The sequence below is a fragment of the Brassica oleracea genome, chromosome C5 (genome assembly GCF_000695525.1).
Source record: "Brassica oleracea var. oleracea cultivar TO1000 chromosome C5, BOL, whole genome shotgun sequence".
Lineage (NCBI taxonomy): Eukaryota > Viridiplantae > Streptophyta > Magnoliopsida > Brassicales > Brassicaceae > Brassica > Brassica oleracea.
The window spans coordinates 41,336,871-41,398,715 of NC_027752.1; the positions used below are offsets into that span (position 1 = coordinate 41,336,871).

The window sequence follows — 61,845 nt, forward strand, 5'->3', positions numbered from 1 at the left end:
TATTTCTTTAAAGATCCACTAATAATAAAGAGAGAAGTATCACATGAATATAGCTTACCTCTCTCTCCTTCCCTTTACATATCTATCTCTCGCTCTCAATCTCTCGCTCTCTATCTCTCTCGTGTTATCCAACAAAAGTCACGGATCTTGAGCGGTGATCGGAGAGATGGAGTTCCGGGAGAAGCTCTTAAAGTTCAAGTTACAAATAGTCTTCGCCTTCGTTTTCTCCTTCGTCACCGTCGCTCTCGTCACTTATTCTCCCGGTTTTCTCACTGTTGTATCTTACTTCTGGCCTCTAGTTCTCTCCACCGCCCTCTTTCTAACCGCAGTTTTCTTCTTCGCAAGGACCTCCGACCTTCCGACGTCATCTACCCTCTCCGGCGATGGCTCCGGCTTAATAGTGGCGGCAGAGGGGATCCTAGACTACGTCGTCGGCGGACAACACGAAGAAACTCTCTTTGATAGCTTCACTAAACTCGACTAGTACTATGAGATGTCTGTGTTTTAATTCCTCAAGTATTTTCGTTAGTTTCTTTTTAATAATAGAGGATATTTAAAAATGTAACAGAGTTAACCTGGAATAAGAGTCAATCTTGCTTTATGAGTTTTTATGATTCCTTTAGGTTCTATCACTTATTTTATACGTTACATTACATTGATATAATTTAGTTTCAAAATCGATCAGTTGTATCTTATTTTTCAAATGACGAATGACCTTAATTTCGGTGCCTTAATTTAACTTATAAACCACATCCACCGACGCGAAAGAATTTTCATTTGTTTACTAATTTAACGTACGAAAACAATTAAGATGTTATCATACGATAAAGATAGTATTCTTCTAGCTAATTAAGATTCTATAAAAAAATTGGGTGATATATCAGAGAGAGATGAGATAAAATAATTGTATAACATAGATTCGTACTTTCTGGTACGCTCCTCACGTGCATGAGCATCTCGATCACTGTATCTAAATCTTAAATTATCCCCTTTGCTATCTATCAAATGTACCTTATGAATTGAATAAGTGCATCAACGGTTTGCTAATGATGACGTTAGCTCAGCTTAAAAACGTTGCGTAGTTCGCCTACTCGTTTCAAAAGTGACACGGACGTCGGTCAAAGATTGAGCATAGTCAGATAATTCTTCATTTAGAGAGTAGGAACTAAACGGCATGCATGTCCTCCTTATATGCTGAAAGGATGTTTTGTTTCTTTAAAGAGTTATTTACACTTAGAAAGGCAGTTTCAGAGTTTTTATTTCACTCAAACACTTTCAGCTACTGCCGTGTTTATCTCAACTAAAATAAAACCAGAAGTGGGTTTTTCAACTAGTGGGACCCATCATTTTTTATTTTTTTTTATCTTCTTATTTTATCGTTGTTTCTTTCTCTTTTCTAGATAAAAAATAAATTTATAAATTTTATTATCCGTCAATCTTTCTAAACAAGAAGAAGAAAAGGCACGAAGATCTCAAAATACTTCAGATCCGTTATAATCTACACCGTTAAAAGTCCTAAATTCAGAATAATTTATTGGTCATCTTTTCTACCGCGTTCTTCCGTTTCAATCGAGCTCTGCCATGAATTTCAGCCATCGCCAATCTCCGCACCAGAGACTCTTTTGAAGTTTCGACCAAAGTTCTAGTCTTTTTGGGCCAACGAAACTAGCATCGCATCAGACTCTTCCATACCCTTTCTGACGCCATGGCCTCACATCTCGCCGTCACGGCTCCGCCAAAACAAGTTCGAGAGCATCAATGGCTATTTTTATGTTTTTGTGCGTTTGGTCTTTTAGGATTCACATAATTGCGTTTTGACCCCAAACTTTTAATTGTGCGGATGTCTACTCGAATTAACTCCCTAACTTCTTGATTGTTCATTTCAACCATTCTTCATAACTACATGAATGGTCTTTTATCTTTTGCTTACTTTATTTTTTTCTCCATATTGTCAAAATAAACAATTGTGTTATGTGCTTTGCTTATGTACGTCATTCATGTACACGAGTACATAATGTCAGCGTACATGTGTACATGTGAAAGAGAGAATTTTATCTTTGTAAGTGTAAGGATGAGGAAGTGTTGTTTACGTGAACGGAAAGAGTTCTCATTTTTTGAGTGAAGCTTAGTTTAGATCTTGATACCATATGCGTTGATATGGGTTTGCATTATATGAGTCAAGAAAATACACACGACAAAAATATGAAAGTGGCAGCCTTGATAATATATCTACCATATCGGATTACTCAACTTACCAGCACCATCATCAACAACATCGCCATTATCATTGTCATCTTCATCTTCACTGTGTCTGGGTACGATAAAGTATAATAGCGTACATGTGTACAATAAATAAGGAGGTGTACATGTGTACGCTAAATATGATAGTGTACATATGTAAAACAAACATAAATTAATCAAGCTAAGACTTACCATGAAGCTAGCATGAAAACACACATACTGATCAGAAGCTCTGAAACATGATGAGGGCATGATTTGGATAACTCACAACCAGCATCAGTAATATCTGTGATACTCTCTATCACTTTCTATTGATTTGGTAGCTCAGTCTCTTACCGGATTTAGGTGTACATATGATTTTTAGTACATGTGGACATACATAACCAATAGAAAAATCCAGACAATACGTACACAAATTTTGTTCTATCCACATATACAATAATTCACATTTTCATCAATTAATTTGTACAATAATATATGGACACCAAACAATATTTTAGATTTATTTGCAAGGGTTCAAATGTATACCTGATAAATTTGTTAGGTGCATTTGCAAATTACAATATTTATATGATAAAAAATTGTAACTTTAAAAACTATTTTATGTGTACACTATATTATGTACACAAATACTTTAAAAGTTTTGGGTTAATTAAACATGACTTATATGCAAATCTGGATGTTTCTAGACGACAATGAAAACATTAAAATTAAACATGATCAACATCTCGATGCAACAGCGGCTTCTCTTCGTATCTTCTATTTTTTTGGACATTCCAACGTAACATTTTCAGTCACCACAAAAACGATGTCGTATCTCTGTCGCCTGTTCAAGGAGTTGCATAGTAATTTAGTAAACTCTCGATCAAAACCAGATATCAGATCTTACAATGCTTTGGTCAAAGGATTGTGTAGAAAGGGTCTTCGCCCGAAGCTGTTGCGTTGCTTGATGAGATTGAGAACAAGGGTCTCTGAAGCCTGATGTTTTCACCTTCAACACAATGTTACATGAGTCGAATACAAAAGGGCACTTTGATGTGGGAGAAGAGTTATGGGCTAGAATGGCGGAGAAGAACGTTGATAGAGACATACTCGTCTGTTAGGACTAGCCCTGGAGAAGAAATCAGAAGAGATGGTTCAGTTCCTTGTCGAACTCAAGGGTAATCGTCGGATCAGACGCGATGTGTTCGCATTCACTGCCATGGCTAGAGGATTTGCCGGTGTAGGAGAAGTGGATGAAGCCCAATATTGGTACCGCAGCATGGAGATGTACGATTTTCGCCCCATGAAGGTGGTCTACTCATCCTTGCTTCCTGGAGTATGTAAGGCTGGCGATTTAAAGTTCGCTTTTGAGCTCTGCAAGGACATATTCGCTAAGCGTATTCTTGTCGATGAGGCTATAGTGCAAGAGGTAGTTGATGCGTTGGTGAAAGGATCAAAGCAAGAAGAAGCTGAGGAGATTGTTGAACTCTCGCGAACAAGGATGGATATTTCCAGTTCAAGCTATGTCTCTCTTCCAAAGAGTAGTTTAGTTGCAGAAGCTTATTAACAAGTTTATATATAGTCTATGTTTTCCTCTCTTAAGTGTATTGTTGTTGCACACTGCGAGAGCAGTAAATTAAATAACCAAACTATCTGAAGTATTGTGTCTGTGTGTCAGATTTGGAGTGCTGATCAATGGTCATACAGTACATGCATTGTCGACTTCAACCGCACGAGTGTCCTAGTGATTGGGTTTCATACTTTCCTTTTTATAAATAAGGGAACTAAAGCAGGATATGTAAAAGATTACGCAAAAATCTATTACAAATATTATGTCTTGGTGATTGGCCTTTGCTCACCTTTGATATATTATCTTTATCTAATTAATTAATGTAAGATATCAATTGCCCCTATGTTTCCTTCCTAGTGCCCCCGTAGAATAAACAATTTCGGAATACTAAATATCATACACGACGCATTTTCAGGCAAGACTAGATATAATTAAATACTATTACCTTAGTTACACTTTCCTTAGTGTATATAAAAACATGTTGATTTGGTCTGGTTTTTACACAAGCAATCAAGCAAAAAGGAGAAAAAAATGCTAGCAGCTCCTCCTCCAATGGATTTCTCTGTCGACATGGTTAGCTAAAATGAATACAGAATATTCTTAGATTTAATCGATTAACTATTATTGTGTCCTCTTTTTACTTTGATTACTCTTCTTCTTTTTTTGCAGAGCTGTGATATAAAAGTGAACAATAGCTGCGAGCTTTGCAATCGAAAAGTGAATGAAGTTATGCAGTCTCTCACAGGTACCCTCTTCCTCTCCTTTTATTTTAGTTTGGTTGTTGATGATAGATTCATCTTTTTAATATTTATAATTACTGCAGCATTTTACTCTGTGACTTATCTTGGAGAAAACAACACAATTAAGCTCAAGGCGAGAGCTAACCCTAATGTGATTATGGGGATCAGTCACAAGTACGGCGATCACGGCAAGATCACCAACTTCCATATGAACGGCCAACCCGTCACCCCTCAACCTGGCGGCGGCTGTTATTACGGTCCATCAGGCTATAACCTTCCTTCCAACGCCCCCGGTTATTATCCTTACCCTTCTCCTTACGCTCCACCGCCGCAGTTTCTCCCCGGGAACTATGGCTACCCTTGGCCTAATCCACCGCCGCCGCAGAAGGAGAGTACTCCACAGGGGATATATAAGCAGCATACAGCGCCGCCGGCTTATGTTATGCAGCCGCCACCGCCAATGCCGTTGTCTAGTTACTCTTATATTGAACCTCCGTATTGGCCGATGAGTGGGAGGTGAGTGAGCGATTATGTGATGCGTGGCGAACAAGGAAGCTTCCTTCTTTTGTCTCAAAGGCTGCGTTTTGGTTTATGGTTGTGATCGCTGTTTTTTTAAATGCGATTGCGTTATAGACGCGAATTCTGATTTTGTTTGACCAACAGTTATAAAGACCAATTAATTGTTGATTATTTGATGGGGCACTCGGTTTGAAGCAGAATAAAGTTTTTTAGATTGTGGTCTCAACTCTCAACACCTTTAGAGAACTAAGAATAAAGTTTATGATTTGATTTGATTAGTAATGGCTTAGTTTATCAAGTTAACTGTATTATTATTTGCAAGTAGGCAAGCAAGATTGGCGAGTGATAACAATAAGTATGTGTTCATAGGAATGTTGCTGCTTCATTGTTTTTTTCTTTTCTTACTAGTCTGTTTGTTTGTTATAAGAGAATAGAAACCATGGAGTTGGCATATTTATCATGGCATGCTCATCAAACTCCTTGAAATTGGAATGTGTCATGATAAACCCTTTGAAAAAGTTGCACTATTTGTTAACTTCTAGTCGTGTCATGCCACAAATATGACTAGGAGCACTTCATGATAAACCTAGGAGCACTTCATTACCTTACGTCCACCATAGCCAATCCTTTATAGAGTCGTGCCACAAATATGATTAATTTATGAGTGATCCAAAAGAGTGTTACATCTTCGAGCTTTAATACCATGAAACTATGAAAAATTATCTTTCCATGACTAATTCAATTGTATTCATTTCAACATAAAGTAAACTACTTATAAGAATCTGGGATTCACCCCATATATAATCTGAGAACATCTACCTCAAATATAAATATCATGAAAATATTAAATCAAACAACAAAAATACCCCTTGATCCAAATCTCGGTATGGCTTTAGTCGTCTTGAAAATTTGAAACCCGTGATTAGGCCTAGCCGATTCTTTTGGTATCAGATTGTATATGACATAATTCTCTAACTTTTGGAACTACTTGATCAATCCCAAGATTAGTGCTGGCCATGAGGAGTGTTGGGTCCATCATCCTTCCCGTACACAACATCCGCATGGCCCAAGGAACAAACTACTACTGGTTATTACTTCTCACTTCAAACATGACCCCTCGTTCTCTCACATCATTTGCCATTTGTGGTCGTCCAACTTCACCGCCCTTCCACTAAAACGTTTATTTCAAAATTTTCAGTTGAATAGAGAACATTTTTTGAAAAAGAAATGATCTATGCATCATAGCTGCCTTTTACGTACTTGAATACAATTGCATCTATTTGCTTTTTTCCTCCATCGTTCCATATAAACTCAAACAATAGCATCTGAATGCATTATCTTTCCTGAATATACTGATTCGTTTTTAGACTTTTACGAGTCTTGTGACATCTTTACGAATCTTGATTTTTTTCTTTTATTCATCTCACGAATATTGCTAAGGGTTTTTGGCTTTAATTAGCTTTAGACATTATTGAGCATATGATTGTTAAACATGTATGTGTTTAATTTGATCAGTTTATCTCTCAATAATTAAGTTTTGGACCCATGTAATTCTAAGCCTGATTTTATATAACCGGGCCTCGTAGTCTGGTGGTAAAGGAACCTCGGCTGAGGTGCCCGCCATCACGAGTTCGAGCCCCGGCCACGAGGGGTATTTATATGGGCTGCCTCTCGCCCTCTAGACCACTTCGCGGGCCCGTGGACGCTTAAAAATCCTGTAATGGCATGGGCTCAGGTCCGGTGGGCTAGTCGATCACGCAAAGTGGTCGGATACTGGACTATCAAAAAAAAAAAAAGCCTGATTTTATATTATTATTATAACTTGATTCTTTCTGTTTCGTTTCTGTGTACACTGATTGAGTTTACTGTTCTTTCTCCATGTCTTTTGGTTTTGTTTTATTTTAAAATTTTGGATTTTAATATGCGTAAAGAGCTCCATGATTGATGTATACACTCTCATTCATTTCATGTCTAGTACATTTGTGGCTTTTATTTATCTATCTGATGCCGTTCGAACTGTTGCACCTGATGATCACCATATTAATATTATTTTTATATAACTAGAAGATTCCTGACCGATCGCTTAAATTAATATCTGAAACTGTGAAGATTTGGGCGGCTAATTTTACTATTGCAAATGTCCCACCGGGTCTATAACCATTCCAATTGAAAACTATTGATCCATAATGAACACCGACTGAGGAGTGACACAGACAAAGGTGCATAAAGTCGTTAATCTAGAATACTTGCATTCCAAAACATGTTGCAATCAAAGCCTAATATATCAATATAAAAACTTAATTGAGTTCAACTGACCCGTTAAATCATCTAATTTTCTTTCTCGTACGTTGAGTGGATATGTTGTGTAGTGTCAAAATCGTAGTCATCTATTATTATATTCGATAGTTTTCCGCACTCGGCCATTTTCGAAAGCTTAGTTGATATTACCAAAAGAATAAGTGTATGTAGTTGTTATCAAATATAATATGGATCGAATACCTAATCTTCATCATCCATACACTTTGACTATCTCATCCTTGCTTGTTTGATGCATGTAACATTACTAGGCCATTCTTTCTGGTCCGCTCGCTATTTTTCTTGGTTAATGGGTTTTTGATAAAATGAGATTAGTCAAATCACATGTTTTCCTTTTAATACCAACCTCTCGAGAAGACTAGAAAAAAATCTTTATAACTTTAATGTTGTGATAACATAGAACGTGTTGCTAATATAGCTAAACCGTTTTGTGAAAAAAAAAGACTAGAAGATTCTAAACAAAGATTCAATGTAACTCCATTCCGAAATATCCAAATTAATAATTTATTCCGAGACTGGTGATGGATAGGTAAAATAGTGGGAAACAGGAAAAAAAATGTAAAGCATGGAGGTCTGGAACTAAAAGCGAAGAGAACAGAATCTATTGATCTTAAAAGCACAATCATATTCGCTTTTTTAACATTGTTTCGATTATTCGTTGATAACTGTTATATGGTTAGATAGATGGATCATGGGATTACATGGAAAAAATGTAGGGGTGATACATTTAAATTCCATGATAACATATAATCGTTAGGTGCTCCCATAGTTTATAGATGATCACAGGGTACTATATTTTAATTTTCTTATCATATATGTTTCTTGTCGATTGATCCAAAAGTTCTCAGATAGAGAAATCAGAAATGAATTAAGTAATATCATATCTTTTTAAAATGAGAATTCATTAGTTATATGCATAGGTACACGTGTGCGTAGCACCATTATTCCCGATACCATCGGGGTGCAGACAACACATAGCTAAAAGTATATATTGTACATCAGTCTAGGATCTAGGAACAATAATAGAGATCAATATGATCATCGTATGTACTATTTATGTGTGCATATATATATAGTCATACGTTAATCATGAATCTTTACTAAATTGTTCTCGCTGTTGCATATATTTCTTTACTGAGCTTCATTTTTGCATAATACAAAGATAATACGACTAAATGACCATCGTTTATTTTCAAAATCAGCTACGATTCACAAATCTTAAGATTCACTGATCGTGCATGAGTTTTTCACATAAAATTAGATTTTATGTGTGATTTTTTTGTTTACTAAAACGAGCAGTAACTATTTTTTTTGTGATTTTGATACGTTAGTTATAACGTCATCCAAATATAAACTACAGAGATGTGTATAAAACAAGATTCCATTAAAATAGATGCTAAAAAGTACACGTGACGTGAAGAAGAGGCTAGAAAAAACTTCGCTCTCTGAGAACTTATTGCGCACGCCTAATTAAGCTTAAACATAGCTAATTAATAAGAAATCAAACAAGGATTAGATGCTGTTTAGCTTCGAGTCTAAGCTCTTCCTTCATCTTTCTAATGAACTCATCGAACTTCTTGTTCATATCTTCCTCCATCACCACTCCCACATTATCTTCCTCTTCTTTAAATTTGCCTTGAATATCACACTCTTCCTCTAGACCACCATTAGTTTCTAATGTCTCTTCAGATTCTTCATCTTCATCTTCATCTTCCTTCTCTTCTTCGGTTTCTTGGTCTTGTGTACTAACTTCCTCTGCAAGAAAAGTCATTGTTCCTCTATCATGATCAGAGTAGTACTCTAGCTCCAACGTCGCATCGTAACTATCAAAGTCTCTGTGATCAAAGGTTTGATCGGTGTTGCTCCAGCTTTCCTCTACAGGTTTTGATGAAGATATTAAACCAGAGTACTTAGCGACAAACACTAAGAGACCATTGCAGACGAGAAACATGTACATCTTATCTACCGCGTGTGTTACGAGTTGAATTGTGAGTTTACATAAATAGAAGTTGTGAGTGATTAAAAGAGATGAAACCCATATCGAAATCACTATGAACTTGGTCAGTTTCTTCATAAACTCAGGTTTTATTCGATTCATCTCTCTGGTCTTTTTCTCTCTGATTTTTACAAGTGAATGAGACTGATTGTGCAAAGGTTTACACTCAACGGCTTTGGTATTTATAGAAGTTACAGTATGAGATTTTTTGCCGAAGGAAACCTTGAAATGATTTTACCAAACTGCCCCTTTGTTCTGATGTTTCGCACCACGTGTTAAGACTTGAGAGAGATTTCTCAATTATGTGGATCAGATTTAATTTACGCTCCCTTCTTTTTCAACTAATCTTTGTTTATTTTTGGCATATAATTAGTTTGATTTTGTGGAATTTCTTATGAATGTTCCAAAGCTTTTAGCATATTGTATGATTTTTATAAGTTATGATAATAGAACAATGATTATGTCGTCGTGTTACTGTATATTTATAGATATGGTCATGTTTAATACAAATTTTAAACAGAATAGTCTAGAAGTAAGTTCAAGGATGATTGAGTCAAGTTTCTGTGGTGAGGGGAGTGTGGACAATAGCTATTCAGAATATTTCATTGTCTTTTAGTAAACACTACTTGACAAAACCAAAACAAACCGTGTGATACGCAATGAATGTGGAAAAAATGCACACATACAGTATATACCCAAACCAAACGTGACGGTAAGGTCGATAAAACTATTTAACACCAAAAAGACTCATTACAATAAATACAAATGACAATTAGGGTAAATAACACAGATAGTGTGATTTATCTTTATGATATTTCTGCTTATATGGACAGCAATTTCGTGTATGAATACTTCTTAGTCATTCGAATGTCTCGTAATTACTATATAGTATGTGGTAGCTAGTGTTGAAGAGAACTTCGTAGTTTATTAGTTATGAGTTATGACTATACTTATCTATCCAACTATGACTTAGTTTCATTAACCTATAGTGTTTTTTTGACCCTTAATATATTTTTAATACTGTAATATGTTCGATCAATAATTTCACATCCGAAGTATAAATCCACTAACATTGAGAGTCTTTTAACAGAAGTTTTCTCAAGAATAAAAACTGAAAATAATAAGAAAAAGAAAACAGAAAGAATCATTTCTCATACGAAAGACTCCGATCTTTTTAGAAATTACCATATTATTATTATTTTCTCAAAGGACTATATTATACTATGAATGAATCGTTAATACTTTGATGAAATATTTAAATATAGACTAGATCTCGATCCGCGTAACCGCGCGGATTTTTGTTTTTATTTATTTTTATATAAATATGGTGTTTTCAATTCTAAATTGGTATATATTATAATATATATATATATCTATCAATTTTTAAAATATAATAAGTTTACGGTATATTATTTTCATTGAATAGATTGTTTCAAACTTTCACATGTATTTGTATCTTCTTCTATATATATATTTTCGGATTATTATTCCATTACTAGAATCGTAACTATATATATAAAGATTAGTAAAATATTATTTTATTGTCATATTCAAAGATATTGTAACATTTCACAAATTTAGAAAGTTCTTAAAAAATTAAACTTTTCGCTTTATAGAATTTTACTATCGAGTAAATAATTAAACATTTAGTTTATGTTTAATTTTTAAAATAAACCATATAGTTTAAATTTTATTTTCATTGGTTTAAGGTAGTAAAGATTAATCATTTTTAGATAATATGATTTTTGTAATTTAAAAAAAAATCTTTATAATTAACTAGCTCTGTGGCACAATCCTGGTGGAGTCCAAGGGGTAATACGAGAGGTATGCATTGGAAATCTTGGGATAAAATATGTAGTCCTAAGGATGATGGAGAGTTGGGATTCAAGGATCTTACAGATTTTAACACAGCTATGCTTGAGAAATAATTTTGGAGATTAATGGATAAACCGAATACATTATTTTCTCGGGTTTTTAAAGGGAGGTATTTCAGGAATAAATCACCCCTGGAACCCATTAGATCGTACTCGGCATCTTATGGCTGGCGCAGTATTGTCTCTGCTAGATTTCTGGTTAGCAAAGGACTAATCAAAAGGGTGGAAACAAGATCATCCATCTCAATATGGAATGACCCTTGGCTTCCATCCACTCGCCCGAGACCAACAAATAAAAAACAACACAATCTTTACCCGGAACTGACAGTGGATGCTCTTATTGATGGAACATCGCGATCATGGAATTTACAGGTTATTAGGACGCTGGTGGATCCACAAGATGTGAAAATTATTGAAAGTATTCCTTAAAGTAGATTTCATACAGAAGATCAGAATGGTTGGCATTTCACAAACAATGGGAAATACACGGTTAAATCTGGATATGAAGTGGAGCGAGTGTATCCGGACAAAAGAAGTACGCCACCCCTGTATGGTCCTTCGGTAACCCCGCTGAAGGCGTTTTGTTGGAAAGTACGCTGCCCACCTAAGATGAAACATTTTTTGTGGCAACTATTGACAGAATGTATAGCGGTTAAGAGGAATTTGAAGTCAAGAAGAATGCAAAGAGATACAATTTGTGACCGATAAGGAGCTCACGAGGAGTCAATTAATCATGTATTTTTTAAATGTCCATTGGCGATCCAAGTCTGGGCACTTTCACGGATCCCAACGAATCCAGAAATATTTCCTACTCAATCATTATTTACCAATATGGATCATCTATTTTGGAGAGTCTTCCCCGAAATGGAGGATCATCATTTTGCATGGATTCTCTGGTATATATGGAAGGGTAGAAACAACAAAGTTTTTAGCAATTTGGATATGGACCCGAGAGATACTCTCAAATTGGCAGAAACGGAATCGTTACTTTGGGCGGAAGCGCAAAATTCCCAGAATCAGGGAATGGGCCACACTCGGTTACCTGTACCAGCGGCAATCCCGACCATACTAGGTAGATGGATTTTACGGATGGATCCTCGAAAAATCAGGATATATATTCAGGACAAGGATGGTATAGTACTCTGGAAGGTTATGATGGACTAATGGGAGCAAGGAATATAAGAGCGAGTCAGTCGCCACTTCACTCGGAGGTAGAGGCTCTCATATGGGCAATGGAATGCATGAGGAACCTTAGACAGTTTCGGGTTATCTTTGCAACGGATTGTGCTCAATTGGTGAAGATGGTTTCGGAACCAGAGGAGTGGCCAGCCTTTGCAAGCTATTTGGAAGACATAGCATTTTTGAAGAGAAGTTTCAACAGCTCAGAGATCATTAATATACCACGAACACAGAATTTAAGGGTGGACAGTCTTGCACGCACTGCAAGGAAACAACTGTCGTCTGTCGTTCATATGGATGCAGAGCTACCAGTGTGGTTTGCAGAATCTATATGAGTCTGTTTATGTTGCTGACAAAAAAAAAAATCTTTATAATTTTAAAAGTTAACATCGACAAATATTTAAATAATTAACATACATATGAAGATATACTATTACAACATTAAATTATATATATTTAATTTATATTATCTATAAATCGAATAGATCATCTATTGTTTAAATCCAATTATTGATAACCCAATAAAAATTTCTGGTAGACCCAAAATTTAAATGATAAGATTATAGATTAAATGTAACATGACTTTCTAGAAATAGGTCCATTAGATCCATTTTTTAAAAAATCACACATGGATCAAGGTTGTGACTTTTGTTTTAATATATACTAGGTAATAATCCGCGTCTTACGCGGGATGTGATTATTAGTTTCGTTATTTTCAATAAAAAGACATTAAATCTGTTTAATCTGGATATTGCTTCGGTTTTAAGTTTTTTTTGTTTGTTTTTAATCTTCTAAAATATAACTATTATTTTAAATTAATATCCATTTTAGTATATTCGGTTAAAATGTTTGGTTTTTGTTTTTTTTCCGGTAAAAACCAGAAATTAATATTATTTGTTTACTTTCATATTATGAAATTTAGATAGTCGTAATGTGGAACCAATAGTTTCATATTATATTTTCTAAATAGATAATAGTTTAAGAAAAATAATTTTTTTTTATTAAGAAAAATCATTTCACTACAATTTGGTCGGTAGTGAAAGAAGCATTAAAAATAAATATTTTAACTTTCAAAAAAAAATTGATACTTCAGTTGTGGTGAATACTTAGTTACAAGGTGCTCACATCAAAGTATAAATGTATGTGTATGTTAAAAGTATATAAAAATAGTTGACAAATATATAAAGATATTGTTAATTAATACTAAATGATATTTTCTTTTCCAAAATAATACATGAAAGATAAAAATAAAATTAATTGAAAATAAAAAGGCCTTGACATTAGTCATTTTTTCATTTAAAAAAAATAAAATTGTATCCGTAAATAGGGGTGGGCACGGATCGAATATCTGAGTATTTGAAAGCATTCGTGTCGATTCGATCTTTAGCCACCTAGATATTCGGTTACTCGGATATCCGAAAGGTTTTAGAATTTTAAAGAATATCCGATTTGATCCTTAAATAAAATAAAACATTATTTAACTTTTAAAATTCTAGTTCCCAATATAATAAATTTAATTCATAATAGTATTGTAAAACTGATATAAAGTATAATATATATAACGTAAATATATAATTCTTTACATATATGTATATATATGCATATAACAGATCGAAATAGATATATGTTCCTAAAAATATTAGTATTTTTGTTTTGCTTCTTTTTTGGATATTGTATTTTTGTATTTGATTTGTTTCGTAGAGTTACGGATATCCAGATTTTTTGGTTCAAATCAAAACGAATAACGAATCGAATCAAAATTTATGAATATTTTGCTCAACTTTATCCGTAAACAATAAAAATAATATATATGTAGTTTGACTTTTGATTCATTATCTATTTTTATTCGGACCGAAAAATCTAGAGTTTTATTGGAACAATGTATGTGAGTTTTATATTAAAAAATCGCAAAATACATAGTGTGAACATATTTATAAATATAGTGTGAACGTGTTAGCATATTTATTATCAAATCATTATGAAGCTGTCACTTGTCTATTATAATGTAAATGTATTTATTGCAATGCTTCTCTTTTAATATATAATGGATTACAATATTAAAATATATCTATGTAATTTATACCATCTATAAATCTAATGGTTCATCTATTGTTTAAATCCAATTATTGATAGCCCAATAAAAATTTCTGGTAGGCCCAAAATTTAAATGATAAGATTAGAGATTAAATGTAACATGACTTTGTAAAAATAGGTCAATTTTAAAACAAATCACACATGAATCAAGGTTGTGACTTCTGTTTTAATATATAAGATATATTACAACATTAAATTATATCTATTTAATTTATATTATCTATAAATCCAATGGATCATTTATTGTTTAAATCCAATTATTGATAACCCGATAGTAAGGTAGTAAAGATTAATCATTGTTAGATAATATGATTTTTTTTATTTAAAAAAAATCTTTATAATTTTAAAAGTTAACATCGACAAATATTTAAATAATTAATATATGGAGGTATAGTATTACGACATTAAATTATACCTATTTAATTTATATTATCTATAAATCCAATCGATCATTTATTGTTTAAATCCAATTATTGATAGCCCAATAAAAATTTCTGGTAGGCCCAAAATTTAAATGATAAGATTAGATATTAAATGTAACATGACTTTCTAGAATAGGTCTATTAGGTCCATTTTTTAAAAAATCACACATTAGCATCGACAAATATTTAAATAATTAATATATGGAGGTATAGTATTACGACATTAAATTATACCTATGTAATTTATATTATCTATAAATCCAATCGATCATTTATTGTTTAAATCCAATTATTGATAGCCCAATAAAAATTTCTGGTAGGCCCAAAATTTAAATGATAAGATTAGAGATTAAATTTAACATGACTTTGTAAAAATATGTCAATTTAAAAAAAAAAATCACACATGAATCAAGGTTGTGACTTCTGTTTTAATATATAAGATATATTACAACATTAAATTATAACTATTTAATTTATACTATCTACAAATCCAATGAATCATCTATTGTTTAAATCTAATTATTGATAGCCCAATAAAAATTTCTGGTAGGCCCAAAATTTAAATGATAAGATTAGAGATTAAATGTAACATGACTTTCTAGAAATAGGTCCATTAAGTTCATTTTTTTTTTAAAATCACACATGAATCAAGGTTGCGACTTCTGTTTTAATATATAAGATATATTACAACATTAAACTATATATTTAATTTATATTATCTATAAATCCAATGGATCATCTATTGTTTAAATTCAATTATTGATAGGCCAATAAAAATTTCTGATAGAGCCAAAATTAAATGATAAGACTAGAGACTTTCTATAAATAAGTTCATTAAGTCCATTTTTTAAAAAATCACATTTCTATTTTAATATATAAGATGTCATTTATTGTGAATGATCAACCTTATATGAATCTTTTAACGAAAATGATGTTTAAGGCATTTTCATATTGTTGAAAATGAGTGTATGTAGCAAGTATGCTGTCGCAGTTCAATTTAAAGACAATGACATAAACCAAAAGAAAACGAAAAACTTATTCATCAAGGATACCCTCTCTTAGCCCTGCGACTTTTGTCCGAACCGAACGGGCCGAACCGAAATTTTTCAGTTTTCAGTTCGGTTCAGTTTTCGATTTTCAAAAATAAAATGAAAATATCAGAAAATAACCAAAAAACCGAACCGAATTTAACCGGAAAAACCAAAAATATCCGAACTTAACCGAAATAACCGAATTTAACCAAAAATATCCGATTTGTTTTGAAAAATTAGACCGAAATTAACCAAAAACCAAAAAATCGGTTATTTTCGAAAATAATTTTAAAAACCGAAATTAACCGATAACCGAACCGAACTGAAATTTAAGTCGATTAATTTCGGAATAGGTTTTAAAAGTTTCGGTTAACCGAAAACCGACGGTTCGGTTCCGGAAAACCGAAGTCGCAGGGCTACCCTCTCTCGTTCGAACATTGGTAAAGGGGAAAACATTAACTGGATCTGAATTGTAATATTGGGCCAAATGGGTATTTATAAGACTGGGCCTCTTTGTTTTATTAAATGGGCTTCCGACAAATATTCATCTCATCAATTAAAAAATGACAGGAAAGGTTTTGGATAATTGGATAACCCTCGAAAACGAAGCTGAGGAAGAGGAAAACCACATCCTTGCAGCGTTAAGAGGAGGAAGAAGAAGAAGATAAATCGATTCTTGGTCCGGAAAATTCAATGGCGGTTTCTTCCGTAACTTCGTTCATGTTACCCTCTTTCGTCAACCCTACCTCTTCTTCTTCGTCCAGACAGAAAGTCTCTCTGCTTTCACTGCTTCCATCTTCTTCTACTCATGGCGACATTGGCTCTTGCGTCCTTAACAAACCCTCCATCTCGTTTACGAAGAAGGTCTTCGCAGCTCCCGAAACCCTAACTCCAGAAACTCTCGATGAACCCACCTCTGAGGAATTCTCCGAGGTACATTCTGTGCCTTTATTCGATTCGCTTGCAAAGACAATGCGGAAACACATGTTTTGTAGTATCATTAGCGTACCATATCCGTTTTCTAATGTATCTGCTAGATAAAGCTGCTTCCTTTTTGTGCTTTGTTTTGCTCTGGTAAAGTTGATTCCTTTTTGTATCTGTGTGTCATTCAGGTTCCAAGCTCTCCCTCCATAAGTGTAGACGCAGATAAGGTATGTTCCAGCTCACTACTAGACTGTTTCGATAAGCAGATTTGTCAAAGTTGGTGTCTTTTTTTTTTTGTTTACATTACTTGGAGCTGTCTTCTGTGCATTAAGAAATGCCATTACATTATGTTTTGTTTGGAGGTTTTGTGGAGATTCGTTGTTTTTATTTGGTTAAGTTGATTTGTTTTACTGTACGCAGATGGCGCCAAAGCAAAAGATTAGGATCAAGCTTAGATCTTACTGGGTGCCTCTTATTGAGGACTCATGCAAGCAGATACTCGACGCTGCGAGGAACACCAATGCCAAGACGATGGGTCCTGTTCCATTGCCTACCAAGAAGCGTATCTACTGTGTTCTCAAGTCTCCCCACGTTCACAAGGATGCAAGGTTCCACTTTGAGATCCGGACTCACCAGCGGATGATTGATATTCTCTACCCTACTGCTCAAACAATCGACTCCTTGATGCAACTGGATCTTCCCGCTGGTGTTGATGTGGAAGTGAAGCTCTGAAGATCAACCTTAACTACAATGGTAAACAAACAAAATAGCTCTTTCCTCTTTCTGTTCTGAATAAAGCTCACACTAATGTGGCTAGTTAGTGAACTGAATGCAAAAATCTTCATCAGATTAGAATTTAACTTGTTCCTAACCAAAGTTTTCTTCCTCAGGTACCGTGGGCATTTGCATTGCATGAACAGGCTGTTTCATATCAACAAAACTGCTTAGAATTGGTAAACCATGTATTATCTTTTCTGAGCTTCTGTAATGAATATTCTTTGGTCCTAGAAAAGTTGGAATCTTTTAATCTTCCTTGTTATTAGTTGATGAACAAATCCGCAATTAAGCAAGTTCAAAGAAATCTTTTGTGTGTGTCTACTAATTGTTTTGCCGCCACTGTTATAATTTTTTTTTTTTTTTACTCAACAACTCCTTCTCATTAGCCAATTCAATGTTCTACAACTGACTTATCAACCTCCATACAAGCAAACAACCAACTAGGCACAATAGAATACAGCTTAGGGACAAAGGACATAAACGTAGCAGTCTCCTTCGCTATTCTGTCTACAACTTTGTTACCACTTCTTGGGTAGTAAACCACCTTCGCCTCATTCATTCCTGCAACGGATGCACCTATCTCTTGAATGAACGGTCTCACTCTCGGCCAGGTTGCTTCCTCTCCACTCAACATCTTCGAGAGAACCTGAGAATCAGTTTCAAAGGTGACATTCCGATAGCCAAATCCAGTCAGAACCTGAGCGGCCCAACGCAGAGCTTCCGCCTCTACTTCTAGTTCAGACCCCATTCCAGTGATTCTCTTAGCCCCCACCCACATCAGATTCCCCATACTATCTCTCAGTACCCAACCAACTACTCCCTCCCCAGTCTCTTGCTTCCATGAGCCGTCAGTATTACACTTGAGCCTTGTAGCCTGAGGTGGAGTCCATCTCTTGGTTGGTGCTTCTAAAGTGGGCGTTTTGGCTTCCACTGGTTTAACCTCTTCTCTGCTCCTCCATGCTGTCGCGTGCTCACGTGCTTTCACCACAGTAGCAGGCGCTGTATACTCTCGACTCCTAAAAAGGTACTCAATCCGGTTTTTCCACAATCTCCATAGCAGCCAGGGGATGAGGTCCTCCTCTATCTCCTCCTTTGGGTACTCTTTTTTCAGATTTAAGACCCAATAAAGGTTAGAGAAGAAGGAGTCAGACCATCTTCCTGCTGGTGGGATGTGTACATTTGCCATAGCCCAAACTAGACGTGCATACGAACACAAAAAGAGTAGGTGGTTCATTGTTTCCGCTTCCTCTCCACACCTACTACATCTCTTGTCTTTCGTTATATGGCGATGTACCATATTATCAGCAACTGGTAACGCGTTACTGAGACACCTCCACAGGAAATGACGAATTTTGGGGCTTGTTTCGATACTCCATACTTGTTGGTAAATGCCATCCAGACTGGGTTGTAGCACTATAGAGTCCTTCTCCTTGGCATCCAGCACATTAACCTGAACCCAATAAGCTGATTTCACCGTGTAGTGACCTGACTTGGTATACTCCCAAGAATAAGTATCGGTGCCACTTCTTCCTGCTGGGTGAATTTTCTTGATCTGTTCTCGAGTCTCTGGTGCAAACATCTTATCCAACAGGACATGATTCCAATCTCGACCACTATTACACCTTAGGTTGCTTACCATTAGTTCCTCCGAGACTCGCAGTCTATCACCTTCACTACACATACGCATAGATAGGGCCGGTGAGGCTGGTTTGCTCCCAAGCCACCTGTCCTGCCAAACCTTGGTATCTCTCCCGTTATCTATCATCATTCTTGCTCCTTGTTTAACCAGACCTTGTGCTGCGTGTATACTCCTCCAAGCATAAGAGGGTCTAGAACCGAGTGGGGCGCTCAGGGGATCAGAATTTTTGAAGTATCTACTTCTAAAGATTCTTGACACCAGAGAGTTCTTGTTGGTTAACAACCTCCATAACTGCTTCCCGAGAAGGGCTATTTTAAAAGCCTCCAAGTCTTTAAATTCCAAACCGCTACCACTCTTTGGTTTACATAGACTCTCCCAACTTTTCCAATGCATACCTCTCGATTCATGACTATTCCTCCACCAGAAGTCCGATAGAATGGACATTATCTGCTGGCATATTGATTTAGGAAGCAGGAAACAAGCCATAGTGTATGTAGGGAGAGCCATCGCAACTGCTTTAAGGAGGACTTCTTTACCGGCTGGAGAAAGGAACTTTGTTTGCCAACCATGAACCTTCTTATTCAAATTCTCCTTCAAGTAGCTAAGTATGGATACTTTAGAGCCTCCAAATACGTTTGCCTAGATCCAAAAGAAAAAAAGCACAATACGTTTCTTCGTGTATTTTAATGGAATCTTTATATGAAATACTAGTGGTATTCCGGCGCTACGCGCCGGGTTCATATGTTTTATTTTCTAATGAGTTCAAAATTGTTTGTAATCATGGAATCACCGGTATCTCTAGATAAACTCTTACATCGTGTGTGTTTGTTCTTTTAGCTGTTTCATGTGATATTGTTGGGAGTTACATTTGATGGATGTTGTTGGGAGATGTTACATCTGATGGTCGATACGGGTTTCTAGTAAACATAGATTATGTTATTGTGTTTTCTAGTTGTGGGTATTCTTTCTTTTCGTTGTTCATTGGCATATATAGTTGTTTCTACTAAATAGTAAATTAGTAATTTGTTTTAGGAGAATTCTCATATGCAATTAATGTATTATATCTTCAGAAGTAATTTTGTTTCTAAATTTCCAACGTTAGTCTTCGTATTGTTTTGTTGCTGATTTTGAATTGTAAATTTACTATAATGGGCTAATTATATGTTTATTTTAGGTCAATAGATGTGTACTTCCATAGTTTTACAGTCACAATGAGTATTTTTATTTTTATATAGTTTAATGAGTATATTGACACGTTATTCGTCATTCTATTATTTTCAATTTTGTATCTCTCAGTTCATTTGTTTTTATATGTTTTTGACATGATTATTTTAGTATCAGTGATAAGTTCAGTGTCACATTATATTTATATCTATTTATTTTTGGTTTTCTAGCCATTATATGTTTTTCATTGCTATGAGTAAATAATTTTATGTTGTTGATTTTCTTTTCTAAAGAATACCTAATAATGTACATTATTCGTCTTTAATATTTTATTTAGTCTAGTTTTTGATGTATATTTATTTGATTAAATTTGTTATACTCCATGATTGTTTTATTGTTTGGATTAAGCTTTTTCATTGTATATTGAAATGTTTTGGTCTGAAATATTTTTCATATATCATATGGTGTGTCAATTACCACTTGATGAGTCTTTCTTCTCAACCTTTCTGATTTTTTGACATTAAATGTTATGATAATAATTTTCTATATTGTATAATTTAAATTTCAGTTATTTATTTTTATATATATATATATATACATATGTTGTTTGGTCATCAAATTTGTTACTATGATGTGTTAACTACCATTTGATGAATCTTTCTCATTAATTTTTTTTTTAACTTTTCTGGTTCGTTGTATTCAGGATATGCAATGTATATCTTGGTCTCAATAGATTGTGCGGTTTTGTGATGTTATTTTCATAAATCATTGAGTGCTTGTTTATTTTAGAATCAAATATCTTCACCTTGTTTGCAAAATATTAATCTGCTAGCCTGCTAGGTACCTTTGAGTTCTCTGGTAGTACGTGATGGGCCCGGTGAGCTGATCATCCCAGCCAGGGATACTATGGCGATGAGATCATTTGAAGCTTCAAGTGAGTTTTTTTTATTTTGCAGAATTCTTTTTCTTAACCATATTGACTGAGAAAAATCCCCATTTAGCATGAGGCTCATCTTCTGCGTCATTCCTCTCTGCCTTTAAAATCAGATAGCCTATAAACACAGTTTCTTTCATCTCAAAGAAGAGAAAGATATGGAGACGAAAGGAAAAAAAATTACAGGTCGAAGAAAACTTCTACTGGATTGGGATTCGAGTAGCACCTGATCAGAGTCCGAAGCCTCTCCGTAATCTGATTACGATATAGAACCGTCTTAAAAAAAAAGAATTGGAAGGGAGACTTAAAACTGAGAATGATATTGAATTGGAATTGAGAGTAACGAAGCCATAAATCTGGATCTTAAGCGTTACCGGAGAAGCTTCTAGGAGGTGGGTAGAGGAAGAGTTGGCCAGAAACCCAGAAGACGATAGAGGATAGTAAGCTTAAGTTTGGGCATGCCACGTGTAAACAATTGCCCTATGCTTGATGCTGATGTGGCTTAATGAGGAGAGAGGCAAGTCTGTTTTATTGTATAAGATAAATGAGAAAAATATATACAAGTTTAGTTTTTAGAAAAAACAAGGAAGTTGGAATCTTGAAAGCAACTTCGTTGTTATACTTAATCTGAAAGTTTATCCACAAACTTAATGGAGTTTACAATGACTTGCTAATTTGGCATTATGCATAGATATTCAACTAACCTGTATATTTAACTTGGAGGTTATTGCAAAATATCATACGTACAGCTATATGATTATATATTTTAATCATAATATTAAATGACTTTTTTGCTTTAGTGAGGGGAGTATTACTTCATTGTAGGATCATCTCTTGACCAAAAGAAAAATAATGGTCGACAAAATTGAAAATTAATTTAAGTGGAGGAGATGACAATGATGGGCATGTTTTTATAATAGTCGCCAAGGCATATTCCCACGATATACCAACATGGACCGTCCATTTTTATTTTACTTGATATTTTTAATTCTTTTTGTTTTAAAAATATTCGAGTAAAAGAATATTGTTACTTTTTTTTTTGAACAACAGAATATTGTTACTTTTGAATTCATACACAATACCTGCTTCAATAATTTTATATTTTGCTAGATACATGCTAATAATACTCAAGAGTAGTGCCATTTTGGGTTTGTTTGAAGGACATTTGCTAACTAGTCAAATCATATTTGCATCAAAAATATGGTTAATAGTTTGGTTTATTTTGACCACACTTTATTTGGTATCTCCATTGTTTTGTTTTTGCTATTCGCTAGCATACCAAAATGCTCAAATGGTATTGAATACATGTGAATGATAGATAACACACCAATATGAACTATCAATCTATCATATTATCATCTATTTATGATATACCCAAAGAATTAACATTTCGATCTAGTAGTCCGTTATACGAGTTAGTATCGATCCCTCGACTTATAATTGGTTTGGTTCTGTTAAAAGTCTTTATCGTCCGAGAAGAACCAATCCCAATCGAAAACCAACGGCTATTTTAGAAGCATCAAACAAAACAGTGTCTTGAGTTTTCAACACTCGAAGAGACAATCTTTTCAATGGCTGAAATTGAAAGGAAACAACATATACTCCCAATACAAAGAAAACACACATAAAAGTTTCATATTTTTTCTTTTGGTTTTAGCAAAGTATTCTGAGACTCATAATTGTCACACATCTACTGGAGGGGTCCTCAGTGATGTTCCCTTTAATAGCTTTGCGTTTACTTAAAAACGTCTAACTGGTAACCATAAAAAAAATAAAAAAAAATAGGAAAAAAAAAATAAAATAAAATAAAATAAAAGGAAAATTTATTTTTCTTCTACTTTGTCAAGGAATAATTGTAGTTTTTTATTCTTTAAATTTAAATATTAAGGAATGTTAAGGAATCATAAGTAATAAATATTCCTTGTAAATGGTGAAAATTATAAGGAATGTTAAGGAATTAGCTATTCCCACCCATTCCTTTGATCACCATTTGGAACACTTGTTTGCGATTGCAATTACTAAACTAAGAAGAAGTTGTATTTTCACATCCTATCACTTGGATATAATCTAGCTAGTAGCTTATTGTTAATCATATAAAGTTGCCAAAATAACGTATAAGTTGCATGTCATTTAGAAGTCAAGTAGGATAATATTAAGTAAATTTGCTAATAATATAATCTCATTTGATTAGAGAGAGAAATGAATGAGAGTATGGTTCAGCTGACGTGACCTGAAAATGGTAGCCTTCAAGGAAACGATGGCTTCACGGATATATGGACAAACGAAGTCATTTGTCACTGCATACGTCACTTCCCGTCTCCATCTTTCATCTTTTTATTTATAGTTTTATACACACGTCTAAAAAGTAGGGGTTTCTCTATTTAGATTTACTTATATCAAACATATTTAATTTAGTTTCCAGTTTTTTAAATTAAATTAAGTATTATGATAATATGCATCAGATCAGTGTACTTTTATGAGTGTTCATTCACGTTTACGGATTAGAGTCAAATAAACAAATATTTTTTCATTGAAATATTATTTTTTGAAGTTGCTATATAAATTATAATAAAATAAGATAAAAACAAAAGAGGTTGATGATAAACATATTATTTTTTGAAAGTTGCTATATAAATTATAATAAAATAAGATAAAAACAAAAGAGGTTGATGATAGTTTTCAAAAAAAAAAAAAAAAGAGGTTGATGATAAACAGAAGTAGGTGTCACAGAAAAGAGCATGTGATTAAATACATATTACACATAAAAAATCTTGGCCACAAAACCGATGGAAAACATGTGGTATGGAATATTCGTTCCGTTTCTAAATATAAAATGATCTAGAGAAAACATGTTTATTAAAAAAATTATTTTTTATCTAAAAAATATTATTAAAATTATAAATTAAAAAATATTCAATCAGTTACAAAATAGAACTATTAAATTTGATTAATTACACAGTTTTTGATAAAATTAAAATTACTTAAAAATATGAGAGGGAATATGTTATTAGTCTTGAGTTTTGAATTGCACTGGAAAAAATGAAAAAAAAAATCACACAAACTTTCAAAATTAAAATAATATTTTACCTTTCCAATAATAACCACACAAACACACAAAAACAGTAACTGGAATTGGATATATACTACAAATGTATTTTGAAATAAAAAATCTAAGATTCTGCCAAATATATGAAAATTATCGTCTGGAAGGGAAAACATTTATCACTTGCAGTTGTCTTTTTTTACAAAAATCTAGTGTTTTTTAATAAAAAAAGATTATCATTACTTTGAGGTGATATATAGCTCTGTAGCAATAACTTATTACCAAATCTGCATCCTGTTTTGCTCAATTTTTTTTTTAATATCCTGTTACCACTTGAAATTTGGAACAAGAAAAGTAAGAATGCCACCCCAGTGGCAGTCCCCAGTCCCCAGTCCCCAGTCCCAGTGAACAGTAAAAATAGCTTAACTACCACTGGTTTTAGTTTTCCTTTTGTAGTGGAGACGAGGGAGATAGAGAGAAACTCCAAAAATATAAATTGCTGACATCCTCCCGTTTTCGTGTTTAGATATTAAACAAAAAAAAAAAAAACTCAATTTTTTTTCTTTTGTGTAGCCGAGAAAATTTCCAATGTTCCCGGTCACAAGTCGCCGCCACTTCACATCCTCCCTATATATGCTCCGTTCATCTTCTCCACACAACCACGTCCTCTACTCTCCCTCCTCTTTCCTCCCTTCCTTCATCTCCTCCAAATCCAAATCCAAATCCAAATCCTCCTCTTCAACCAACAAACACAACCAACAATCTCCTCCTCCAATGGCCGCGTGCATCGACACGTGCCGAACCGGTAAACCACAGATCTCACGCGACTCGAACCGGTCCCACGACGACGAATCCGGTTTCCGTTACTCCAATTACTACCGCCCCTCCGGTTATCATCCAACAACCCAGACGAAAACCATCCACACCCGTCCTCTCGTCGAAGACCTCCCAAACGACGACGTATGGGCCAAGATCCGACAAGAGGCCAGATCCGACATCGAGAGAGAGCCAATCGTCTCCGGCTACTACCAGGCCTCGATCGTCTCGCAACGATCTCTCGAAGCCGCCTTAGCCAACACGCTCTCCGTCAAGCTCAGCAACCTGAACCTCCCGAGCAACACGCTCTTCGATCTCTTCAACGGCGTCCTCGAACAGCACCCTGAGATCGTCGAGTCCGTTAAGCAAGACCTCTTAGCTGTTAAAGAGAGAGATCCCGCGTGCATCAGCTACGTCCACTGCTTCCTCCACTTCAAAGGCTTTTTAGCCTGCCAGGCCCATCGAATAGCCCACGAGCTTTGGACCCAAAACCGAAAGGTTCTTGCTTTGTTGATTCAGAACAGAGTCTCCGAAGCCTTCGCCGTCGATTTCCACCCCGGGGCCAAGATCGGGACGGGGATTCTGCTCGACCACGCGACGGCGATTGTGATCGGGGAGACGGCGGTGGTGGGGAACAATGTTTCGATTCTTCACAACGTGACGCTCGGAGGGACGGGGAAGCAGTGTGGGGATAGGCATCCGAAGATCGGCGATGGGGTGTTGATCGGAGCTGGGACGTGTATCTTGGGGAACATCACGATTGGTGAAGGGGCGAAGATCGGTGCTGGCTCGGTGGTTTTGAAGGACGTGCCGCCGAGGACGACGGCTGTGGGGAATCCGGCGAGGTTGCTTGGTGGGAAAGATAATCCGAAGAAGCATGACAAGGATCCTGGTCTGACTATGGACCAAACATCGCATATATCCGAGTGGTCGGATTATGTTATTTAAAGTCTTTTGTCTTTTGTTGTTTTATTGCTTCTCCTGTTATTGAAGCTGGTTTCCATAATCAGATCATTCGTCTTTGTTAGATATTTGTCTGATTTAAGATGGGTTTTGAAACTAAACTCGGAAACTCTTAAACGATGTGTAGTTTGAGTTTCCTGTGGTTCGTTTCTGATTAGCAGAGACTATGTTTAGTATGTATGTTTGTTGGGAATAAACTGAAAGTTTATCATTTAATTATCAGCCTCTTTTGAGTATCTTGCTTGCTACCGTTGTTTAGGAGATGATGACAAGACCACTCAAGAACTAGGAATGCTTGCTACAATCAATATGAACGTAGATATTACTCTGTAAGTGTCATTTATTTTCTGTTGTCACTTGTTTTAGCGTATGTGGTACGCAACTATAGCGACATGTCCTCCTGCTTTATAGTGGGTTTTAGGTAGGAATCGCTATATATATATCCATGGAAACAGAGGTCTTGGTCTTCTTGTTTTTTTTTTCTGAGTAGTTTAAGAAGTTGTGTGCTTTTGTTCATGGAAAATACACAAGAGTTTCTGGGAAGGAGAGTTTAAGCATTTTAAAAAGGGCTTGCCTCTTGCGGCGTCAAGAATTATAATTTAATATTGACTGTAATGAATTTGTCTTCGTCATAATATTTTTATTGACGCAGTTGTCTATATGTATGTTGTTCATCGTGTGAGACTTAAACATTTTCTCGTCTCTGTTCCCTAATGAAACAGAGTTACACGATGGACAATACTGTCGACTTTCTCCTCCTTGAATCCATCTACTTTCCAATGTTCTCCATTTTCTCTTATTTGCTTTTGTTGTTGGGTATGTTTGGATCCTGGGTTTACCAAAAAGGGGTGGCTTGTGAAAGTAACGATGGTGTCACGCATGAGAGGTTTAAGAAAAAGTCTTTAACGTATAATAAACTGGTCCTTGTATGTTGTGTCGCTTTCTCTGCCTTGAGTTCTGTGTTGTTGCTGTCAAGTTGCTTCCACCTGCATGCAAATGGTTGGGACCGCAGCAAACTGATGAATCTTGTAGATCTTCTGTTTGCAGCCCTTTCTTGGGGTGCCATCTCTTTCTACCTGTATAGAAATGGTCAAAAGGTTCCTTTTCTGCTTAGAGTCTGGTGGGTTATCTATTTCATGGTTTCTTGCTGCAGTCTTTGGGTAGACATTGTCCTATACAAGAAGCAAGAACTGGAGTCTCTTCACCTCTTAATATATCATGCAGTGGCAGTTACCGTGGGGCTGTTTCTCTGCTATTCATGTTTGCAGAAGAAGCAAGGAGAAGGTGAAAGGATCAACCTACTCGAAGAGCCCCTCTTGAATGGAGGAGCCGAAGAGGTTGATGAGGAGGTTGTTACACCTTTCTCTAACGCTGGGTTTCTAAGCCACATGAGTTTCTCCTGGATGGGGTCTCTGATCGCCTTGGGAAACGAGAAAATCATAGACAGCGAGGATGTTCCTCAAGTAGACGGCAGTGACAGAGCTGAGAAACTGTTTTCGATATTCAGGAGTAAGCTTGATTGGGACGATGGCGAAAGAAGAAGCATCACCACGTTCAAGCTCATCAAGGCGCTCTTCTTTTCAGCCCGGCGAGATATTATCTTCTCGACTCTCTTTGCTTTCGTCTACACGATCTCTTGCTACGTCGCGCCGTACCTCATGGAAACTTTCGTCCAGTACCTGAACGGTAAGAGGCAATACTCAAACGAAGGGTTTGTTTTAGTCACAACCTTCTTTGTAGCTAAGCTTGTGGAGTGCCAAGCGCGGAGGAACTGGTACTTCAGGCTGCAGAAGGGCGGGATCGGAATGAGATCGGTCCTGGTTTCGATGATCTACGAAAAGGGCTTGACACTTCCTTGTCACTCGAATCAAGGACACACCAGCGGCGAGATCATAAACCTCATGACGGTTGATGCAGAGAGGATCAGTGCTTTTAGTTGGTACATGCATGATCCATGGATACTTGTTTTACAAATCAACTTAGCTTTACTGATCTTGTACAGAAGCCTTGGGCTAGGATCAATCGTAGCTTTCGCTGCAACGTTTTTAGTAATGCTTGGGAACATTCCTTTAGCCAAGCTGGAAGAGAAGTTTCAAGGAAACTTAATGGAGTCTAAAGACGAGAGGATGAAGAAAACATCAGAGGTGTTGCTGAACATGAGGATACTTAAACTTCAAGGATGGGAGATGAAGTTTCTTTCCAAGATTCTCGACCTTAGACGCATCGAAGCAACCTGGCTTAAGAAGTTCGTGTATAACTCTGCGGGTATCAGCTCTGTTCTCTGGGCTGCACCTTCTTTGGTGTCAGCAACAGCTTTTGGCGCTTGTATGCTTCTCAAGATCCCTCTTGAATCGGGAAAGATACTAGCAGCTCTCGCAACTTTCCGCATTCTACAAACTCCAATCTACAAACTCCCCGACACGATATCGATGATTGTTCAGACAAAGGTGTCCCTCGACAGGATCGCAGCTTTTCTTTGTCTTAATGATTTGCAGCAAGACGTTGTGGAGAGACTCTCTAGTGGAAGTTCAAAGATGGATGTGGAAGTCAGTGACGGTGCTTTCTCTTGGGATGAGTCTTCTCCCATCCCAATGCTGAGAGACATAACTTTCAAGATCCCTCGTGGGATGAACGTTGCTATATGTGGCACCGTTGGCTCAGGGAAAACGAGTTTGCTCTCGTCCATACTCGGTGAAGTCCCCAAAATATCTGGAGATCTCAAGGTCTGTGGGAGTAAGGCGTACATTGCACAGTCGCCTTGGATCCAGAGTGGGAAGGTGGAAGAGAACATTCTGTTTGGTAAGCCGATGCAGAGGGAATGGTACGAGAGGGTGCTTGAAGCGTGTTCTTTGAATAAAGACTTGGAGGTGCTTCCGTTCCGTGATCAGACGGTGATTGGAGAAAGAGGTATCAATCTAAGTGGTGGACAGAAGCAGCGGATACAGATTGCACGTGCTTTGTACCAGAATGCAGATATCTATCTGTTTGATGACCCTTTTAGTGCAGTAGATGCTCATACTGGTTCACATCTCTTCAGGGTAATAATGTTTCCTTTTCTTTCTGGTTATCTTGACTTGATCATAACCAATGTTCAACAAATACTTAGGTGGTAACTAGGCGCTTAGTACATAACTAGCAACTAGTCGGGGTATATGCCGGGCCTAGGCTTTAACGAATGATTGATTTGTACAAATTTGTAGGTTTGTACTAAAATTTTTGTTTAATTTAACAAATTGAGACTAATTTAGATAGATTTAATCCGATTTAGAATAGTTTAAACCGATTTGAATCGCATAAATCAGATTTTAAGAAAATAATTTTATAGTTTAAACCGATTTGATTTAAACCAATCTTTAATTAGAACCATGATCATAACCTCTTACCATGTTGTATTAATCATCATAACCTCTTACCATGTTGTACTACACATCTCTCATGCATATCTTTCTCTGTAACAGGAAGTCTTGCTGGGGATTCTGAGAAACAAGACAGTCATATACGTTACTCATCAACTTGAATTCCTACCTGAAGCTGATCTTATACTGGTTTGGGACTTGTTTGCTTTTACCATCTTTACATTATTAAATGACATATTTATGATATTGGATATAAATCGTTTTGGTAGGTAATGAAAGATGGGACGATCACGCAAGCAGGAAAGTACAACGAGATTCTCGACTCAGGAACAGATTTTATGGAACTTGTAGGAGCACACACTGATGCCTTAGCAGCAGTTGATTCATTTGAGAAAGGATCTGCTACATCACAATCAACTACAAGCAGAGAAAACAAAGTGTCCGACGATGAAGACAACAAACAAGAGGAACATTTGGGGGCTACTCCGAAAGGACAGCTAGTTCAAGAAGAAGAGAGGGAGAAAGGCGAAGTTGGGTTCAGTGTATACCAAAAGTACATGTCACTGGCTTACGGAGGAGCACTTGTGCCTGTTATATTGGTCGTACAGTCTCTCTTTCAGATTCTGAACATCGGTAGCAACTACTGGATGGCCTGGGTGACTCCTGTTTCTAAGGATGTGAAACCTCCGGTGAGCGGCTCTACGTTGATTATAGTCTATGTAGTTCTAGCCACTGCGAGCTCCGTGTGCATACTTGTCAGAGCAATGCTGGCTGCGATGACTGGTTTCAAGATAGCTACTGAACTCTTTAACCAGATGCATCTCCGCGTTTTCCGTGCCTCCATGTCCTTCTTTGATGCAACCCCAATCGGGAGAATACTGAATAGAGTAAGAACTATCATCTATTACTTACTGATACAAACTCCTTTTCTGATCACTGTGGTTTCACACTTCTTAGGCTTCAACAGACCAAAGTGCCGTGGATTTGAGATTACCAAGTCAATTTTCGAATCTTCTTGTTACCGCTATAAACATTTTGGGAATTATCGGAGTGATGGGACAGGTTGCTTGGCAGGTCCTTATTGTCTTCATCCCTGTCATCGCTGCATGCACCTGGTATCGGGTATTCTTCTTCATAACACTCACAAACTTAGATCAAACCTTAGCTTCATCACGTAGATCTTTGATATTTAATTAAACATATGTATGCAGCAATATTACATATCTGCAGCTCGAGAACTCGCAAGACTATCTGGAATAAGCAGGTCACCTTTGGTACAGCATTTTTCAGAAACTCTTTCAGGGATAACAACCATCAGGAGCTTTGATCAGGAACCGAGATTCCGCAGTGACATCATGAGGCTCAACGATTGTTATTCTCGGCTAAGGTTCCACGCCATTTCCGCAATGGAGTGGCTCTGCTTCCGCCTTGATCTATTATCTACTGCTGCGTTTGCGCTTTCGCTTGTTATCTTAGTTTCTATCCCTGAAGGAGTCATCAATCCAAGTAAAGTTACCTCCCTCTTATCAGTTTTTTCTTTGTATTAGCCCTAGGCATTTGGTTCGGTTCCGGTTTGATTCTTTTGGTTCTTTGTTTCTAGAGGTTTAGAGTCTATTCGGATATTTAGAAAATTCAGTTCGATTTACTTATTTCTATTTTTGGTTCGGATAACAAAGTTGAGAACCAGCTAATATTTGAAGTATTCGGTTCCAGTTCGGTTCCGTTTTTTTGGTTAATTTTGATGAAAAAGTCAGAAAATTCGAATTTATTCGGATTGATTATCCTATATTTTTTAGATTTTTAGATAAAAACTTGGATAATTCGGATGATTTTAAATATTTTGGATAAAAATATATTATGATTGGGTATCCATTTGGTTCTCAGTTCCGGTTCGGTTTTGGTTTTTAGTTCTAGAGATGAGATCAGTTCGGATAATTGATAGGATCCAAACCCGAATCGAGCCTCATTTTTTGGTTCGGTTCTTTGTTTGCGAATAAATATACCTATGCCTACTTTGTATCCATTCACAACTAAATCTTCCTCTGTCTTTCTCTGTGTTCTGGTTGTTAAAAGGCTTTGCAGGATTAGCCGTTACGTATGCACTCAATCTGAATAGTCTGCAAGCCACGCTGATATGGACGCTCTGCGACCTTGAGAACAAAATGATATCTGTGGAGAGAATGCTTCAGTACATAGACATCCCCAGTGAACCGCCTCTTGTGATTGAATCAACTCGGCCTGAAAAATCATGGCCTTCTTGTGGAGAGATTACTATTTGTAATCTACAGGTGAGATATGGGGCGCATTTGCCTATGGTGTTGCGTGGATTGACGTGCACGTTTCCAGGAGGTTTGAAAACGGGGATTGTTGGAAGAACGGGATGTGGCAAATCCACTTTGATTCAAACGCTTTTCAGGATTGTGGAACCAACGGCAGGAGAGATCAGAATCGATGGAGTGAATATCTTGACCATTGGGTTGCATGATTTGCGTTCCAGACTAAGTATTATACCTCAAGATCCAACTATGTTTGAAGGCACGGTTCGTAGTAACTTGGACCCTCTTGAGGAACACACTGATGACCAAATCTGGGAGGTGAGTAGAGACTCTTCTTTCCTTTTGGTGTTCTTGCTGATAGCAAAAGGAAGCTTCTCACACTTTTTTCTTACCTTTTCTAGGCTCTTGACAAGTGTCAACTTGGGGATGAAGTGAGGAAGAAAGAACTAAAGCTAGATTCTCCTGGTTAGTATTAACAAAACTACTGTCGTCGAATTGAATCTCTTAAGCACATTATCTAATGAAAGGAATCTCTTCTTTACATATCAGTTAGCGAGAATGGGCAGAACTGGAGTGTTGGTCAGAGACAACTGGTGTGCCTGGGAAGAGTCTTGCTCAAGAGAAGCAAAGTATTGGTTCTTGATGAAGCCACTGCTTCCGTAGATACTGCCACTGATAATCTGATCCAGGAGACCCTGAGGCAACACTTTTCGGATTGTACAGTGATTACAATTGCGCACAGAATATCATCAGTTATAGACAGCGATATGGTTCTGCTCCTAGACCAAGGTCCTAAAACTTCATATGATCATAATACACTTATACGACGCTTATTTGTTTTTGTATGAAGATTTGTATTAACATTTACTCTGTTATCATAAGTGCAGGGCTTATTAAAGAACATGATTCACCAGCGAAATTGCTTGAAGACAAGTCATCTTCATTCTCAAAGCTTGTGGCAGAGTACACAGCGACTTCTGACTCCAGATTCAGAAGAAGAAGCTAGAACAAAACAAAAAACAAAAATCAGACACAAACGATTATGTTTGTCATGTTTCTTCCCAAAATTTAACTTAAAAGTTTGTAATGAAACAAATTGATGTTTGCGTCTTTCTGATATAATATAAAAAAAAACCTCTTTACAAAGACGTTGACTAGTGGTTGGTGGGAGAAGATAGGGCTATTAGTGTCATTTAACCATTTTTACCACTTGCTCATGGTCTGAAAAAACAATGTGTCGGAGGAAAGGCGCAGCCTTTCTTTTTGGTCTCCGCAACATCACAATCTCGGCCTTGCGCTGCCGGAGGGGTTTCCTCTTTCCAGTTATGAGCCTTAGCTCACAGTTTCAAACTCATCATTTGGTTTTAACTATCCTTGTGGTGAATCAACTCGACACGCTTCCGAGCAATTAGAGAATTGACTTGAGCATAAGGAGGAGCCGTCTCATCTTGTCTTCTTACTTTGTCTCTTCCCACACGTTAAAGGCTTATTGCTGTCTCTGCTTTGTCTTTTAGTTTTTTTTTTTATTTCTAGTATCAGATTCTCTATGACGGGTATGGCACTTGAGTTATCGGTTCTGGGTCGGTCTGTTGTCAGCACAAAAGCCTCAAACTTGAAGAGATATGGTCAAAAACCAAACCTTTCTGGTAGACTTCTCACGAGAGCTGCTGAGCTGCACTGCCCTGTGATGTCGTCTAAAAACTCCACTTTGAGTTTTAGATTCCGACGAAGCTGTGAACTTAGCAGCAGCTACAGAAGTCGCTTTATGCTGTTTAGCTCGAGTCAATGTCACGACGGTGGTAGTCAACGAAGTCCCGATTCTGAGCTGGAGTGGATTAAGGTTTTGCTGAAACGTGGGATTGTTATAGGAGCTGTGGTGTGTGGAGTTTACTTGTATGGATGTAAAAAGGTGTTGGCATCGAGCGGTGTGGTGGAAGCAGGGTATGAGGTGTTTGGTCAGAGCCTAGTCTTGTTCAAGAATGCTTTGCCGAAAATTTACCAGGTTCTTAAGGTTCTTAGAGAGCAAGGTCTTATATTGGCTGCACTGTTCGGCCTCTCAGCGTTCTTCTCTATGGCAGAGACGTCCATCACCACTCTGTGGCCCTGGAAGGTAATATCATGTCCTCCCAGTTCTGATTGTGAGTTCTTTTCGTGTGATTTTACTATTTTAGTAGCACCAATGCTGGAAAAATTGTAGCAATGTTCAGGAAATAGCTAGGCGGCTGGTTAGGCATTTTATTAGAAGATTATTGTTGAGGCGGGAGCCTAGCCTAGACCGACTTTTTTGAACGCCAAGACCATTTTATTACAAATCAGTTTAGAAAAAAATTGTTTCGCTTATACCCGATTTGCCGCCTAGACCGATTTTTAGAACAATAGCATTGAGTTGTTTTGAATATTTATATTCTTTTTGCTGGAAGATAAATTGGATTGTGGAACAGCAAGATTTATTGGCAAAAATATGTTGTTTTAAGTTAGAAAACTTCCATGGATATTAGATTTGAGATTCTTTGAGATGTTATCCGTGGTTGTTTATTGAGAGAGCATTGTGTCACCTCATGTCTCCTGTCTGGGTTCTAGTGTTCTTGTTCACTGATCTGATTGGTTTTTAAAATATTTCTGTTTTGATGTGCGGTTCATCTAAGGTGCGTGAGCTGGCTGAGAAAGAGCCAGAGAATGGTGTATTCAGAATGCTCCGTAGCGATGTTACCAGATTCCTGACGACTATTCTAATTGGAACAACGTAAACGTCTTTTCTCCTAGATGCAATTTGTTTGTTTAATAAGATTGCTTGAAAATCATGTCTCTTATCTTAGGTCTTGTGGTTGGTTGATTTTTAGTGTTGTGAATATTGCGGCAACTGCCCTGGTCACTGAAGCAGCAACGGCTATATTTGGGGAAGCTGGTGTTAGTGCAGCCACTGGACTGATGACGGTACGTATAACTATTTCAATACTTTGCCATATCTGTTAACTTTTAAATCGCTTCCTAAGTTGTTATGCTTGCGTGACTATATAGGTGGCTATATTGCTTCTAACTGAGATTACTCCAAAAAGTGTTGCTGTACACAATGCTCAAGAAGTTGCAAGGATTGTGGTAAGCTTGAGTCAACTGGCATTGGTTTATTACTTTAACAAACTTACGTGCATACATGACGTATGTTGTCTCACTGTGCATCTAGGTCAGGCCAGTGGCGTGGCTTTCCTTAGTATTATATCCTGTGGGAAGAATTGTCACGTATCTGTCAATGGGAATACTGAAACTTCTTGGTTTAAAAGGACGGAGGTATGCATCAGCTTTTCTCCTTGTTGAAAGTGAGTGGATCCAAGTTGTAATTCTCTTGTTTCTTTGTGTGTGTGTGTCAGTGAGCCATATGTTACTGAAGATGAGTTGAAACTGATGCTAAGGGGTGCAGAGTTAAGTGGCGCCATTGAAGAAGAGGAGCAGGTAATACCTTAGCTTTTCGTTTAAAAAATCTGTACAATATCTACATTTATAATAATGATTGCTTTGCAGGATATGATTGAAAATGTGCTGGAGATAAAAGATACACATGTTCGAGAGGTGATGACTCCTCTTATTGATGTAGTTGCTATTGACGCCAGCGGCAGTCTAGTTGATTTCCATAGCATGTGGGTGACCCATCAGTACTCGAGGTAACACAAAATTTCAAAAGCCTTCTTTCTCAATCCTTTTCCTTTTCCTACCTCAAGGGATAAATGATCATGCTCAAATGCTTTTCTTCTCAGGGTGCCTGTTTTTGAGCAGCGTATAGATAACATAGTGGGAATCGCATATGCTATGGATCTTCTAGATTATGTTCAGAAGGTTTTGAATGTTTTCTTTTCTGTCTCTTGCTTCCAGTGGTATCTCTTAGTTTCTCTTAACGTATTTGTGGTGTAGAATGAAATATATCTTATTTGATTCTTGAAGGGTGATCTGCTAGAGAGTACTTCTGTGGGAGACATGGCACATAAACCTGCCTACTTTGTCCCCGGTAATCATCTATGTATTTGCTTTTAATTTTGATACCTACTTCTCAGGGAAGGAATCAAATGATAGATATATGTTATATATTGCAGATTCAATGTCAGTATGGAATCTTCTTAGAGAATTTCGCATAAGAAAGGTTCACATGGCAGTAGTCCTTAACGAATATGGTGGAACCATTGGTGTATGTGCTACTCTCCTTTTATGCTTCTCTACTCTCTTTTTCACAGCTTGCTAATCTCTCTTTCCTCCTATCTAATTTGTTTCTGCAGATAGTAACTCTTGAAGATGTGGTGGAAGAGATTGTTGGTGAAATATTTGATGAAAATGATTCTAAAGTAAGCGTCCTTTGTATCAACTCTTTTACAAATAGTTCTTGAGCTGCTGATATGCTAAACCTATCCTACATAACTTATTTGCCATTAGTAAGACTCTCGTTCCATTACATAATAGGAGGAGATTCAGAAGAAGACAGGGTATATTGTGATGAGAGATGAGGGAGTCTATGATGTTGATGCTAATACATCAATTGATCAGCTATCCGAAGAACTGAATATAAAGATGCCAGAGGTAATGTAGTTTTTTATAGCAGTGGCTTTTATACCTTTTCAGTGCGTCTTCAAGAGCATTCCTCAAGGCTACTTAACATAAGCTTTGGAAAGTATTATAGACTCACAATGTTTGTTTATTTTTGTGGGAAGCAGGGGATTCAGTATGAGACGGTCTCAGGCTTTGTGTGTGAGGCCTTTGGTTATATCCCAAAAACGGGAGAAAGTGTAAAGGTTGTTCTTGAGAAGGAAAATTGGGAAGAGGATGGTGAAGAAGAGGAAGGTAACAAACAGGAGAAGCAGGAGCAGAAGGAAAAGCACCAAATCTATAGAGTTGAGGTACTGAGTGGTCTCATAATCCTTGTGGTTCAGGAAAAGCATCTTAGTTGTTTCGTACTGATAAAAAAAAGTCTTTGTACAGATACTAGCAGGGAATGCAAGAAAAGTGAGTGCTGTCAGGTTTGAAAGAGTCAACGACATGGATCAAGTGTCGGAGGCAAAAGATGTAAGAAGCATGGTTCCTAAGTTTGTGAGGAAATGGAGCAGTGAAGAGGATGATGGGAATTCGTCGTACCAAGAAAAAACCGAGGATGCCGTCTCAGATGATGAACATGTAGTGGCTGATAACAGCAACAAACAACATTGACATTGGGTCAACAGTTCCTTTTTTTTCTTTTTTTTTCTTTTTTTTTCTTCAATATGCTGCATTTTTTTTTTCAATTCTTCTTTTGAAAAGGAAAGAGGAACAACTACGGACGGACATTAGAGATGTCAGAGCTCTTTAACCTAAAATAAGAAGTCAACTCACAAATACAACAAGCTTTCTTCTTTGCTTGAATGTAATAATCAGATAGAACCCACAAACAAAACAGGAGAAAATATGAGTGGTTTGATCATGTGAAGGTTCTTGCTGCCACTGATTGATGAATGTGTCATAAGTCAGTCTTGAACGTGTGTTCTTTTGTTGTATCCGTGTATGCAACTATGATGAACTTTACTTGTGGTCTCTTGTTTCACTTGTAATCAATTTGATATCCCTTGTTTATACTTTCGCTAAGTTTATTTTGTGTGAATCTGTTATCACTATATGGAAAAACAGGAAACTATGCAGTTGAACACATAAGAAAGAGCTGTGAAACTGTTATCATTATAAGTAATTGTATCATTTGAGTTTGTGCTGATAGATTGGACCGATCCAGTTACATTCTGAAGTTGATGATGCAAATAGAAGTGTTGTAGATACAGTTATACTGTTTATATTGGCACAAATCAAACGTTAGGTGATCAGTTTTAAATGTTATTGTTCTACTTCTATGAGACTACGAGTTTTTTTTTCGTTTTTTCTTTTACTTCTCCTCAAATGTATAAAAGATTAACCTAAATGTTAGACAATCATGACCTGAAACAAAACAAAACATAAAACTGAATAATACAATCTCTGTCTCTATCTTTTCCTCCACCATTTTTATACCACCTTTCACTCTATACAAACCTAAATCCAATAGCTTCTTGAGCTCAAGTTTGATCAGAAGTTTCTTAGGTTTTAGCCTCATTCTCCCAAACAGTTATTCTTCTTCTTCTTATCCGTGACATACACAACTTGAGGCACTAGACTATACTAGCCTCTTCAACGCCTCCACCACGTTTGACACTGGTGGCCTAAGTCCAGGCTCCGACTGCAAAAAGAAACAATAACAATAACAATCCAGTCTCAAAAACATATATACACATAAGAGAATCGTCATTGACTATACCATTACGCAGATGGAAACTATATCCGCAAATGCCGAGACAGATTCTGGAACATAGAGTCCACACAAGGACGGATCAACCATCTCCTCCAGAGTGTCCATCTCTTTAAGCTGCGGCTTTGCCCAACGAACTAGTGACTGTTCTGCTTTGGGCCTTTCACTGAAGATTAGAGGAAAACAATAATATTTTCAGATTCTTGAGTCATTGTATCCATTACATCAGAGACTATATTCTAAAAAAATGTTTAATAACTGAACCTGTCATAAGGCCTTCGACCGGTTAGCAGCTCCAGCATCACCACACCAAAGCTGTAGACATCACTCTTTAATGTGTAAGCTGAAGGATCTGTGCATTCTGGAGCATTGTATCCAACTCCAAGGTTCTGACTTGTGCGCTGAAAATTTCAAGAAAGAAGACATTAGACTGGAAACAACTATGTATATCTTAGAATTAATGTTTACAAAGAAGCTCACATGGTGAAAGTTTGCCAAGCCATAGTCTGAGAGGTGAGGAGTTAGCTCACTGTCAAGTAAAATGTTTGATGACTTGATGTTCTTGTGAACTAATGGAGGCGAACACACTTCATGAAGGTACCTAACAAAACAAAGTTTTACTCAGCTGGTTAATTTGTTTAGATGATTGTTGTCAAAGAAATGGTTAGAATAATTACTCTATAGCTTGAGCAGTTCCGAGAGCGATTCGGATTCTTGTGTTCCAAGTTAACGGTCTGCTGAAATCATCGGTCTGGTGAAGGAACCTGTTAAGTGACCCACTAGTGAAATACTCATAAACAAGCATGTTCCTTCCTTGTTCTGAACAATAACCAACAAGCTCAGCCATGTTAGGGTGGTGAATGCTGGAGATGTTGGACACTATGTGTGAAAAATCTTCCACATTCCTTTTCCCTAACAGTGAAGAATCAATCTCTTTCACTGCATACTTCTGTTTCAAAACAAATGTCTGAATAAGATGATGAAGAACAAGAACAAGAGGAAAACGAGAGAGAGAAAAAAAACAAACCCTTCCATCTTCATATTTAGCTTTATACACACGTCCAAGAGTTCCTTCACCAATAAGGCGATTAGGGGAGAAGCCAGAAGCAGAGTTCTGCAGCTCCACAAGCGTAAACGCTTTGACACCGCGCGTGTCAGGAGAGTCTTCAAGGCTAGAGAAACGACCAGAGGTTGCAGCCACTGGTGTTGAAGAAGGTATGAGATGAAAAGTGGGAGAGTTCTTGAAACTGACTGATGATGTTCTTCTAACAGAAGAAGGTTTTGTCTCAGTTGAAGCATTGGAATCTACTGTCTTTTGGCCTTTGAAGTCATCCATAGAGTCGTACTGAAGCACCTGAGAGGGCTGTGGTGTGAAGAGCGGTTTGCTTCTGTTGGTTCCTCCTTTCTCTTCGTCGAAAAAGTGAGAAGAGTGATGAAAGTTCTTTCTTCTAGCGAATAATGCAATCACTCCTGCTGTGAAAATGAGTCCACCTATAGTGGATGCTGCTACTATAAGACCTGTGGTTAGAGCCTTGTTGCTTAATCCAACGCCTCCTGAGTTTCTGTCTACGCGGCGAGTCCCTGGAGGTGGTGAGGGAGGTCTACTGCTTGACCAACGGTTTCCTCCAGTCCTGAACACGAAGTGTAAAGAAAACAAACTTAATATCTTTTGATTGTGTTCAAATAGAGAATGAGAGATGAAAAACATACTCAAGGTTTCCAATGTTCTTCAGCTCGTTTGGGATCCAACCAGTAAACTGATTGTTTGCAACGTTTCTGTCATTGTTCAAGATTCATAAGAATTAGATTAATGAAGGAAAAGGATAGGAACTTGTGTTATTAATACTTACACATCATCGATTTGAGGAAGGTCCCTGAGTGAATTTATAGAGCCTTTAAATTGATTGTCTTGCAAATGACTGTTAAAGAGAGTAAATGGTGAGTAACAACAATACAAGAAACTACTTTCAAGTGTCTTCTTCTAGTCTTACATTGTTTTAAGTCCTGTTAGGTTAGCAAAACTCTGTGGTAGCTTTCCTGTGAGTTGATTAGAAGACAGATCACTGCAGAAACATAGAATTGGTTAAGTTAATGAATTCTCTTCACAGTTAGAATGTGTGTGTGTGTGTGTGTGTGTATGTGACTCACATTGTTTCAAGTTTTGGAAGCTTTTGAAACATGTCACTAAGTTCACCATTGAGGTTGTTACGACCAAAGTTTCTGAGCAATAAAAAAACAAGAACGTGTATTAAGCAAATGGTGATATACTTTGGGGAAATGAACTCAAGTAAGTGTCTATGGCTTACAGGTAAGTGAGGTCGTTCATGAGAGACACAGAGTATGGCACATTACCGTTGAAGTCATTCTCAGAGCCATCTCTGCATTTGAAGAAAATTTCACATACAGCCTCTAACACATTGTGCAGTGAACATCAAAAGAACTTGAAAAAAGGTTCTATTACTTACAGATAAACAAGATTCTCAGGAAGCTGGTAAGGTAAGTTTCCGTTAAGATTGTTCTTGCTTACATCACTGTTTTTATAATGACAAAAACATAACGTGTAGTTTAAATACCAACCTAAACATGATGATCAAGAATCAAGATGTTGAGAGTTCTTACAGGTAAGTGAGTGATTTCAAGTTTGCAAGCTGGTAACCTAAAGATCCACTGAGTCCACGTCCTGACACCTTTCTGCAAAGAACAGAAGGAGAAACAAATCAAGAATCGGTATAGAGAGAGAACCATATGATCAGATGAGGGAGAGAGGAAGTAACAAACATTTCAGTAACAGAAGAGCCCTTGCAAGTAATGCCATCCCATGAGTCACCACAAGGATCACCTCCACTCGAAGACCAGCCATTGAGTTTTGAAGGAGAGTTCATGCTCTTATAAGCGTCATTAAGAGCCGAAACTACAAAGATCCATATAACCATTTATGAATTATGATCAACACATAAGATGTTTTGTTACATAACCATTTAATAACCCCTTTTTTTTCTTAAATAAAAATGACCTCTCTGAAATAACAGAAAAGGTTTGATAGATTGAATAAGACACTTACCATCTTGGCTATCTGTTTTTGCAAGAACATGGGACGTGAAGAATCCTAAACATGCAATACAAAGTATTATCGGATGCAGAGTGGGTGCCATTTTGAGCTTTTAGAGATCAAGAATCTGCGGGAAAGCAAAAGAGATGATCCAAAGAGAAACCCAGCGCTGGTTCCGGGTTTCCTTGGGGATGAAGGAAACACAGGAAAACCAAAGGAGAGGAAGCTAGATAGGTCATGAAAAGAAAGAAACAAACAAATTTGGAAATGGGAGGTGTGGCAGTTAACCAAAAATGGCAAATTTAGTTTCTTTCTTCTGTTAATTGTTTTTTGTTATGAGGTTAATGAGTGAAAAGGCGAATAAATCTGGACGTGTGAATAGAGAAATGTACAGCTAAAAATGAAAGCAGGCACCGAAACATTAGGAGAGAGACTACAACTGTTGTCCCAGTCCGATCTAACTGCAAACACACAATTAGCATCAAAGTAGTTTCAACGTTTATTCAAGCACACGTGTGAACCCATCAACAACACAACAGAAGAAAAAAAAGACAAGGTTTGTCTGAATATAGGTTTGGTCTGAATATATGTTCTCTAAGCTAATACATAATTACATACTCCCTATTAGCCATGAGCATTCGGTTCGGTTCTGGGGAAGAATTCGGTTCCAGGTGTATAGATAAATCATTTTTATATCCAATAGGTACTTATAAGATTTCGGTTCGATTCTGGTACACATTTAATATGTGAATCAAATATATATATATATATTTGAACTCTGGTTGGATTGACGAATATGTAAGTGTGAAATCACTAAACCACTTAGATTAACATGTTAGTGATTAATATGTAAGTGTTAATCTAAGTGGTTTAGTGATTTTACCCTTATATATTCGTCAATCCAACGAGAGTTCAAGTTACTAAAATGTTAATTTTATAAGTATTTACTGTATATTAATATAGAAATAACATATATATTTATAATATAAAAAAGAATACATAAAAGATAATTTGGTGTTCTCACTTTTCATGTCCAACCAAAGTTTGAGTGGGTTTGATTACATTTTACTTTATATCAAAAAGTTTGATACTTGTTTTTCGGATATTCGGGTACCTGTTCGATTCCGATTCCGGTTCGGTTATTTCAGATATAGAAATATAACAACCATTCGGGTATTTGAGGTTTCGGTTCGGTTCCGTTTTTTTTTTTTTTGCCCAGGGTTACTCCCTTTTGTAAATTACTATGCGGACAAAAAAATGTAACATAACTCAGAGATGGTAAACGCTAAGAGCTTTTGATTAACGGGTGTAATCTGCATGTTTATTACATACTGACTTCAAAGATATATGAAGCAACTTTACAAGAGCAACATTATATTGTCTTTCATACATCTTCTTATCAACCCCAAAGAGATATGGGTACATAACATTGAAATAAGGGAAATGAATCAAATTTGGCTAATAGGGAACATAAGAAGAGCCAAAAGAGGCTTTTACTTTACACAAGAAACTAGACTTTGTCAGACGCGAAGTTTCTTTTTAATACCCTTCTTAGAACAAACAAGAGATCATTATGGAAACTGAAAACATAAGTCTTTGCTAATTTGTTGTCTTTTACTTACTAGTTGGATTGACTGACAGCCACCGTTGTTGTAGTTGCATCAGGAGATGAACTTGTCTTTCCTGATTCTTTGCTTCCCTCGTCCAACCGGACAACCTGAGCAAAACTTTTGGACATGTTCTTGATCAAGTCTGTCTGCAACGCAGCAGAAGAGGGTTTATCTCCGCTTTCCACTACTCCAGATGGCAAGCTTGGCTGTCTTCTCGCCTTCCGGTCTTGAATTATTTTCTCCCTCTCTTCATAAAACTCAAAATCATCCAAGATTGACGTCTCAGCATCATAGCTCTTGAATATCTTCAGCATCTCAATCCCCTGCTCCAGTTTCACCTGTAGTTTATTTTGTTCGGTTGAGAATATGCAGTGGTTTCAAAAAAGAGGTATCTTTAAACAAGAAGAAGCTACTTACTTCTTGAGTGTCTCGACTATTAGTCACGGGCTTATTGTCATTGTTTTCCAATATAATATGGCGGAACTGACTGTTTGGAACATCTTTGATAATATGCCACTTCACCGGGAACTGGCCACTCCATTTGTCTTGTTGCCAGTAATCAACGCTCTTCTCAAAATCCACAGGTCCAATCATCTCGGCCACGCCACAGAACTGAGAGCTAGCGTTTACCTGCAGTTCACAACAAAGTAAGCAAATCTGCAGACAGAAAGGCAAATTAGTTTATTGCTTGATTTAGATTTCGTACAGAGAACAGAAGAAACACTGGACATGGTTCTTTCTCTTCCTTGGCCTCACGATAAGCAGCATCAAGTTTTTTGTTGCCATTAGCAGTGCTAGCCCATACATTGTATTTGATGCTCTTGTGAACGTTGTCTTCACTGTAAGACTTGATTATGAATAACTTAGCGTCATTGTAGTCTGTGACAAAGTCATTACTATTGTTGTTGGAGTCCTCATGTTCTTTTGTACTGCCTTTGTTATGTTTCTTAGTGTCAGCAGAAGAATCAAGCTCCTCTGATGATACCTGAGTCTTGGGCTTTGAAGCTCTTGGTCCTCGGTTTTGCTCGTTGAGGATATCAAAGTTACCATTATAACCGCCACCAAGGGATGATGGATCATTGACTCTTCCACGTCCTCGAATGTTGTCAACGCCAATCCATCCTTGGTTTCCCATCCCAACATTAGAAATGAGTCTACTTCCATAGTTAGAGCCTTGACCATGACCACCACTATGCATGTAACCTCTGTTGTAAGAGTTCGAACCAGATCCATAACCGTAAAACGATCTCTGTCTCTGTGAGCCCTGACAAAAAAAGGAAAGGGAACCACTTTCAACATATATGGGCGGATCTGAGATTTTGGAGACTATATACATTTATAAGAACTTTAATTTAAAAAAAAAATCATTATTTAGGGACTTATAATGAACAAACCATGGGAATGTTGTGGCCATATGATCCAAATGAACCGAGTGGCTGAGGAGATAAAGCTGGTGAAACATGAGAAGAATGTCTGTGCATATCAGAAGGCTTGGACCAATCAGACCATATCCCCCCATCAAAGCCTTGCTGCCACTCAGGGAAACCAAGGTTTGGCTGGTTTCCATTAAACGGCCCAATAGGATGAGGGTGGTAAGATGGTCTTGGTCCTCCCATGTTATCGCCTTGTTGGTCAACACCGACAAGGCTGGTGAGCTCTGGCTGAGTTGGAGAAGATATATATTGCATGCTAGGAGGAACTACCTGCTGGTAATAAGGTGAATACAACTGTCCCTCGGAAGGTAAGGGGCTTGCAGCAGGGGAATATGGTCCATATGGCATTTGAGGGTTGTATCCGTATCCTGTTTGGTATACCAGAGAGGCATTCTCATTGAAGCCAACCTGGTTTTAATCAGAGAAAGGGATATGAACAACTTTGGAGAGTTTAAAAAAAAAAAAAGAGATCCAAAAAGAGAAGTTTCATAGTACACACAGGAGATGTGATGTCCAGTCCCTCAACATTGACATAGGAAGAGTAGTCGTCCCATTCACCTGTGGGGTTTTCATAACCTGGCTCCCCAAACATACATAGGAATCACCATTAGCTTCTATACATCCCATAAACCAATTCAAGAACTAGAGTAGTGGTTCATGGTTAAGGGCTTATGTTATTTCTTTTTTATTGCCACTTATACTTACAACCACTAAGATATGACCTCAGAAGATAGAGTGTATTTGGGATCTGATCAGAGAAGCCAAGAAAAAGAGAGGTAGATGAATGAGAAACCAACCTGTGTAGTAAAAGCCTTGAGCTTGAGGAGAGAGGATGCTGCTAGGTAAGTGTCCAGCAAGATCACCTGTTATGCCATAAGGTCCAGACAGTGGAGCAACTTTTGCTGGATGAACTACAACTGCAGATTCTTGGGAGGACTCATTGTTTGCCGGCACCGGCTGCAATAAAGAAAAAAGACAAACAAAGATATGAACTTATATCCTCCGAGAATCTTCATTATAAAAACCAGATCAAGTACCTGCTCCTTCATGATGTCCAGATTAGCAGGTTGCTCCTCTGTGCTCATTCATTAAACGGTAAAACTTAAATAAGTCGGTGGAACAAGATAAAGAGATCTTGCAAACAAAAGAAGATCTTAGTGAAACTAAACCAACAACACACAAATAGCAAGTTTCCAAGCCTAAGATAGAAAGAGCATAGATCCCAGATCTTAGCAAAAAGGAGATGGAATTCTCCACTAGAATTATGCTCTAGTAAACAACCACAAATCCAGATCAACACGTCAAAAAAACATGACTCAGCCCCCACGTCAACGAAGGATAGGCAGAGAGATAAAAGGAAAAGGAATCAAATTTAGGAGAATTGAGAAGATGGGTCAGTGATGTTTACCTGAAGGAATAAGATCTGTGGCGTGTGAAGGAGTCGTTGCCATGAATCTGATCGAAAGGCCAAGATTAAGGATCTGATTGTAACAAACAAAACAAAAAAACAAAAAACAAAAACAGAATCTTTATAGATAGAGAAGGATAGAGGATCTTTCCATATATGTGTGAAACAAATACGTAGGTTGGGTAAAGAAGCCAAATACTTTGGTAATAAGATTACAGTAAAAAAAAATCAAGTTTGCTTTTGTATGTTTTGTTTTGTATAAAAAGGGAACAACTTTGTTGCTATTAATGATGCAAGGCTTTTAACTTGTGGTTAATGTCGTCTTTAAAGAGATAAGAGGAAAGTAATGGGCATTGCTTCTCGTCCCTTTCCTTTTCTTTGTTTGAAAATGGAAACTACTATGATCTCTTTCCTTTTTTTTAGTTCTCTTGGGGACTCCGAGAATCTTTTTTTTTTCCTTCTTCTTTAAATATTCATTATGTCGTGGATATGAGTAATGATCCTAACTTTGTATGTATGATTGGATCTCAGTGACCAAAAGAATTTAAGGCAAAAGGCGCACAACCACTTGACTCTTACGTGGTGGGTAAACTAACGGTTTCAACGAGTGAGTGAGTTACACTTGATGTAAGAGCGCGTAGCGTTAGAAAGACGGTCCAGACCAATCAGGCAAAGACAAGGAGCACACTCCCGTGAAAGTGTGTTGAGCTTTCTTATGCAGGAGTTACAAAAAAATTACAAGACTTTTATCATCCTATCCTCAGGTCCGTTTCTATTCCTCTATCCTTGGGTAATAAGTAACTCAGACAGCCGTTTAATTTGTTACTCTATTATTCCATTTTAAACTTGTTCTGTTTGTTTGGATTTTAATTTCAATTTGGCATTTTTTTTGTCAAAGACTGGAACACTGGATTAACACTTAACCGTGTGTTGCTTCAAAATTCATGTAGAGACAAACCATTGCCAAGGCTGTTCTGAAGCTCGTGAATGCTGAGGGCTTTAGGATCTTATCATGTAAAAAATAAATTACAGGTACTAAATTAGTTTTGCGTCTGACCAATTTTTACAAGTACATAATACCAAATTAGCTCAATATCTCTGATAATCTGTAGAACTATAGACTAGCTGGTGAGAAGAAGAATGTTAACTCAGTGGAAAAGAAACTGGCTTTGAGTAACAGTGATGCTGATGAGAAAAAAAGAAAGAAAGGGTGGATGCATTGTGTTTCTTGCTTGGTTTCTGGTTTACATATTGGATCTCCCCAGTAATGTCTTAACATTATCCTTAAAGTGTGACTCTCTTCTTCCATGGACAGGGGCAATACAATTAACTATGCAGATGGAAGTTCAAAATCAATTGCATGAACAACTCCTGGAGGTAACACCCATCACACTTTAGTTTCATCAAAAGAAATGTTACAAGATTTTTCATGATAACCAATCCCTTAAATTGAACAACGTGCAGGTGCAACTGGTGCTTCAGCTAGGAATAGAAGAGCATCCTAAACACTTGGAAAATATGTTGGAAGAACCGAAGAATCTCTGCCTCAGCCTTCATCATCTGCAAAGAGCCTAGCTTCTAAATCCGAACACGATAAATGTGAATCCTCTCAGAAACGTCGCAGGCTTTAGAACAACGCTGAGTCTGAAGATCCTGAGAGAGGTAGCAGGTTTCTTCAAATGTGTGAGTATAGTCTAGATACTCAAAAGGAAGATGTATGTAATGTTAATGTTAATGTTAATGTTAATGATATGACCTTTTTATCTGACGCGTGTAAACTTATGAAGTAAGTAATGGACTTATCATTAATTACAAAATTATCTACGGAGATAAAACAAAGGCCTCAGCTTTCCCCCCCCTCTCTAAAACAAGGGTTTCATTTTATCTTCCAGGGTTTGCTGTCTCTCTTGTTATCCGAGAGACTCGGCGCTTAGACTCAGGTAATCTCTCTGATCACAGTTCCAAGCGTTAGATAAACAATGCGTTCGTTTCTGTGAAGAAAGTTGTTTGCTTTGATCTTTTCTTTTATCACTAAGGTTCGAATTTTTTTGACTGATGGTTAATAGTTTCTACCATTTAGTTTTAACTCATTTGATGGTTGCTTGAGAGCATTATAAAGTTCAAAACTCTCGTTTTTTCTTCACTCTCTCTGTCTCAATGAACATGCAAGGTTTCGATCAGACAAGATCGGTTTGCAGTGCATGTAATGGGCTGGTTCTAAGTCTCTGATTCACTCACTGTGTTTTTCTTTAATTAGGTGACTCTTTGAATCATGGACATTCATGATCACGGAGTTTGGGTGAACGAGAACGAAAGGCGTGTTAGATGCAAACACTGCGGTAAAGAAATGACCGGCTTGAACCGTCTCAAACGTCACTTGAGTGGTACGAGTAGCCGTATGACTCCCTGTACTCAAGTTACACTGACCATTAGAGAGGCGTTTCGTGATGAGGTTACTAAGGAAGAGTCTGATCTCACCGCTGCTAAGAGTAAAAGAGTTGGGGAAGTCCAAATGGGTAATGATCATAAGCGTGGAAGAGAAGAAGAAGAAGAAGAAGAGGATTCATCCAGAAAAAATGAATCTGCTGAGAACGAGTTCTTGTTGTCAAACAAAGCCCAAAAGTGCATTGGTCGGTTCTTTTATGAACACTGTTTCGATTTTTCATCTGTGGATTCCCTAAGCTTCAGAGAAATGATTGCTGCAACGTCTCTTGTAGGTGAGATGAAGCTTAAGATCCCTGATTCTGAAGAATTAAACGGATGTATGCTTCAAGAAGCGGTGGAGGAAGTGCAAGATCATGTGAACAAGATTAAAGACTCATGGGCCATCACAGGCTGCAGCATCTTGCTGGATGCTTGGGTTGACCAGAAAGGCCATGATCTGGTTACTTTCGTCGCAGACTCTCCAGCGGGTCCAGTGTATCTGAACTCCTTCTATGTTTCTGATATCAAGAAAGACGTCGCTGCCTTAACGTCGCTAGTGTATGGGGTTGTTGAGGATGTTGGAGTGCATAACGTTGTTCAGATCATTGCTTGTTCAACCTCTGGCTGGGTTGGTGAGCTAGGCCAGTCTTTCAAGAGCAACAACCTAAACGTCTTCTGGTCCGTGAGTGTGTCCCACTGCTTCGAGCTTATGCTGGTGGAAATTGTGAAAATGGAGTCGTTTAAATACATACTTGAAAAGGTCAGTAACATCACAGAGTTCATCAACAACAATAGAGAAGATTCTCAAGGCATGACAGTCTCCTCCTCTGAGTTTGAGTTTGTTAAGCCGTATCTCGCTGCAGGGACCATTCTCAAAGCCAAGAACAACTTGGAAGCCATGGTTGCTTCTCCAGATTGGAACAAAGAAGAGGGGACAACAGTGTCCACACTGGTGAAGGATTCTTCCTTTTGGGAATGTGTTGAGAGGCTTGTGAAGTCCACATCTCCTCTGATTCGAAGCCTACACTTGTTCTCTACTGTCTACAACAGTCAGCATGCTGGATATGTCTATGACACTATGGATGGGATCAAGGAGAGTATAGCCAAGGAACTCAACAACGAGGAACTGTGTTACAAGCCGTTATGGCGTGTGATTGATGATGTCTGGAACAACCACCTCCACAGTCCTCTTCATGTTGCCGGTTACTTTCTGAACCCGGCTGCTTTCTACTCGACTGACTTTCAGAATGACACAGAAGTTACAACTGATTTTATCTCAGCATTGGGCTATTTAGTACAAGAATGTCAAGTTATAGCTAAAATTGGCAGACAGCTTAAGATGTATAGGCTCGGTAAAGGTTGCTTTAATGAGGCCAGTCAAGCTGATAAGATCACTGGAGTCATTCCAGGTGTGTGAACTTCTTGATTTTTTGATGTTGTTGTGTTGTTGAACCGTGAAGCAAAGGGTATTGTCATTTATTTTTTGAATCTCTCTTTGTTGCAGGTGAGTGGTGGGCTCAGAAGGCGAGCGAGCACCCAGAACTGCAGAGTTTCGCAGTTAAGGTTCTGAGCCAGACATGTGAAGGTGCTTCGAGGTACAAGCTGAAGAGAAACGTAGCAGAGAAGCTGCTGCTCAGCAAAGGAGTGAGCCCTTGTGAGAAACAGCACTTGGAAGAATTGGCATTTGTTCATTACAATCTTCATCTGCAAAGCTCAAAGCTGCAAAGCCAAACTAAGTGAAGGAGATTGTGCTGCAAGACTTTTGTATGGACTCTTTTTTTTTTTTTTTGTGGATGTGCATATTTTAGTTTTTTAGTTTGTGTATTCATCAAAGCTCATCTTTTGATACAATGCTAATGTAAACTCATATTTTGAATCAATGCTGATGAATTGATCATATGTGCTTTCTAAAGTGTGATGATTTAGGAAAATATACACATGAATCTAACAGGTATAAGACAAAAACAAAATAGTATACAAAGAATTTTTTTCAACACCATGATATATTCTGAGAAAGTTGTGTTGGTTACTCGTTGTCTTTTCAAATTTCAAATAGGGAATATAAAAATCTGTGAATAATACTACACATTGTCAACATGAAAAACAAAACAAGCCAAGAAAAGGGAATCAGGCTCCAGTCCACTAAATTCTAACCACAAAGCGACAAAAAAAATCTTAGTTGTTTTTTTGCATGTGAGAATGCTTTAATATTTTTTGGTTTTCTCAAAGATTGTTTTATTCTTCTCTTCTTTTTTCAGTTTAATTTACTTTTGAGATTTTGAACAAAAAAAAAATTTACTTTTGAAATTACTAAGAAAAAGACATCAAATTCCCAAGTGCCCGTGTAGATTGAAAGCAGTATGTTACAGATTCTCTTCTGTTCTGTTCAACTGTATCTTTGTCTAACCAGCGGGGTTGGCCTAGTGGTGTTGAGAGAGCTTCGGCTTTAATACGCACCCGGGTTCGAACCGCTGGCCAGGTAATTGGGGTATCTAATTCCTCATAGTACCAAATGGTCCGCTTCGCGCCGAGGGGTTGGCCCCTGGGGGGTGGAAGTCCCTCCGGGTTAATCAAAAAAAAAAAAAAACAGTATCTTTGTCTTCTACTTTAAGTCATTTACTTTGATTCATTATTGGATAATAATAAGAAAAACTAGTCATTTTCTTAGTTAGCATTAACTGTTGAGTCGGAAATCAGAATAGAGATTTTATTTTTGAATTTCAAATTGAGAAACTTTTTAAGATTGCGAAATAAATAAGACGGCCTATGCTCTTTATTTGACACCTAAGAGATAGAGATTAGTGTGGGAGAATCTAGCAGAAACTTTCAGAAGAAGCTAAGGGTTTTGGTTCTCGAATCACATAGCTCTTCTTCTCTATTCTTCTCGGATTCTTGAAAGAGTTGAAGAAAAACAAAAGGTTTGCTTTTGTTCCCACTGTTTCTTTCTCTTCTCCTTGGTTGAGTTATATGTTGTTGCAGAAAATTGGTTACATTTTCTATGATTCAAAGTTTCAATCTTTTTTCCTTTATTATGAGTCATGACTATTGATGTTGGTATATTCATAAAGTCAATTAGAAAGATTTGTTCTTTCATAGACCCACTTGATATGTCTTTAGCTTCTTATTTCTTTCTGTCTTCTCTTTTCATCAAAGTTTGTCTAATTTCTCTCTTTTTTTTTGTAAGGCAATAATAGTACATTCCAAGTTCAAAAGCCTTCATTTTTTAAAGGAAAAGAACAAAAATCAAACACATATTCTAGAATTGCATGTTCAAAGGTTGTATCTTTTGGTTTAGCTGGTTCACTGAGTTAACATTTCAATGTGAAATTTTTGACCATGTGATACGTTTAGCTGTCTAGTCATTTTTAAACAAAACATGTTGCTGTTCTTGTTTTTCTGTAACTATAATTATATTTGTCCTTATTAGATGTTCACAGGTGTAACAGTGTCTTGTCTTGCCTCTTCATCTTGTACTGAGAAAATTCCATTATCAAAACTCCATCATTTGATTAGTATCTTGTGCTTAAGAGACAACCACATTGGTCTTTTCCTCTAAAATGTTATCTTAACTCATTTACTATTTGATCTGGTTTTGTGCAGGGATTATGTCATTTTGTACTTGAAAGAAGAATCTGAAGCACAGTTGTTGAAGAAGTTCCATAATTTTGTTTTTATGGTAATAACTACCAAACTCCAGATCCTTAGGATGTTTGACTCTCAAGTTTTGAAATCTAATTCAGGGGTATGAACGTACATTAAGTCTAAGATTGTACATGTTGAATGAATCTATGCAGTTATTAAACAACAATAAGATCTTGCTTCCTTGCTTGCTTAATTGTGTACAGGGCATAGAGAGATGCCAAGAGTCTACAAGTGGGGAATCGTTTCTGTATAGATACCAACTTGAAGAGGATGTGAGCTTATGAACTCAAAGAAGAGTCTGCATTTTCTACATAAATTGCAATGTTTTGCCAATTCTGAAAGAAGTTTTATGTTGCAGGTAAAAAGATTGCAACTACAACTACAAGAAGAAATAGAGCTGCACACTTTTCTAGAAAGCGTCATGGAGAAAGATCCTTGGCAGCTATCTTCTTCTTCTTGTAGTGTTCCACATCAAGTATGCTCCCCCTCATCTCATCCCATTATGATTACATTTTAAAAAAAATTACCGTTTTGTTTAAATGATGATTCTGAAAAATTGGGCAGGCTCAAGAACTGCTTTCCAATATATCCACCCTAGAGACTGCAGTCACCAAGCTAGAGCAAGAAATGATGTCTCTGAACTTCCAACTTAGCCAAGAAAGAAACGAGAGAAGACTAGCTGAATATCATTTGACACACTCAGCTTCTCCACCAGTATGTATCTCCTTTATATAAAAACTCATCATTGTCTTGTTTTTGTTGTAATCTAGATTGGTGTGTAACTATTTATTAGTTATGCAGAACATTTCTTCTTCCTTGATATATTTGAATCATTCGGATTCTGAACTACATCGATCAGCAGAAGACAGTTCATGCCAAAACCAAGACTCTTCATCTGAATCATCTCAGGCAGAATCAACTGTTAAGAAGAGTAACCAAATTCTTGAGAAGAGACTAATGAGAAAGACAAATGGGAGGAAGCTACTTAAGTACCTGTGGGATCACCCTAATCTACTCTCTGAAGAAATGGTGAGATGTATGAAGAACATCTTCATGTCTCTTGCTGATCAGACAAAAGCATCCTCAAACGAGAGCCAACTCCTCTCACCGGTGGCATCACCAAGGGGGCATCTATCAAGCTCATCATCCTGGTGGCCTTCAACAGAACGGTCAAAAATCTCTTCATGGGTGCAAAGCCCTCAGATAGATATCCAAAGTAACAATAATGTCTTGGCCGCCACAGGAAACGTCTTTGATCCTTACAAAGTTCGTGGGAAGTTAAGCTGGGCCGAGATTGGAAACTACGGTTTGGCGTCCGAGGTTTCTTGGATGTCTGTTGGGAAGAAACAGCTTGAATATGCTTCTGGTGCATTGAGAAGGTTCAGGACACTGGTGGAGCAGCTTGCTAGAGTAAACCCAATCCATTTGAGCTGTGATGAGAAGCTAGCTTTCTGGATTAACGTTTATAACGCTTTGATCATGCATGTTAGTTCCTTTTTTTCTCCTTCTACTTCTCAAAAACCTTTTCTGAATTGTAATGAATGCTTATCAGAGTTGTCGTATGCAGGCGTACTTGGCTTATGGTGTGCCAAAAAGTGACTTGAAGCTCTTCTCGTTGATGCAAAAGGTTATATTATCACTTAAAAATAAGCTTCTTCTCATTGTTCTTGCCTTCTCTTATTCCTTTTATGTTTGCTCCACAGGCTGCCTATACGGTTGGAGGACACTCATATACTGCAGCTGCAATGGAGTATGTTATACTAAAGATGAAACCGCCTACGCACAGGCCACAAATTGTATATTAAGCTTTTACTCCGGTGTTCTTTTTTTTGTGTGTTTTCAGAACCAGTTAACATTTGATCTGCCTTCTTATGTGTAGGCTCTGCTTCTTGCCATCAACAAGGTGAAAGTATCAGAAGAGCAACGTAAGGCAAGCATTGATAGACATGAGCCTCTTCTCTCCTTTGCCTTAAGCTGCGGAATGTACTCTTCCCCTGCGGTAAACTAACTATCTTTCTTTCTCCTTGTGTTTGGCATAAAGTATGGAATGTGAAGTCTAAAGACTTTTGTGTTGCAGGTGAGGATCTACACAGCGAAAAGAGTGAAGGAAGAGCTACAAGAAGCTCAAAGGGAGTTCATACAAGCATCGGTAGGGCTGAGCAGCAAAGGGAAGCTCTTGGTACCCAAAATGCTCCACTGTTACGCAAAGAGTTTGGTGGAGGATTCGAACTTGGGGGTCTGGATATCGAAGTACCTTCCACCACATCAAGCAGCTTTTGTGGAACAGTGCATCTCTCAGAGAAGAAGACAAAGTCTTCTCTCCTCACGTAACTGTGGAATACTCCCCTTTGACTCTCGTTTCAGATATCTGTTTCTACCTGACAACAACAACAACTCCTGTGTGTAATAACCTTTTAAAAGCTCTGCTTCGTGTTCATCAGCATGTATCATTATTGTTCCCAACTTAGCTTTGGAGCTTATCAGTGTACATTTTTCAAATAATGTATATGAGAAAAGAAAGTTATTTTTTCTTTTATTTTTTTGCATGAACATGTAACTTTGAAGAATCGTTAAGCTTCTTCTAGAAACAAAACATACTAAGGTGTTGTTCGTTTGCTCAGTCAGTCAAATGATCCATCTGCGGGAAGATGGATATTGGAATGGATGAGCAAAAGGTGCCATGGGGTGAGGAATATCCCAAGTCTCATGTAAGACAACTAAATGCACCCCGAGGTGCTGCCGAGGAACTAGAAGACTTTCTCGAGCACAAGATAGGCAATTGAAAGACCAAGCTAGCCTATTCGTTATGGGAATCAATGCTCCGGGCCGAATAAAGCTTACCTCCGGCACCTGGCTTTCCCGGCGCATATTAGCCTAGCTGTGTTTAATAGGTCGGTTTGTGTGGCTTTCGCTCTTAGCCCATTCCTAACCAGTGGAGAAAAGGTTCGCTAATGCTGGAGGGAGCATCACCACTTAGTGATCGGTCTGCTAACTGGTTCTCTTAACTCATCTCTCCACTTCTACATGAGCTCCTACAATAATCACATCTACTCTAAAGCAACGAACATTACACAAAATTACAAAAGAGAATGCCACAGCAACAGACTGAAAATCGAAAAAATAAACATGGAGGCTTTGTCATTGAAAACCTGCAGGTATAATCCAAAATCAGGAGGATTTATTCGCTTATATCTTTGCCAGAAAAAAAAAAATGCTAACAAATACAAAACGAAGGGATCAAAAGAGTGAACTAAAGCAAGCTAAGAGCTAACAATGCTTTCTAAGAATGAGCTCAAAATAGCACCAGAGGCACGAACCCTTAGAAGAGAGAGATATAACATGTCTCTGTGTATGTTGATGAGTCAGGAGTGGAGGCTGTTGCTGCGTCAGCGTCTCTCTGTCGTACCACAGCGTCTTGAATCTGCCTGTTGTTGACTTCTACTAAAACGAGCTCTAAACTCACTGTCACAAAATGTCAGATCATTATCCCTTATATATTAAAAGAGGAGCATTGGAGTTAATGCTTTCACACCATGTATGACACGTGTCCACTGGACAGAGACTCTCACAAATTAGTTGCCTTAATTGGTTTTGCTATTCCATAATTTTGGGAAACGTTTCATTGATCTAGAAAATTTAAAAAAACACTCGTGGAATGAGTTATCACGTAAAGCTTAAGCTACGACATCACCGTACCATCGTAAAGATTATTTCCCATCCTGAACACTTTCCAGAACATATACGGGTGTGCTCTGTCAGTGCACATCGCAAAGCACTAGATAGTAACACCTGTAAGTTAGAAACACAAAATCGAGAAGATGAAGACGTAATTAACTTTTCTCTTAGACGGGAGACATGAACATTCATATCGGCGAAGAACTCATCATGAACACTTTCAAGAAGAGAACACTCTGAATCTTAGAAACGATACATCACTGAGCTCGCTAAGCATTTTTGCTCCACACTGCATAATGGTTCTTGAACGTGTATAGATTGTATGAACTATAAAAAGTTAGTTTATTATGTCTAACGTTGTTCTTGACCGTGACTTCTGAGTTATTACATATCTTTGTTCTTCAATGTGACAATCTATGCGCATGCTTGTGATATGAAGAAGTATGATCGAAAGAGAAGATGACGACGTCTGAAGAATGTAAGCTGCAGTTCTGTGTTACTCAAGACGATAAAACGGAGAAGATGAAGACGTTTAAATTCGTATGACAGAACCGAGAAGATGAAGACGTCTTTTACTTTTGTCTTACAAGAGAGACATGACTATTCATCTCGACGAGAACACTTTGAAACAGAGTACACTCTGTATCTTAGAACCGAGACATGACCAAGCTCGCTAAGTTGCGCAGCTCCACACTGCATTACGGTTCTTGAACGTTTATAGAATTTATGAACTATGAAAAGAGAAGATGACGATGTCACAAGAAGATAAGCTTAGTTATTTGTTACGCAAGACGAAGATGAAGACGTGATCTCCCTTTCTGTAATATTTGATTTATGGCATACGAACTATTTGTACGTATCATTAGTTTGTGAAGCCAGGATTACAGAGGCATAATTACAACTACACGTCTGGACTCTTTTTAATATAGAGTTTAACTGGACGTAATATTGAAAATCGGTTATTTGGGTTTACTGAACCCAACCGGTCGGTTCATCGAATAATGGCTGCGATATTAAAATCTCGCCGGTAAAACCAATTCTTTGTTTCCTCTCCAAGGCCATAATATATGAGAATCAACTACGATAATCTGTTTATGGCATTATCATTAAATCTGTTCGTGCTGGCCAAGGCAAAAATATATGATAATGAAAGCCCTTTTAACGTGGAAACTAAGTTAAAATCCTTAGGGTTTTACTCTTATATAAGAGTCACGTCCCCTACGATCTCTATTCATCTCATTCACACAGAAACAAAACTACTCTTCCCTCATACTCCTATAATGGCTGCGATAACTGCTGTGTCTGATTTGAAACCGTTTAAGAGTATGTGGAAGATTCAAGTGAAGATCATACGTTTGTGGAAGCAGTATTCTGCGGCCGGTGGCCTAACCATTGAGATGGTGCTAATCGACTCTAACGTAAGCATCCTATATTGGTCATGTTACTAATTTCCAGTTCACAAACGTGTTTCATTGTCTAATACCTTAATTTTTGAACTTTTTTTAGGGTGTTAAGATAAACGCTTCGGTGAAAAAAGATCTGGTTAATCAATTTGATTCCTTCCTTTCACAAGGAAGTTCAAAGATTATCATTAACTTTTCACTCAACCCCTCTTGCGGTTCATACCGAACAACCATACATCCATACAGAATTGGTTTCCTCTCCACAACACGTGTGAGGAATTGTGATGATTTGCCCGATGCCCTAACTGGCTTTGAACCAGTTAACTACAGGGACATTATAGATGGTACACTCAATACGGATTATTTGGTTGGTAAGTTAGCTAAATAATTTATTGTCTTTCTAATATGAGTATATGTTTCAATTGTAGACTCAACTAAATATTTGTCTTTCCAGATGTAATTGGTCAGATTGTTGAGGTGACGCCAATTGAAGTTGTATCAGCAAATGGGAAAGAAACTCATAAACTGACTGTGGAGCTTCGTAATGAAAAGTAAGACGCCTCTGTATATATTCTAATGTATTCATATGTCATATGTATGTGTATGTTCATATTTGCTAATTTATATCTATTGTTAGGGATGAACGGTTGCCAATGGTGTTGTGGGGTAACTTTGCTACTGATGTAAGTGATGCTATTCAAGGACGTGGTGAGAATACCATCATTTGTGTTTTGAGGTTTGGGAAAATTAAAGTTTGGAAAGGTAATTTACCTCTTGGATATTGTTTTAGTTCGTAATAAATAAATATCAATGTCTGTAAAGAAATACTAATTATCAAAACATTGATTAAATGTCAGACGAGCGTTCTGTTTCGAATGCGTATAACGTATCTGATGTGGAACTGAATCCATTCACCCCTGAAGTGGAGGCCTTTGCGGCGTTGTAAGTTGGCTGGACTTATAAATAAATACATATACATTGTTTTTATTTGGGATGTTGTGTTCTTCAGGACTTATAAACTATGATTTTTTAACAGGTTGCCGAAGGACAAACTTGCATTGGCAATTGTTGAACCTAAACCACTAGCTTTGACGGCTGGGGCTGGTGATAAAAATGATTTCCTGGTGAACACACCTAGGAAGACCATATCTCAGTTGGTCGAATCTAACTAGGTACGCTAGATAAACTTCATAAAAGTTTGTTTATTTGTTATTAAAGTCAAAATCTGTATATATCTTATCTATCTATCGTTTTAACGTGACATTTATTTTATTCTGAATATTAATCTAGGTTGAGCAGTGTATTGTCATGTGCACAATAGCTGCTATTGAATCGGATATGGGCTGGTATTACTTGAGTTGCAAAGTTTGTTCGAAGAAGGTTTTGAATGTGCCGAATGAGAATGCCGACGGTTTAGATGATGAAGATGAAATGGGGTTCCATTATTATTGCGTGAAATGCAAGGTGAAGAACCCAAAGTTGATGCCGAGGTAATCATCGTATAGAAACTTAAATCATATTGTCGTTTTCTGGCTGATTGAGCAATTCTTAATATCATCTTATTGGTTACAAAATTGTAGATACAAGTTGCATTTGGTGGTGGTAGATAATACCGGGAATTCAAAATTCCTACTTTTCGATGCTATTGCAATGCAGATACTAAATCGTCCTTGCAATGAGTTGACTGGAAATAGTTTTGAAGAGGTAGAGTGGTTTATATCATTGTTAGGTAGGCCCTGAGAAGCATTGTCATTTAATGTTTTTATACTATATTAGACACGTGGCAGCCTCACATCGATTTAAATTTGAGTATGATGACGTGTCGGTCTCACAATCATTTAACAATTAAAGCATTCACACACTAATTTTTTTAACTCTTGCCGCATACAATTTATTGTGTTCCACTATTTGTTTTTAACAAGTTCATTTTAGTTCCTGCATTTTTAACCTTTGTATTAGTAAACTAAAATTTTCTATGTGTAACTACCGAATAATATCATCTTAAAAGAAAAAAAAATTACAAAATAGTCTTTTTTTTTCGCAATCAGTGTTCTCATTTACGGTCAACTAAGATTCGCATCAAATAAAATGTTGGAATGCAAATATTTTTAGAAATTGAAAGTTTTGTATCTTGACGAACTTAGCCATGATTGAAGTTTTGTACACGGATGCAATAAATAATTGTGATTGGTTATGAATTAAAGAAATTGAAGTAAAGAACATCACACACGGAGTCAGATCTTTAATTAGTTTAGCAAAATATTGATTTTCTTTACGCAATTTTCATATCAGGCCAAGAATTAAAAACATAATCAGATTGTTAGAAAAAATCAGAAATCAGAAAAGCTTTAAAAGAAAAAAGTTTATGAAATCGATTGAAAAACATAATTCAAGTGCCGACTAAAGATATCACATTATTTTTCACGCAACTCTAACACTTTTCACTCGATTTTATCGTGTTTTTATTTTATTTGCCAAGATTTTTTTTATAAGAAGATATATGTTATTGATTATAGACTACGTCAGTTTTGTAACATGCCCAACAATATTGAAACCACGACCAACCATTTTTATTGGTATTCTTAAAATATGGTCCAATAATTATGTATGTTAAATAAGCTTAGAATATTTGTTTTACATTTATTTTATTTGCTTTATATTATTAGAAGAAAATAAGTATGGGTAAAATATTTGGATCCAAAAAAACGAATCGAACTAGATTTCAAAGTAATACAAAACACAAACTAAAACTGATTAAGTACTCAGATGGATCTAAAGTTTAATATCTAGATAATTATATCTGAATCTGATCCAAACTAAAATATTTTGGATACTACAAATATCTAAATCACAAGTATATACTTAAATATGTTAATTATTTTAAATTTTATAGATATTAGATATTTAAAAATATGAACATATTCAAAAGTTATCAACGTAGTCACATGTAAATATCTAATAATAATAGAAAATATTCAAAATACTGAAAATATTTATTTATTTTCCATCCAAATATTTAAATTGAACTAATTTTATGTAAATTTAAATATTTAGTCTTACATTATTCAAATTTTATGTTATATATTATTTTATTTTTGGATTTTAAAGATCAAAGTATATTTGAATTTTTGTTAAAAACATACATTATTAAAATGGGTACCCAAAGTCGAAGGCGAATCCGAACCGAACCCACAATTATTCAAACCAAATCCAAACCAAAATTTGTAAATATCCGAATACTATTTAAATTTTAATTCTAAAAACAAAATTTGAATAGATCAACTAAATCCAAACGGATATATGAATGTACATCCCTTTAAAAAACTACACAACAAATTTTTTTGTAAAACATATAATAAATAATCTAATAATCTATTTCACTCTGCGCACAGCGGGGATTATTATAATCTAATTATCTCACAGCTAGGACCTGGCGAGATATTTTCTTATCAGAATACCAGGATGGAGTTCACTTTGGTTAACACAGAGTTTGAACCTCTGACTTTACTCATATTTTTTTTAAAGAAACAGATCTTAGTTTTCATATATATCAATATGTTAACTCACCAAATGAATTACAGGTTAAAACACTTAAAGTGTGTTGCCTATGGAAAGGTAGCAGTGACTTTGAATGAATACAACCTTAACTCACGTGCTCCAGTGAATGTCTGTGTTTTGAGATCATGGAGAATCCATTGGGAGAAGGTTAGCTATCTAATATTGCATATTTTGCAGATTAAAATATCTTATGTATTTTATACTTCTTATGTAGGTGGTTTCAGATATATCACTAACCTAGAAAGCTCTTCTCAAGTCTTATTTGATCAGGACCTGGCAGAAATACAAAACTTCAAATCGAAGTAAGTATCTTCTAAATTATTACTTTCTGTTTCTTGGCTGGCGATAAGAAAAAAATTTGTGCCCTAATTTTTATCTTCTTCTGTTTCTATGGTCACAGAATTCATATACCAGCAAATTGAAGTTGATGTTGGAGTGTCTATTAATTTGAAGATTTTTTTGTTTTATTAGTATTCTATTTATATTTATATTTTTGTTTTGGCTTTCAACGTCTTACTTAAGAACTATTATGATAAATTCTTTAATTATGCATCTTAATAATAAATGAGCTTTTTAGTTATAAGAGAGTTATTCTATTGTTTAAATATGCTTTTACCGTTCTTGAAACTTTCTTCCGTTGTTATAAAGTCCACTTTATCAATCATATATTGCAAATGCATACTCTATTTTGGATCTCAAACATTAAATCATCGAGTCAATTCACCCCGCGCAAGGCGCGGGTTATCACCTAGTTATTATTAAAAAAAAACATTTAACTTTATTCTTCTTTCTGATCGAGGAACAAATATACCTGCATTTGGGTATTGTGCATTGGGGCTCCCTGCAGTTTCTGGCGTGCATACGGAAGATATCCCACATTCTCTTACAATGATTGCAGACTCTCTTTTTGCATGTAACACCATGGCGGAGGAGAAGCTTGACAGTGCGACACCTTGGATACTGGCACTGTGTGGTGCAGCATGTCGTCACGTGTAGAAGCACTGCTCTTAACTGCAGTAACCAACAATCACAACTGCATTTAGTAATGAGTAAAAATAAAAAATAATTGTAGAAATAAATAAATAAATAAATATATATACCTGACCAGTGGGTGATTGAGGGCTAATGAGGGTGTGTGGATGGTTGATGATGCCGTTTGAGCAACAAGGGCCGCAAACTTCATAGTCAGGACAAACTTGGCAACGCCAACGTTGAGCAGGTTCGAGATCTTGCCGGCAGATGGCGCATGACGTGGCTCTCAAGGATGTCGTCATAACTCTCCTTAATTTCGGTTAAGGAACGTTGTCAGATGGCAAAAACCTTATCATGTTCCAAACCCACCATGAAGAAATAAAAAAAACAAATATATTAAAAGATTCACAGAACTATCAGATTGGGAAAAAAATGTTTTAATTTCAAACCAACTCTAGCTCGACAATGAATCAATTAATGGAATGAACAAAAACAAACCCTGAACCTGAGATCGTTTTGGGGGGGGGGGGGG

General features: G+C 36.9%; 11 protein-coding genes, 1 long non-coding RNA gene and 2 pseudogenes across 13 annotated transcripts; 10 read left to right on the forward strand and 4 right to left on the reverse strand.

Annotated features, from left to right (window-relative positions):
- Positions 1–40: 40 nt before the first annotated feature.
- Positions 41–607, forward strand: LOC106293394. Its single transcript, XM_013729077.1, has one exon. It carries the CDS (start codon positions 167–169, stop codon positions 482–484), a length of 318 nt encoding a protein of 105 aa, XP_013584531.1. The 5' UTR covers positions 41–166; the 3' UTR covers positions 485–607.
- A 2,442-nt stretch (positions 608–3,049) lies between these two features.
- Positions 3,050–3,768, forward strand: LOC106292332 (annotated as a pseudogene).
- A 539-nt stretch (positions 3,769–4,307) lies between these two features.
- LOC106292333 (U1 small nuclear ribonucleoprotein C-like) lies at positions 4,308–5,053 on the forward strand. Its single transcript, XM_013727930.1, has 3 exons — positions 4,308–4,366; positions 4,463–4,538; positions 4,617–5,053. The coding sequence occupies exons 1-3, from the start codon at positions 4,325–4,327 to the stop codon at positions 5,051–5,053; spliced, it is 555 nt and encodes a 184-aa protein (XP_013583384.1). The 5' UTR covers positions 4,308–4,324.
- Positions 5,054–8,733: 3,680 nt separating this feature from the next.
- On the reverse strand, positions 8,734–9,503 carry LOC106293317. Its single transcript, XM_013728981.1, has one exon. The coding sequence runs from the start codon at positions 9,464–9,466 to the stop codon at positions 8,870–8,872; it is 597 nt and encodes a 198-aa protein (XP_013584435.1). The 5' UTR covers positions 9,467–9,503; the 3' UTR covers positions 8,734–8,869.
- Positions 9,504–16,549: 7,046 nt separating this feature from the next.
- LOC106343595 (30S ribosomal protein S10, chloroplastic-like) lies at positions 16,550–17,984 on the forward strand. Its single transcript, XM_013782852.1, has 4 exons — positions 16,550–16,897; positions 17,077–17,115; positions 17,309–17,641; positions 17,779–17,984. Exons 1-3 carry the CDS (start codon positions 16,658–16,660, stop codon positions 17,618–17,620), a joined length of 591 nt encoding a protein of 196 aa, XP_013638306.1. The 5' UTR covers positions 16,550–16,657; the 3' UTR covers positions 17,621–17,641; positions 17,779–17,984.
- A 3,470-nt stretch (positions 17,985–21,454) lies between these two features.
- LOC106294262 lies at positions 21,455–21,876 on the reverse strand. Its single transcript, XR_001260797.1, has 3 exons — positions 21,777–21,876; positions 21,587–21,678; positions 21,455–21,503 (listed from the first exon to the last, which is right to left on the reverse strand). It is a non-coding gene; the product is annotated as an uncharacterized LOC106294262 (long non-coding RNA).
- A 3,038-nt stretch (positions 21,877–24,914) lies between these two features.
- Positions 24,915–26,443, forward strand: LOC106295080 (serine acetyltransferase 3, mitochondrial). Its single transcript, XM_013730857.1, has one exon. The coding sequence runs from the start codon at positions 25,034–25,036 to the stop codon at positions 26,207–26,209; it is 1,176 nt and encodes a 391-aa protein (XP_013586311.1). The 5' UTR covers positions 24,915–25,033; the 3' UTR covers positions 26,210–26,443.
- Positions 26,444–26,714: 271 nt separating this feature from the next.
- Positions 26,715–32,980, forward strand: LOC106295079 (ABC transporter C family member 7). The gene is made up of 9 exons (XM_013730856.1): positions 26,715–29,262; positions 29,683–29,769; positions 29,850–30,467; positions 30,538–30,702; positions 30,792–31,086; positions 31,654–32,174; positions 32,258–32,321; positions 32,406–32,645; positions 32,744–32,980. Exons 1-9 carry the CDS (start codon positions 26,938–26,940, stop codon positions 32,860–32,862), a joined length of 4,434 nt encoding a protein of 1,477 aa, XP_013586310.1. The 5' UTR covers positions 26,715–26,937; the 3' UTR covers positions 32,863–32,980.
- Positions 32,981–33,079: 99 nt separating this feature from the next.
- Positions 33,080–37,290, forward strand: LOC106296085 (putative DUF21 domain-containing protein At3g13070, chloroplastic). Its single transcript, XM_013732137.1, has 14 exons — positions 33,080–33,966; positions 34,502–34,599; positions 34,697–34,790; positions 34,875–34,952; positions 35,038–35,141; positions 35,222–35,303; positions 35,373–35,512; positions 35,606–35,684; positions 35,790–35,853; positions 35,939–36,030; positions 36,119–36,184; positions 36,300–36,416; positions 36,551–36,733; positions 36,816–37,290. The coding sequence occupies exons 1-14, from the start codon at positions 33,403–33,405 to the stop codon at positions 37,038–37,040; spliced, it is 1,986 nt and encodes a 661-aa protein (XP_013587591.1). The 5' UTR covers positions 33,080–33,402; the 3' UTR covers positions 37,041–37,290.
- A 439-nt stretch (positions 37,291–37,729) lies between these two features.
- LOC106293363 (protein STRUBBELIG-RECEPTOR FAMILY 4) lies at positions 37,730–41,476 on the reverse strand. The gene is made up of 15 exons (XM_013729035.1): positions 41,201–41,476; positions 40,918–41,050; positions 40,759–40,830; positions 40,605–40,670; positions 40,446–40,517; positions 40,288–40,359; positions 40,131–40,202; positions 39,990–40,058; positions 39,850–39,915; positions 39,167–39,770; positions 38,817–39,088; positions 38,620–38,740; positions 38,404–38,540; positions 38,149–38,305; positions 37,730–38,070 (listed from the first exon to the last, which is right to left on the reverse strand). The coding sequence occupies exons 1-15, from the start codon at positions 41,289–41,291 to the stop codon at positions 38,008–38,010; spliced, it is 2,067 nt and encodes a 688-aa protein (XP_013584489.1). The 5' UTR covers positions 41,292–41,476; the 3' UTR covers positions 37,730–38,007.
- Positions 41,477–42,464: 988 nt separating this feature from the next.
- On the reverse strand, positions 42,465–45,916 carry LOC106295472. The gene is made up of 8 exons (XM_013731385.1): positions 45,640–45,916; positions 45,269–45,306; positions 45,029–45,188; positions 44,731–44,807; positions 44,193–44,639; positions 43,505–44,062; positions 43,216–43,428; positions 42,465–43,136 (listed from the first exon to the last, which is right to left on the reverse strand). Exons 1-8 carry the CDS (start codon positions 45,680–45,682, stop codon positions 42,810–42,812), a joined length of 1,863 nt encoding a protein of 620 aa, XP_013586839.1. The 5' UTR covers positions 45,683–45,916; the 3' UTR covers positions 42,465–42,809.
- A 720-nt stretch (positions 45,917–46,636) lies between these two features.
- Positions 46,637–49,893, forward strand: LOC106293737. Its single transcript, XM_013729391.1, has 7 exons — positions 46,637–46,671; positions 46,752–47,016; positions 47,104–47,322; positions 47,532–47,579; positions 47,897–48,269; positions 48,357–49,472; positions 49,568–49,893. Exons 5-7 carry the CDS (start codon positions 47,912–47,914, stop codon positions 49,801–49,803), a joined length of 1,710 nt encoding a protein of 569 aa, XP_013584845.1. The 5' UTR covers positions 46,637–46,671; positions 46,752–47,016; positions 47,104–47,322; positions 47,532–47,579; positions 47,897–47,911; the 3' UTR covers positions 49,804–49,893.
- Positions 49,894–50,730: 837 nt separating this feature from the next.
- LOC106343983 lies at positions 50,731–54,244 on the forward strand. Of its 2 annotated transcripts, none has more exons than XM_013783349.1 (10): positions 50,731–50,981; positions 51,664–51,805; positions 51,909–51,977; positions 52,064–52,180; positions 52,270–52,419; positions 52,507–53,190; positions 53,273–53,332; positions 53,409–53,501; positions 53,585–53,704; positions 53,783–54,244. In XM_013783349.1, the coding sequence occupies exons 2-10, from the start codon at positions 51,737–51,739 to the stop codon at positions 54,110–54,112; spliced, it is 1,692 nt and encodes a 563-aa protein (XP_013638803.1). In that variant the 5' UTR covers positions 50,731–50,981; positions 51,664–51,736; the 3' UTR covers positions 54,113–54,244. The 2 variants fall into 2 exon arrangements, with proteins under 2 accessions (XP_013638803.1, XP_013638804.1); XM_013783350.1 differs by having other exon boundaries at positions 51,664–51,739.
- A 1,659-nt stretch (positions 54,245–55,903) lies between these two features.
- Positions 55,904–60,582, forward strand: LOC106292334 (annotated as a pseudogene).
- The last annotated feature ends 1,263 nt before the right edge of the window (positions 60,583–61,845 follow it).

Coding starts and splice junctions, on each gene's coding strand:
- LOC106293394 (XM_013729077.1), top strand. CDS start 167: ATGGAGTTCCGGGAGAAGCTCTTAAAGTTCAAGTTACAAATAGTCTTC.
- LOC106293737 (XM_013729391.1), top strand. CDS start 47,912: ATGGACATTCATGATCACGGAGTTTGGGTGAACGAGAACGAAAGGCGT. Junction 48,270..48,356: donor CAAAGCCCAAAAGTGCATTG/GTCGGTTCTTTT, acceptor CGTCTCTTGTAG/GTGAGATGAAGCTTAAGATC. Junction 49,473..49,567: donor GATCACTGGAGTCATTCCAG/GTGTGTGAACTT, acceptor TCTTTGTTGCAG/GTGAGTGGTGGGCTCAGAAG.
- LOC106295080 (XM_013730857.1), top strand. CDS start 25,034: ATGTTCCCGGTCACAAGTCGCCGCCACTTCACATCCTCCCTATATATG.
- LOC106292333 (XM_013727930.1), top strand. CDS start 4,325: ATGCTAGCAGCTCCTCCTCCAATGGATTTCTCTGTCGACATG. Junction 4,367..4,462: donor TGGATTTCTCTGTCGACATG/GTTAGCTAAAAT, acceptor CTTTTTTTGCAG/AGCTGTGATATAAAAGTGAA. Junction 4,539..4,616: donor AGTTATGCAGTCTCTCACAG/GTACCCTCTTCC, acceptor TAATTACTGCAG/CATTTTACTCTGTGACTTAT.
- LOC106295472 (XM_013731385.1), bottom strand. CDS start 45,682: ATGGCAACGACTCCTTCACACGCCACAGATCTTATTCCTTCAG. Junction 44,063..44,192: donor ATGGCCACAACATTCCCATG/GTTTGTTCATTA, acceptor TTTTTTTGTCAG/GGCTCACAGAGACAGAGATC. Junction 43,137..43,215: donor ATAGTCGAGACACTCAAGAA/GTAAGTAGCTTC, acceptor AATAAACTACAG/GTGAAACTGGAGCAGGGGAT.
- LOC106293363 (XM_013729035.1), bottom strand. CDS start 41,291: ATGGCACCCACTCTGCATCCGATAATACTTTGTATTGCATGTTTAGGA. Junction 41,051..41,200: donor AAAAACAGATAGCCAAGATG/GTAAGTGTCTTA, acceptor GGATCTTTGTAG/TTTCGGCTCTTAATGACGCT. Junction 40,059..40,130: donor CTAACAGGACTTAAAACAAT/GTAAGACTAGAA, acceptor TCTCTTTAACAG/TCATTTGCAAGACAATCAAT.
- LOC106343595 (XM_013782852.1), top strand. CDS start 16,658: ATGGCGGTTTCTTCCGTAACTTCGTTCATGTTACCCTCTTTCGTCAAC. Junction 16,898..17,076: donor CCTCTGAGGAATTCTCCGAG/GTACATTCTGTG, acceptor TGTGTCATTCAG/GTTCCAAGCTCTCCCTCCAT. Junction 17,116..17,308: donor TAAGTGTAGACGCAGATAAG/GTATGTTCCAGC, acceptor TACTGTACGCAG/ATGGCGCCAAAGCAAAAGAT.
- LOC106343983 (XM_013783349.1), top strand. CDS start 51,737: ATGGTAATAACTACCAAACTCCAGATCCTTAGGATGTTTGACTCTCAA. Junction 53,502..53,584: donor CTACGCACAGGCCACAAATT/GTATATTAAGCT, acceptor TCTTATGTGTAG/GCTCTGCTTCTTGCCATCAA. Junction 53,705..53,782: donor GAATGTACTCTTCCCCTGCG/GTAAACTAACTA, acceptor TTTGTGTTGCAG/GTGAGGATCTACACAGCGAA.
- LOC106295079 (XM_013730856.1), top strand. CDS start 26,938: ATGAAACAGAGTTACACGATGGACAATACTGTCGACTTTCTCCTCCTT. Junction 30,468..30,537: donor TCGGGAGAATACTGAATAGA/GTAAGAACTATC, acceptor CACACTTCTTAG/GCTTCAACAGACCAAAGTGC. Junction 32,322..32,405: donor ACTAAAGCTAGATTCTCCTG/GTTAGTATTAAC, acceptor TTTACATATCAG/TTAGCGAGAATGGGCAGAAC.
- LOC106296085 (XM_013732137.1), top strand. CDS start 33,403: ATGACGGGTATGGCACTTGAGTTATCGGTTCTGGGTCGGTCTGTTGTC. Junction 33,967..34,501: donor CCACTCTGTGGCCCTGGAAG/GTAATATCATGT, acceptor GGTTCATCTAAG/GTGCGTGAGCTGGCTGAGAA. Junction 34,953..35,037: donor AAGAAGTTGCAAGGATTGTG/GTAAGCTTGAGT, acceptor CTGTGCATCTAG/GTCAGGCCAGTGGCGTGGCT.
- LOC106293317 (XM_013728981.1), bottom strand. CDS start 9,466: ATGAATCGAATAAAACCTGAGTTTATGAAGAAACTGACCAAGTTCATA.